Below are 71,100 nucleotides of genomic sequence, written 5' to 3'. Positions count from 1 at the left end.
GGTTGCTTTGCCTACTGGCATTACTCAGCTGCTCTCTGTGTAGGGCTGGTACGGCTGATTCAGCTGACCACTGTGCTGGTGGGTACAAACAAAAAGAACACCCAGCATGACAAACTTCCAGACCAAGGAGTTGATTACAGGTTTGTCATTAGAAGTTAATCCAGCCTTGTGCAGCTCTGGTCATGACATCCAGACCCTGCCCTGCACCTGACCATGTCCTTGCAGCACCTGCATGGTGGCAGGCATTTTCTTTCCCGACTTTTCTAGTGTTTTTCCAGCAGCAGCCATAGTGTCTGTTCTCCTCAGCCTTCATAGAATAGAATCATAGAAACACTAGGTTGGAAAAGACTTTTGAGATCATCAAGTCCAACCATACCTGTCCACTATTAAACCATATCCCTTAGCACCTCATCCACCCGTCTTTTAAATCCCTCCAGGGATGGTGACTTAATCACCTCCTTGGGCAGCCTGTTCCAGTGCCTGAGAACCCTTTTGCTGAAGACATTTTTCCTAATGCCCAAGCCGACCTCCCCTGGTGCAATTTGAGGTCATTTCCTCTTGTCCTATCGCCTGTCACTTGGGAGAAGAGACCAACACCCACCTCACTACAACCTCCTTTCAAGAAGCTGTACACAGTGATAAGGTTTCCCCTCAGCCTCCTTTACTCCAGGCTGAACAACCCCAGTTCCCTCAGCCACTTCTATAAGACTTGTTCTCCAGCCCCTTCCCCAGCTCCATTGCCCTTCCCTGCATGTGCTCCAGCCCCTCAATGTCTTTCTTGTAGTGAGGGGACCAAAACTGAATGCAGGATTCGAGGTGCAGCCTCACCAATGCCAAGTACAGGGGCAGAATCACTCCCTTGACCTGTTTCTGATACAGGCCAGGCTGCCATTGGCCTTCTTGGCCACCTGGGCACGCTGCTGGCTTCTGGGCAGACAGGCTCTGGGTGAGCTCTGATCACCCTGGGAGCTTGGAGGGCTTTGCCCAGGAGGTGCAGGTCAGCGTGGATGCGAGTGAGGCAGTGCAAGGCCTGATAAAGCAGGAATTGTGGTATTTAATTATACAGAGAGGCCATTTCTGCCCCTGGAGAGGAGAGCACTTTCATAGAATCATGGAAAGATTTGGGTTGGAAGGGACCTTAAAGCCCATCCAACCCGGCCTTGAACACCTCCAGGGAGGGGGCAGCCACTGCTGGGCAACCTGTGCCAGCGCCTCCCCACTCTCATTGTGAAGAATTTCTTCCTAACGTCTAGTTTAAATCTTTTCTCCACCAATTTAAAGCCATTCCCATCATCCAGGGACTCCATGCCCTTGTAAAAAGCCCCTCCCCAGCTTTCCTGTAGCCCTTTCAGGTACTGGAAGCTGCTCTAAGGTCTCTTTGGAGCCTCCAGGTGGGTCTCAAGAGAACAGAGGGGGAGAATCCCCACCCTCGCCCTTCTGCCCGCTTGTGCTCCAGACAAGACTTGTGCCCCCAGAGGGTTGAGCAGCCGAAGGAAGCATTAAGCATCACAGAACAATAAAATGCTTTCAGTTGGAAGTGACCTCAAATCCCATCCAGTTCCAGACTCCAACCTGCCCAGGCTGCTCAAAGCCCCATCCAACCCGGCCTTGAACACCTCCAAGGAGGGGGCAGACACAGCTGGGCAACCTGTGCCAGTGTCTCCCCCATCATCGTGAAGAATTTCTTCCTAATGTATAGTCTAAATCTTTCCCCACTCCAATTTAACACCATTCCCCCGAGCCCTTGTAACAGTCCCCTCCCCAACTGCCTTGCAAGCCCCGCTTTGGATCAAGTCTCTGGGCCCGCTCAGAGACCCCTGCCTCAGAGCCCCAAAATGGCCGCCACCCCTGAGGCGCCCGCCTTCTCGTTGCTAAGCGACAGGCAGAGCCCGCCCCGGGCAGCCGTGGCCTGAGAACTACAACTCCCATGAGGTCTCTCGGCGGGAACTACGACTCCCAGCATGCCCCGGCACTACATTTCCCGGCAGGCAGCGCGGATGCTGGCCAATCGGCGCGGCCCGGGTCGGTCGGTGCGGGGAGCGGGCGGCGCAGGGGAAGCGGTGCCGGTGACATTTCCTTTTGGGCCGCCCCCCTCTCCCGCCGCCGGAGCGGGGCCCCGAGAATGGCAGCGTTAGGAGGTCGGTGCGGCAGGGCCGCGGGAGCGGGCAGGAGCGGCCCGGGAGGGGTCGCTGCTGAGGGCGCCGGGCCCGGGTGCTGAGGGACCCGCGGGGCCCGTGTGAGAGATCGGGAGCGGCTGGGCCCGGTGGGGCGAGGGAATGCCTGAGAGGTGGCCGTGGGGCTTGGGTCAGGGCTATGGGTGTGGGCCTGTGTGTGGGGAGAGGGCAGGGGAGGTATGGGGCCTGTGTGTGGGGAGGGGGGGGGGGTATGGGGCCTGTGTGTGAGGAGGTGGGGGGTATGGGGCCTGTGTGTGGGGAGAGGGAGGTGGGGGGTATGGGGCCTGTGTGTGAGGAGGTGGGGGGTATGGGGCCTGTGTGTGGGGAGGGAGGGGGGTATAGGGCCTGTGTGTGGAGAGAGGGCGGGAGGCTATGGGGGCCTGTGTGTGGGGAGAGGGCGGGAGGCTATGGGGGCCTGTGTGTGGGGAGAGGGCGGGAGGCTATGGGGGCCTGTGTGTGGGGAGAGGGCGGGAGGCTATGGGGGCCTGTGTGTGGGGAGAGGGCGGGAGGCTATGGGGGCCTGTGTGTGGGGAGAGGGCGGGAGGCTATGGGGGCCTGTGTGTGGGGAGAGGGCACGGGGGTATGGGGCCTGTGTGTGGGGAGAGGGCAGGGGGGTATGGGGCCTGTGTGTGGGGAGAGGGCAGGGGGTTGTGGGGCCTGAATGAGTGTGGGGAGAGGGCAGGGGGTATAGGGCCTGAGTGAGTGTGGGAGAGGGCTACGGAGCATGGGGCCTGAGTGTTTTGTGTCTGTGGGGCTGGGCTTAGGGCTGGGGTGAGGGCCTATGTATGGGGAGAGAGCAGGGGATGAGGCATGGTGCTGGTCTTTGTTAGGGTGAAAGGAGGGATATCCCTCACCCTGGTCTGTGTGAGGAGAGCTGAGGTGAGTGGGAGGAGTGGGGTTATCTGTGGTGAAAGGCTTCTGTGAAGGTGGATATGTGGGCTGGAGAAGGGAGAGGTGTCTGAGAAATTAATGGTGAGAGTATTTTGAGGTGGTATCTGAGAGGAACAGTTAAAATTTTGAGGTGCAAGTGAGGGGAGTATCAAGGGAGGAGAAAGTTGCTTTGGGTGAGAGAGAGAAAGTGGAAGCGACTGGGAAGGTTTTATGGGGTGAAAGCTGTAATGTAGATTGAGTCAAGGATTAAATAGAACAACTGGAATACAGGACTGAGTATCTTTGGCACTGCAAGCTGCCTTGATTGCATGTGCTCATTGCCCAAGTGACTGGCAGGGTCAGAGAAGAACTATTTTACATCTTTTTGAGTGTTAGGAAGCAAGTTAAACTCTTCTGCAGTGGTAGCTACATCAAAATTTTATTGTACATCAAAGCTTTTCCGGGTACGAAGCCTTGGAACTGATCTAGCAAAGTATTAGTTACTTTGAATTTGCTAGTGATCAACATGGTTTCTAATCAGGTAGAGATACAAATTCTCCCCTTCCTTCACGATTACTTAGTTTTGAATGTTCTAGCTTAGTACTGTGATAAACGCCCCTGTTGCAGATTTTACCTTCAAGTATTTACTACTGTATTTGAGGAAAAAAAAAAAATGATGAAGACTTTTCCTGACAGTGCTTTGAAGAGACACTGACAATTTTTGGTCCCCAGCCTGCCATGGGAAATGTGTGCCCAGCAGCAGATCCTGACTGGTTTAGTTTTGACTGCTCTTTGCCTGTCTAGATTATGAGTATGAGATATTGTAACTGCTATATATCGCCATGAGTTAGAATTTAAGTCTCTTATTCATCAGCAGCATTGTTGTTTGCTGTCCTCTTTGCCCCTTTGTGTTGCCCAAAATTTGTTGGAAGCATTCTCTGTTGCAGTCAGCAGCTCTACCTGATCTACAGCTCTTACCACCTAATGTTTTTCTTTTGAGCACTCCTTTGTTGTTGCGAAAAAAAATTTGCTGCTATTACGAAACAGATTTTTGTGCTTGAGATATTGCTCAATTTTCTTTGGGATTTACTTCATCAGGCATATCGCACGTTACTCAGAAGCACATGCACCGCGTTTTGTGTTTTCACAATGATGTGCAGGCTCCTTCATACCTGAGTAATTTTAAATGGCAATATTATTTTATTTGTAAAGAAAAACATGTAACCGTATAGACACGCTTGTGTGAATTTAAGTTTGTTGCCCAACATATTTACTGTAGAGCTGTTACCTCATGAGTCTACGCATTAACCATCCCTTGTGTAAGTTAGGGACCAGTTCCTGTTTCAGTGTCAAGTTAAGTACATACATATAGAATCCTGGAATGCTGATAGGAGAGTAGGCGGAATTATGATATGATTTTATTCTTCTGCTTTCTTTGTTTTTTCATTTTATAAATCAGTAAGCATTGTGATTCTTGACTTAATTTCCCCCCATATTTATTTATACAATAAATATGAACTATTTAAATGAATTTTTTTCTTAATGAATATGATTTTGTAGGTTAATGGTAACCTACATGTGTGTTGGGAAAAGGAAAAAAAATGATTGAGGTATCGTTATGTCTTTACTCACCCTGGAAAATGTTAGACTTGCTGTTGATGAATGATGACAGTGAGGAAGTAAGGAATATTAATTTGTGCCTGTTCTTGTTTGTGCGTGGATTTCTTTGGAATATGTGTTTTGGGTTTGTTTTTTTTTTTTTCTATTAAACAGTTTCAATTTTGCTTTGTAGAACCAAGTAAGTTTTCACAAACACTGAACGGAATTCCTTCTTCAAACACAGTCAGCAGTGGAATAGACCCTTTCCATGCTTGTAGTATTCTTCAACAGCTTAAAACCATGTATGATGAAGGACAATTGACAGATATCGTAGTGGAAGTGGATCATGGGAAGACATTCTCCTGTCATAGGAATGTTCTTGCTGCAATCAGTCCTTATTTCAGGTATAATAGTCCATTGTTCTAGCAATCAAAAGCAGAATCATAAAAATGAGAATTGAAAATCACACTTGTACTAATATTCTGTGTAACTGTCCATAAGATAGTGCACCTAGTAAGTAGTGATTATTGTTCTCTCAACCTCAATGAATTATCAGTGTCTGTTTATCAAAGAGGAGTTTCGTTAGAGGAAATGTCACATACTTAAACCAACAAAGCAATAAAATATGCCTGTAGGATTGAGAGTATCTTGGATATGCTAACAGTGTATTGAGACTACTTCTCTCATTTTAAAGTTATATATTGTAGCATGCTAGAATATGCATATGAAATAACATGTTGGAAATTGAGAGCAAAGACTCATAGATATGTCAAGAGCCTTGCTTGTAAACTGAGTGAATTTTAATATGGGGTTTGTGAGCTTAGTGCCAGGCTGAGATTTCTTGTTAAGTTGTTTCAGTTAGTCTAGAACTGATCTTATATTTAGGTACCCAGACAGGACAGCATAACATCAGTGATAAATGTATTTGTGCTGATATAAGGGCAAACGCATTTGGATTATTTGTTTAGTATAACTTCATTTCTTATACCTGTAGTTAGAAGGTAATTACAAATAAACTGCTAAATGTTTTTCTTTTGTAGATCTATGTTCACTAGCGGCCTTACAGAGAGCACCCAGAAGGAAGTTCGTATAGTTGGTGTTGAAGCAGAGTCAATGCATTTGGTGTTGAACTATGCATATACCTCCAGAGTAATGCTGACAGAGGCCAACGTTCAAGCTTTGTTCACTGCAGCTAGTATCTTCCAGATCCCTTCCATACAAGACCAGTGTGCTAAATATATGATCAGTCATTTGGACCCGCAGAACTCCATTGGGGTGTTTATCTTTGCTGATCACTATGGTCATCAGGAACTGAAAGACAGATCACAAGACTACATTCGTAAAAAGTTTCTGAGTGTCACCAAAGAGCAAGAATTTCTTCAGTTGAGAAAAGACCAACTGATAAGTATACTCGACAGTGACGATTTAAATGTAGACAAAGAAGAACATGTTTATGACAGCATTATAAGGTGGTTTGAGCATGAACAAAGTAAGAGAGAAGTGCACCTTCCAGAAATATTTGCCAAATGCATCCGTATGCCACTGTTGGAAGAGACATTTTTAGAGAAAATCCCTCCCATGTTTGCACAGGCTATGGCCAAAAGCTGTGTACAAAAGGGACAACATAGTGCCAATGGCTACACACAACGGCTTGGAATGACCGCTTCTGAAATGATCATATGCTTTGATGCTGCCCACAAACACTCAGGAAAGAAGCAAACAGTGCCTTGTTTAGATTCGGTCACAGGGAGAGTGTTTAAACTATGCAAGCCACCAAATGACTTGAGGGAGGTTGGAATTCTTGTATCTCCTGATAATGATATTTATATTGCGGGTGGTTACAGACCAAGCAGCAGCGAGGTCTCCATTGACCACAGAGCAGAGAGTGATTTTTGGATGTATGATCACTCTGGCAATAGGTGGATTCCGAAAGCTCCTTTGTTGCGAGCCAGAATAGGCTGCAAATTGGTTCATTGCTGTGGTAAACTGTATGCAATAGGTGGTCGTGTTTATGAAGGAGATGGGCGAAACTCACTCAAGTCTGTGGAGTGTTATGACAGCCGAGAGAACTGTTGGACAGCTGTCTGTCCAATGCCAGTAGCAATGGAGTTTCATAGTGCTGTGGAATATAAGGATAACATCTATGTTTTAGAGGGTAAGGTGGTTTGACTATATGGTGTTTTACTGGAATTGGGGATTGTTCAGTCTGACTGCACTCTCTTAAGCACCTTGGAAAACCCAGGTTACCTGAACATTTGAAGAGTGTCCTGGGACCATGGGATGGAAGAAAGCTAGGGAGAGCAGTGGGCACAGAAGAGCAAGGTTGCTGCTTGAGTTCTTGGGTCCTGGGAATGTGTCACTAAGTTGTAGTATTGAGTTATTGCACAAATGGCATTTTTGGTAGTGTTCTAAGTCAACAGGATAGTATTTAAATTTTGCTGTGAAAATTCTTTATTAAATATTCTTTATCTGGGTGAACTGCACTAATGTTGAAGAAAATATATTGTCCTATGAAAAGCACTTAACATTTTATTTAGCTAAGCCTGGTGCCTGTATTCTTGGTGACTTGTAAGAGCCAATTAACCACTGTAGGCTTTCATTTCCTGCCTACCCTGCTTTTTGAAGTTGTCCTGGTAATAAGAAAGATGATTTATCTCTTTCTAGATCATTCTGTTTCTTTGGTCAGTAGTTATAGTACTGCCTTTATGTCATTTCTTCTGGTAAATGATCAGACTCATTGGTGTGTTAGTTAGTACTTCTTGAATGAGTAAAAAGAATCATTATGGGAATGGATCAAATAATTTATTCTTCTCTTTATTTTATTTCTGAAGATCTTGTATAAAACATATACATGAGCCATAGAACAGTCAACAGTTAAAAGCGCTGAGAGTGCTCTATGAGAATGTATTAAGAGTCCCAAGAAAAGAAAGAGGGAGTGTCTTGCTTATGTTTTGCTAAGTGTCACCTATGTAAACACAGAAGTTGGGGTGTTAGATCTATACCAGCTCTCTCCTTGGGTCTCTCTCCATACAAAGCTGGACCACAGGAAAGAAAATGGATCGAGACTGTTGTAAGGTCATTGTTTACTTACCAGAAGAACTCAACCTGATTCCTTGACTCTGCATTCCTGTCACTTGGTACAGTTGTTGGGTTTCCATGCAATTTGCAGAGAGTTTTCTTCTTCCATTCTTTTTCTGTAGCAGGTTTGACTCTTGTTGGTTGTGGCTTTAAATAATTCTGTTACACCAGCAAGTTCTTTCAATCTCTGACTTCTCTGGGGTCAGCCATCTGCTTTAGGAGGTTAAAAAGAAATGCTGAAGAATATTTAACTTGGTAGAGTATTTGTTCATGATTTAAATGTTTCTTAGAACTGCTAAAAAGTGGATATTATAGTCTATAGAAAAGAGTGCACCTTGTTTACAAGTTTTAGCTGTACTAATTTTGTGCTTTAGTGATTTAAATGGCTACTTGATGCTCACATGAATAAGCAAGCTACTTCACTGTGCTAATTAGCAAATAGTAAAGATTCATGTTAGAGGAAATAGGCAACTTTTCCATTTGAGTGTGGTAGATAAAACCTTGATTGAGTTGCTGAAGTAGTATAAAGTTAACTTTCAATAATTTTTCTAGAGGAAGCTTGTAAGTTTAGAGTAGTCAGTAAGGATTGATAGGATGTTAAGATGTCAATGGAACATGGGCATCAGTCGTAGGAGATTACACTGCAGAACAAATGACAATAGTCAAAAAAATGTTATCTGTAAGGCTTGATATCTTCAGCTATGATTCACTCATTTTACTGTATTATTTCTCTCTTCCTGCTTCTTCTTGAGGTGCTTGGTTACACAGCAGCTTGGTTAGAATTCTTCATTTAGCCATGTGAAATTATATGTGATCTGATTTATACTAATATTTGGCAATTGTTAGACATCTCTTCCAGGCTTTTCAAAACACAAGGTGGTCTTTATCCATGTTCTTTAAACCAAAAAAGATGAACGTGAGCTCACGTGCTTGAGCTTTCAGTTAGCTAATCTTCTTATGTGCAGTCTGTAGATGCTACTCTGAGTGATTGCCAGAAGAGGTGTTTTGTAATCTAATCACAAAACTAATAATGAATCAGTAGCTTCATGCAAGTATTCACCTGGTATCCTTTTAAACAAATCAATCTGAAAGTGTAACCCAGCTACCTGATACAAGTAGCTTCCAAGTCTGTGTGTAGTACAAGACATAACTATTTGCTTAGATTTAACAGCTTTCAGGCGCTGAACTGTGACTCCCAGACTGCTGAGGACATGTTTTGAAGATGGTAAATAGCTAAACAAATACTGCAGACATTTCAAGACTGGAATCTTGAAAGGTTTTGTCCCAAACTATTAAGCATGGCTTAGTAGTAGTGAAGGATAGATGGGAAATATGTAAAGCATTGTACTTCTGATAGGCTTCGCATTCCCTCTTCTTCAGCTGGAATACATTCCCTCTTCTTCAGCTGGAATAGAAACTCGAAGTAGATTTTACTCATGTTGATATTTTTCTAATGCACTCGGAAGAAAGCAGGTGATGGTGTTGGGTTTTTTTAATGGGATCAAGTTTTTTAAACATTGGTAGACCATTTCTGTTTGTGGAAGAACATACCTGAAAGCTTAGTGGCTGCAGAATTTGCTGTTCTGGAAATGAAGCATAAGTTATGTTTTATTTTTCCTCTCTTTTCAGGGGAATTTTTTCTCTGCTATGATCCTCAGAAGGATTACTGGGGATTTTTGACCCCTATGACTGTGCCTAGAATCCAAGGCTTGGCAACTGTATACAATGACTCCATCTACTACATAGCTGGAACCTGTGGAAACCATCAACGTATGTTAACCGTAGAGGCCTATGACATTGAACAAAATAAGTGGACTCGAAAAAAAGACTTTCCATGTGATCAGTCCATTAATCCATATATAAAACTCGTACTCCTCAAAAACAAACTCCATCTGTTTGTCAGAGCTACTCAAGTCACTGTTGAAGAGTATGTTTTCAGAACCAGCAGGAAGAATTCACTCTACCAGTATGATGAGGTTGCTGACCAGTGGCAAAAAGTGTATGAGACTCCAGATAGGCTCTGGGATTTAGGCCGGCATTTTGAATGTGTTGTTGCTAAATTGTATCCGCAGTGTCTTCAGAAAGTTATTTAAATTTTATTTTCCAGTAACAGGCCTTAGTGATTTCAATGGTGATCTGATGCTAGAGAAAACATGTCTTAAAAGAAAACAAAGAAAATCTGTCAGTATTTATTGTAAGCTGAAGCGGGCAGTTTTTTGTATATGGGGATGGGTGCTCTTTAAAGGTTGCAGTCTGGGGAGAGAATTACTGGTTCAGTTTCATATTTACTGATAATTTCTTGGGAAATGAGAAGGAGGTTACAAAGTGCAATTATCAGCATTTTTTTTCTGGTAAACACTTAATCACGTCATACTTAGAGGGATGTTTTTGTGGTAAGAGCAAATTAAGTGGAAGAGCCAGGATAACTATGCACTACAGTGAAAGAAAATCTAGCATTAATAGCTAAGGGTGTCCAAGATGTTTTGAAGTGACTTCTTTTTTTCTCTTTTTTTTTAAATACGGGTAAAATTTGAGGCAATATCACTAAGTTTTTTTTTTTTATTGTTATTTTGGATTGAAAGTGCATAGAGAAATGGTAGATCCCGATTAATAATTATCTTTTTTTTGTACTGTTTTTGAAGTCTGCTAAGATTTTTGTGATGTTTGTGCACTACAATTTGAAAGGAAAATCTCCAAGCAGAATTGGAACATGGAGTACCTTTGCTGTGGACAGAGGCCTGTTCAGATCACTGCACCACTTCCTGTCTGTGGGGTTTTGTTAAAATTGAGCTTAATGATGGGAGGCAGGATATCCCAACACCTCTTTTCTGCCACACAGATGTAGTGCTGTAAAAATATATTTTTTTTTTAACACTGCTTAAAACCTTTTTTTCATCCCATAAAGGGCTTTAACCCAAAAGTTGATGGTGCTAGTACATTTATAATACTTGTTTGTCTGAAATGGGCTAACTTTATGCTACTGGTTAAGACAGCCTATTATTTTTCATGGAGTGTGTGTGTCTGTCTTCAGGCCCTGTCCTGTCATCAAATTGTCTTTTGTAATGTAACATTTTTACTGCAGTGGTGTTCTTGCACAGAATGGTGACAGGATATGGCCTTAATACTGATTTTTTTCTTTGTGTGGAGTGTTCATTCTGTCTCCACTAAAGTGCAGTGCTATGTGCAGAGTTGGCATGTGCTCCAGTAATTTGGAAAAGTGTGGCTTAACTTTACGAGTTGTTTTTCTTTTTTTTTCCTGCAGCAAAGCCCTCAAATTCCTTTTATTTCGTTCTGATCTATAATGTGAAAATTTGCACTACTGAGCTGTCTTCATTTTCCAGTGTATTAAAGCAAAATTGTCAGTAAGTGTCCATGGCTTAAATAATCTTAGATGTGAATAGAGAATAAGGATCCAATATATGGCAACACTTTCCTCTACATATTGAACGTTTAACTTATTTTTAAGAAGTAAATAAGTTTAGCCTCTACTTCAGTAGTGAAAACTGGATTTAAAAGGGAAAAGATGAATCCTAAAACTCGTATCAGCTGTAATTTGCCAGGTTTAACTTGTTACAGCTCTAATTTTTGCAGAGCTGTGTTATCTCTTCCCTATTTTCTCAAATTAATCGAAGTGAACCAGTTAACTTGAAATGGCATTGGCCATCACTGGCTGTAAGTGCTTACCATTATCTGGCTTAACAGCTGATATTTCAGTAAGCCAAATATTTAGCTCATTGTTTATCCCTCTGGCATGGCTGAGTATTTGGATAATGTTTGTTTATTATGTGGTCTTACTGTTTCCAAATGGAATCTTTCTAATACACAAAAATACTTGTCTGGTTCTATTAATTCTTGCACAAAATGTTTAAAAGGCAAAAACAAACAAAAAAAACTGTGAAATGAAAAGGAAAAAAAAATATGCCACTTTGCATTACATACCTCATCTTCCAGAGACTCACCAAACCCGTTGTTTCAAATGTGAGCGCCTGATTTTTTTTTTTTTTTTCCTTGAAGTTGAAGCAATGATTCTTGCTAAGACTGCATTTTCCAGCAGTGTTGAGGTGTGTTGTTTCTTTGATTGTGTTTGGTTTTCTTCTGGGTACTGTTTTATATATCTCCATAGCCAAGAATAGGAGTTTTTTTAAAAGTAAACTGATTTGATTTTTAAAATGATCCTTAGTCCTTGGCTAGCTCTTTGCGCTGTTGTAGGCCTCTAGCTGCAAGCTTTCTGAAGCACCCTCCCTAACAGTGTTGCAGTTGTGTGTAAAACCTTTTTTTTTTTTTCTTTTTTGGCAAAGTGTTATGTAACTTTCTTGTTTTGGGTTTGTTTTTTTTTAAGCTTGGTTGAATATTTACAAGACTTCTTGCTGCTTTTTGACAATCTTCTATATTTATTTAGTAGAACAAATTTCAATATATTACTTGAAACTATGAAATAGAATTGAGTTAGCAACTGACTGGTCATGTGATGTATAGAAGTACAATTTGCTGTGGTTCATTCTGCAGTAGGTTTGTTAATTTTGTTTATCTGCACTAAAGTACGAAGATCTCCATTCTGTTTAACCATTCAAACTGAGGGTGTGATCCAAGTCTGTAATGTGTTTAAAAGCTAAATCCTGGAACTTGCCGTGGGAGTAGAATATACTGAATCTTGTGCATGAGGAGTTTGTTGAGACAGTAATGTAGCTGTGACATTTTGCCAATTCTTAATTGCTTCTGCGTTTTGCTGAAAGTCAGATTCCTGGTAGAGTTTCGCGTTAGAGTCAGGCTCAAATAAACTTGCACAGCACAAAAAAAAAATATATTGCACCAAAGGTACTGATAATATTTAAGCAGTAATCTGTACATTTTCCCCACCTGGTGTTTTTTTCTGGATTAATTTTATTCCCCTCTATGAAATGAATTTCTAGCATAGTAAGGACTTACATGAGTGTAAATCTCTTTTCAAAAATTATTAGTTACTTTAGAAGGAAACCTTTTATAATTTCCACTTGATTCCAATCAGTTAAACTTAGAATAACTAAAAGCGATTTTGGTGCAGCAGACATGCAGTGTGTGTATGTTCTACATGAAATCGAAGAGCTCCCTGTTCGTAAGGCTGTTTAGAAATGGCATCCAACATTCAGTGCTCAGGTATGTTAGTAAGAAGTACTGTAGTCCTATGAGGGCAAATGTGTGGATTTTTAAACATTTTGCCATAATTGCACAATTTTGCATTTTTACTTAATGTCATGTTATGTTTCTTAAAATAAACCTATTGTTGAAATACAGAGGAGTTAAGCTGGTTTTGTGATAAATCTCTTGTGTGCATTTTAGTAAATTTCTGAAAATTAATCTAATGATACAACTTTTTGATGCTTGTCTGTTTTTTTTCTGTCTCTGCACTTGTGTCTCAGCTCTATGTAATGTCATGTTCAGGTTTGTTTAAGACACAACTAGTTTCTTGAGGTGCTTTGTTCTGCTTTCTCATTCTTGTGGCTATTCACATCTGACTTCTCATTTGCTTACACACAGGCGATGCCATCTTTCCCCTTCCTCCCTGCCTGTGGCTGGAGCTGCCATCTTAATGGGAATGTCAAGAAGGGCTTTCTAGTCTGTAGTACTGTATACTGGAAAAGCCTGAAATGCCTTGTACGGAATTTCCCAGCACCCTTACTTAGGAGGGAAGTTAGTTCCCAGGTGGTAAAAGAGAGAGCGAGCAGGTGGCTGTTAGTTGCAAAGGAGTCTGCTGCAGAGCTGAGAACAGACCTCCTCTTCCCCAAGCTCTAAGCAAAACTCCAGCATTATATATGTGGCTTCTGATGTAGGTATGTGTGTTTATTCAAGAGCCTTCGTTTGCTTCCAGAGGCTGTCTAATGACTTGAGGTGATGCTGAATCATCGCAGCCTAGGAAAACAACATGAAGTTCTCTTGTTCGGGAAGGCACTCCTAGTGCGGTTCTCACAGGCTTTGTTTCTACTCTCTTATCCCCTCACCCCGCTGTCGGCAAAGTCTGGGTGTGATCTGTAGACGGCTCCCCTGGCAGTTTGGTCACAGCAGAGACATTCAGTGTGGTACCTGCCTTTCTGAAGACTACTGCACGATGATCCTAAACTTGGGTGAGTTTTTGCTGACAGACCCAGGCTGCTGGTCACCAGTTCAGGATGTCCCTTCCGTCAGAATAGCAGCCTGCAGCTCTTCAGTTACAGCACCCACGGGTCTCAGCTTCCTTGTATAATCACTGGTTTATTTTGTGTGATCATAGTTCCTTGTATAGTTGAACTCCTTTTCTCCAACCTATAATAAACAGGTACTGGACAATCCTGATACCTTTTCTACTTGCAGCCTTCCATTGCTGGGAAGAGTTAAGCTACCAGAGCAAAGGCATTGTGTGCCTTTCTGTGTTCCTGTCAGATCTACAATTGCTTTGTTAAAAAACAGGGATGTCTGCCCTTGAAGACACAGCAGAAAAAGTGATGAAGCCAGCACAGAAGAGGTAGGCTTGCTGTTTAACTTACTTTAGTGGGGTGCATAAGTCAACCACACATACTAAACTATGCACATTTTCTACTTGTTCCCATATCTGAGGGCTCGGCTGTGGCCATTAAATACTAATGGCTGCTATTGAACAGACAGGTCTGGCTAGATTTGACTGTACTTTAATGCTGTCTTGAGTTTGCTACTAAAATGCTGACTGAGAGTCCAGATTGTCCATCCTTGGCGTGGAGTTTGTACCTGTAGTTACCAAATCCTTGAATGGTAAAAGCATCCTAACCCGAGTCTCCCTCTCTGCTGTCTCCTTTGTTTGGAGCACCTTTGCTCTGTCCAAAACTTAAAGAAAGGGGAGATCTTCTAGTGCCATGTTGTGATTTTGCAACATGCTAGACTAATGAACTCTTGGGACTTAAAGAAACAGAGAAAGAGCTGAAGCTGACAAGAACAAAAAAAAGAGACCTCCCTCTGTGATCCTCAAGGGGAAAAGTTATATCAAAGCTAAATAAAAAGAGACTGCGAGAAAAAGATAACCAAATTACACTAGCTTCCTGGAGACAAATCAAATTAACTTGCAGTGCATAGTTGGACAAAATCAAAGCTTCAGAAGCTAACTGGAAATTATCTCCTTACAAGGAGTTTTTCTAACCAAAGGGGAAAATAAACTGAGCAGTTATAGCAGAAACCTTAGTGCCTCACTCTTCAGATAGATCTAAATGTTTCTTGTGCTCGTGACTCCTTCACAAAGATGTCAGTGCGCCTATGAGTTAAGTAGTACCTGTTATGTGGTTTGCAAAAGGTGTTCATGGAGATGTCCACAAACTTTCAGCAAAGCCATTAAAGCTGTATCTGAAGGGACTCTGAGTTTGGAATAACCAGGGAGAGGGACTAGAGCCAAAACTGGCACAGGAATAGTTTGATTGTGTTCTTTGATTCTTTTTTCTCTCTTACTTTCATGGAGGAAAATAAATAAATAAATAAATTGGCCCTGGATGGCCCCGATTTCCTAGTGTAGCTCTTGTGAAATCTTTGTAATGGTTGGCATGCATTAAAATGTGAAATAATGCTCAGCAACTTTGCATGGTCAAGTTAACCTATTCAGTTATGAGGAGGGCTAACTGCTAACTGAGGGAGCAGTTTGGCAGTGGTTTTGCAAATGATTATGATCTTTAAGCGTCAAAGAGGATTTTCCTTCTTTGGACATTGAGGTAAATTCTGATGTATTTTGTGAAGTGAGAAATAGATGGGCACTTCAAAAACTGGTTCTGCCCTGGTGTGGGTGGAATTATTTTGTGGACGTGTTGTTTTTCCTTTTGGACATCCTTTGGGAAGCTAGGGCATGTTATTTTGGAAGCACTGACTGCAGGAATGGAACACCTACAACCACCCAACCACACCCCAAAACAAAGCAGTATTACTTAAATGAAATGATCCCCCAATTCCATGTTCCGTGGCAGTCTGATTTCATGAATCCATGCTCTGGTTCTTCATATCCCCAAAGCTATGAAGAAGTACACTTGCATATGCTACGTGCAAGGGAATATCTCACAGTTGAACACTTACGTGCAGTCAACAGGTGAAGAAATAACCACCCAGCCACTGCTTTCTCCTTATCTCTTTGCAGCATGTACTCCTCTCTCTGCCTCTTGAAGAGGGAAGAGTTAGACCAACAAAGCTTGAACTTCTCCTCTTTAGTAACATCTAGTTAAGGTCCTATGTGCCTCACTGCTGATTTATGTGCCTGTGTTTTACACAGATAAAAATGCAAATATCCACTGTAAGAGGCAGGTACTTATTAACTTTAACTAAGTTTACATGATCAAGCTACAGTTTAACAAGTTAGTTCAGGAGCAGCAAAAGTAACTGATTTCTAATATAACTCTCTATAGTGGATTTTGTGAAGCTTAGCAAAGGTTTTGTTTGCCAGCTTTCCCTTACAGGAGATGACAGTGGAATCTCCTTCCTTTTCAGCCAGTTAATTGCACACAAAACCTCTATGGACTCTTTACATCTTTCAAAGCTTTGGCCCTCCACAGAGTGTAATTTAAACCAGACACCAACTCAGAAGTTGATGTGTGTGGTAGCAGATAGCAAGGGAGATTGAGTACACGTATGAAACCTTAAATACTGTGCTTCCAATGGAACAATGCTAAAAATGCCCACTTGGAGTCTGTTTGGCTGGTTTGACTCTTTTTGAAGGGCTAGGTTGCTTCCTGCATTCATAGGCTTTGAGCAAAGGAAGCATAAATCTGCCTGAAGAGGATCAAAAGGGAATAGATAAAGCATGATGTCCTCCTCCTTGTAGTACCTGAGTGATGGTGAGGCCTTGCCAGCGTGGAAGGACCATTGCTGTATGCAATTCTGTGAAGGTGAGTCACAGGTTTCTCCTGATTTCTACGTCTATGGACCAGGACACAGCCTGTCCCCACAGCTACAGCAGGAGGCTGTGTGCCCTGACAACCTCAGTCACAGTCTTCAAAATGTGGAGTCTGACCTGTTAAAAGACAGTATGTGCTTATTTAGATCTTCGAAGTGTGGAGTCTGACCTGTTAAAAGACAGTATGTGCTTATTTAGATCTTTAAATGTCACTGAGTACTAGCAATGATAACATATCTGTAAATCATCAACCAAAGCAGTTCCAAATAAATCCATTTAAAGGAATGCTCTCCATTCTTCTGTTCCCCTGTCTCCTTAGATCTGCATGCGACCTCTGTTCTGCAACTCTTGCTGTCACAGAAAGCTGGCGACATCCAGTCCAATTATAAAAGTATGAACTGTATACTTGGGCCAACTTTTGATTCTTTTTTTTAATGATACATAGTTTTTGGTTATCTGTAAGCTCAAGTTGAAATTTCAATAGATTAATTAATTAGAAGTCAAGATAGTATGTGATGTATATTCTTCCAGTTTGATTCTATTCCTATTCCTTCAGTAAAAGATTCCTTCAAACATTCTGAGAAGTTCAGAGGTGAGAATATTTAAACACCAAATTAACCTTCTCCCACAGCCAATAAATGTTCTTCTACTGTATTCACTCTGCAAATTTGCATTTTGTGTCTTAAACAAGAGAAATAGAGGGTTACCAAATTATCTGGCACAGTTTGCCCTGAGTGAAGCCATGTTGGCTGTCACCAATGACCTCGTTATTTTTGATGTGCCTTAGCATAGTTTCCAGGAGGATCTGCTCCATGATCTTGCCGCACAAAGATGAGACTGATTGGCCTGTAGTTCCTTGGGTCTCCCCTCTTTAAATAATAGGTGTTATGTTTCCCTTTTTTCAGTCAGTGGGACCTTCTCCAGACTGCCACAGCTTCTCAAATGTGATAGATAGTGGCTTAACAACTTCATCTCCCAGTTCCCTTGGGACCTGTGGATGCATCTTGTCAGCTCCCATGGACTTGTGCACCTTCAGGTTCCTTAGATGTTCTTGAACCTGGCCTCCTGCTACAGCAAGGAGTTCTTAATTCTCCCAGTCCCTCCTCAAATTTGTATTTTGATTTGGTAAAGCACTGGTCTGAAATGGCGCAGAGCCAATGGAACTGTCAAGTATCTACAAGCAAAGGAGAAGGCACGTTTTTGGAAGAAAAGGACCAGCAGTGCAGAAGCCACTTAATTCCTTTAGACTTTTAGAATTTCACCTTTTGCAATGTCATTAAGTTTTTATAATAACGTTATTCCTAAAGATGTAGTGTTGAAAGAAGTTACTTCTGTGAACTCGAGGTCTGGTGTGATTGCAGCCTCTGCATTACAAAGGTTCTGATGCCCTTCTATGGGACAGAGCACAGAGGACCACGTGTATCTTGAACAATCTGTAATGAATTCTCATAGCACCTTTAGCTGCATTTAAAGATTTATTCCTTTTTAGAAGATGGAAAACCATCAGATATGCTTATTATATTTCTGATTGTAAAACATTTTCAGAAAGAATAACAGGTTCAAGCCGTGACCAGAGAGGAAGGAAGAGCTGAACCATAGGATTGATCAGACCAAGTTATGTCCAATTGGTATTCTCTCCCTGACAGTGAACTAACGGTGGATACTTGGGGAGACAAGAATGGAGATAGCTGCCAATGCTTCCCAGTTTCCAGCAACTTGCTGCCTGCACTGCCAGAGGTGGCATCTTTGTATTTAATGGCCCTCCATGGATTTCTCACAAGAATTTGTGCTGTCTTTTGACCACTGGAAACGTTTTTACTGTGCTGTTACTCTTGGCTGGTAGATGATCCTTTTAAATGGGAGATGTGGTTTACGTGCTCTGTGTTTGTGAGAAGCACATTTGAGCTGGTTGCAACAGTACTGGTAGCAGCCTTTCTTGTTAATGTAAACTGGGAGCTAGTGCTTGGCTTTGAACATTCCTTGTGTCCTTGCAAAGAAGATATTTCTGCTGGGGCAATACAAAATAGTATGGATGACTGCATGTGGCTACAAGGTAGGAAATATGGGCTACAGCAGATGCTGACTTGCGAAGTTAGCTTAGATGTGTTGTTTTTCTCTCTGTCTCTGGTTACCTTTCTGCTGAGTTTTCTACTCAGATTGGATAAGAACATTATGCTGGCCCGCCTAAAGACAGCTTTTTTCCTGCTTTTTTTTCTTGTGCTTCAGTGTGTTGCGGTGTCTGGATTATAAACACTGCAGGGGAATGTTTTTAAATCCCCCCAAATGGGGATTTGCAACATAAGTCTTGTGGAAATATTCCTACTGAAATAGGGTTATATAAACCTGTGCAAAATGGGGGCTCGTGTTGTGGACATTGCTCGCTCACCAGTCCAAGTCAACTGCTTGGTTGCTGGCAAGAAATTCAGGAACTTTATGTAATCCCTCCCCTTACTCCGGGGTGGAATTTACCATTGAAAGTGTTGCTGTGGCCTGTGAATCCCTTCATTTGTTCTTGAGTGGTCAAAATAAGTCTGATGCAGGATTTTAGGTGACCTAGAGGTCATGCAAGAGAACTTCAGCCAGAAGGTTAAAATTGCTTTAGCAGAGTGGGTGAAGGTAGGGGCTCTCTGTATGCAAATTCCCCTGGAAGACAGTGAGAGCAGAGCCTGCAGAAACACATCGTGAAGGAACAATAAGTTAATATGTACAGGGATATAGAGGAAGCAAGGAAAAGGGGTATCTGACAAATGATTTCTTAACATCCACAGAGATCTGATAGACGCCAGCGCTGCAATGGGAGAGTTTGTCCTGAATTTGTCCCTGGTGGGTGAAGGGCCATCCCTGTTCGTGAAAGGTTAGTTAATGTGGGACACAGTTGCCTTTGGATGTAACTTGAAGGGTTGGGTGGCAGAGGGTGTTGCAATTAACAGAAAGGTTTTGCATATGAGGATACAGCCTCTGATCTCAACCTTTGGTCTCAGCTGCATCTGGGGTGGGGGAAGCGTTCAGTAGATGGCTTTAAAAGCTGAGCAGGTCACTACTAGGGGAACCAGCAACCAGAGCGACTCAGGGAGGGGAGTCTGAGCAGTACCCAGCTCTGCCGAAGAGCGAGCAGTCCCACTGAGTGACGGTTGGTGAGTTTGTATGTCTAGTGTGGGGTGCATTGCTTGGGTTGAGGGAAACTTGGCACCACGGAGTCTCTGGATCAACAGGTGAAGCTGCATTAGACTTGGTTTTGATTTTCTCGTGGCGCTCTCATTTAGCAGCGAAAAGACCTCAACCAAATAAAACGAATGTAGAAAATAATTAAGAACAGTCCTTGGCTGATTTGGCTTACAGAGTGGAGGACTGTGATTGTTGGTTCCAAAAGGCAACAGTTCAATAAATTAAGGAAAGAGGATGGTAATATCAACTGGATTGAGTCATGAGGACCTTGATTGTGCAAAAGACCTGAAAAATCTTTAGTATCATGTTGACGATAGTAGCCTCAGACAGTTTTCTAAAGAGGGGGGAAGAACAGTGCTTAAGATCCAGATGTGACCAAATAATAGCTAACTATAAAGCAGGAAGCCAATAGGGAATGGTGGACAGAGAAATGGGAAGTCCAGACGTATCACTTCACAAAAAGGAAATAGAGTTAAAATGAAAGAGCCTGCAGGTCAATTTGAGTCAGATCATGGCTATACAAAAGCTACTCTCATGGTTTTCCTCTGCTACAGGAAAAGGTGAATACAGAGGTGGGGGGTTCAATGCTCTTTCTGTAAAGCAAAGATAAAACCTGTCAAGGATAGAGTGAGTTGGGATGATCTCAAAGAGCTGACAAATTAAATTCCACACATAATGCAACTGGAGAACAACAAATGAAATGTAATGTCTTCATTCAAATATGACATGGAAAATTATAGGTCTGTAATTTTACTTCAGTGGTGTGGTAGGGCCCGAACAATATTGAAGGGGGAAAAAGTAAGTGTGGTCCCAGAGATAAAAGGGCATTGACATAAGAAAATGAGAGCTTCCCAGAGGACAGTTTGGAGAACAGTTGCTGAAAAGGAAAATCAAAACATAGAATAATTCCTTGACGTGGATATTAGAGGAGTTGCTATGGTGCCTCATGGAAAGAAGAATGTAGAAGATGAGGGGCTAATGCAGAGAATCTTCAAGATGATAAAGACCTGGCTAAGAGGGTGGCATTGAAGGGGTTAATGCCCTGTGAGACAAAGGTCCTGGTCCCTCCTCAGTGCTGATGTCCCCACATACCATGTGGCTGCCACAGGAGAAATTAGGGGAGAATGTGGATGTGTCACATTACTGTCAGTTAGACATTTAATAGCTCAGGCTATGAAATCTGTTAAAATAATCCCTAAATTTCAGTTCCTCCAAGTCAGGCTCTGGAAGCTTTGCTTTACAGTCAGAGAAGTAAGAGGCAATTGATGTGATTATTATTTTTTCGGTCCACACTACATTTTCATTTAACTGCAGTTCCTCTTTTTGATTTTCTCTATTGTGCAAGAATTTGTCTTAATATAGAAAAGCTGGACAATGAAGCTGATGCCATAATCTGATTTTATGTTAAAGTCTTCTCAATAAATCTCCCATTAAATGGAAAATGAAATGAAATTAACAAATATGTTCATAATGTAGGATTTTAAAGATGCTGTACAATTAGTCACAGTTTTACAAGCAGAATGAATTGGTGGCAATAAAAAATAACCTTTCTTGTTAATCCCTGAAAATATATTTAAAGTTTGGGCTCAACCTTTCTAAAGGACTGCCAAAAAAGATTTGAATTTGGGCCTGGGAGTTTTCGCATACCCTAAACAATGTAGATTGTGAATACAAAATATAACGTTAAATGAGGAAATGTGTCCTCACTGTGTTCTCTTCATCAATTTTATTTTGCTTAATTTCAGAACCACTGGAAGATACCGATATTTTTGTGAGCTTGATATTCTCCATAATATTTTAATGGTCTAAATTGTGTAGAATATCCACTAATGAAAGAAACCGTGCAATCAAACGCATATTTCATAAGTAATCTCTTAAAGATCTTGTCAATGGACAGTCATTCCAACATGACCGCTATTACTCTTTAACTTGGGTTCCTGTTTAAAATTCCACCCTACAGTAACGAAGTAGAGTTAGTATAATTCTAAAAGACAATTATTTTTTTTCTATGGAAAAACTTAGATGATGGGGATAATAGATTCTACGTCAGAATAACTTGTTCTATATATTCTGGATGTCTGTAATGGAAAAATAATGTTCCCTGAATTTCTATTGAATCATTTTATTTCTTAATTTGAGAACAGGAGAAACTTATTAAGTACAATCTTTCTTGAAATTGCTAAAATTATAACATAGCGTCCCTCATAGTGTAACAGGACTCTTTCATTATTATTTATTTTGTTGTAAAAGACTCCTTAGTTGGTCTTTTCTTGATATAGCAATGAAATCTCTGGAAACCCAACAATTTGCCATCCTGGATGCTAGACAGGTGGAAACAGAAGTTCTTCAAGATGGGATGTATTAAATGTTAGCATTTTAGACTAATTTTTCCTCCAGTTTTCCTCATCAACTTTGGTCAGAGGTCTAGGGATGTCAGGTTTTTTTCTCAATGTTAACAGTTGAATAGTCTTTATGTTTTTCAGGTGTCCCTTGGAGCATCTAAGTGAAGGGTGCAGCAGCTCTTGGCGCATTTAAATAGTGCCTCTGAGTGAGAGTACAGAATTGTGTGGGTTTCTCTGCCTGTTTCTGTGTGCTCCAGACCAGCTACCGCTTGGTAGCTGGAGCACAACACAGCTCTCGTGTGTCTGCACAGGTCCTGCCCCAGACTTTCAAGCACGTTGCCACCTCAAAACATGAGCAGTAGTTGCGCCTGCTTGGACTTGCCTGTGTGGCCAGGCACCTGTGGTAATCCTGGACAAGAAATGGAATAAACTGAGTTTGATTTGCAGGGCCATTAGGCAAAATGACTCTTTCTACCACCTATTTCTCTCATCTTCCAGTGAGGATCCTGGGCTATAAATGGTAATGAACCCTCAGGTGGGTGTCAGAGGAGCAAAGCTTACAGCCACATATGCAATGCAATTGCTACGTGCTGTTAGACTGGATCTAACCACAAGTCCTTCTGATCCACAGTGGTTTGTAGTGGATGCTGAGGAAGGAGGATGAGAATGAGACTGACATGTGGTGGCCTTTCTCCTGCATAACCTTTGAGGGCCTCCAGAACCAGTGGTGATGCCTTTGCAATGCTGAGCTTGGGCTTAACTAAATTCCCTTAAATAAAATGTAAAAGGAGGTGAACAGCCCTAATCTCTAGTAAAAAACAAAAAGTCAGTGAGGAAAATTTATGATAAAAAACCCAATTGTTTTGGAGGCCATTGAAAGCTTTCACTGGAGGTCTGATGCGTATTTTGCAAAGGGCTTCCTAAACTCATTCTTATATTTCCCGATGTATCTAGAAGTCTCACCCAAAAGAATACCAAAATGTGGTATTCTCCTTGGTTTGTCTGTTTTGCCTTTCAGCACCTTTAGTTGCCCCCAAAATAATGGGCAGTGTGGACACAGGTAAGCAAGGGAAGGTAAGCTCTCTGTTCCCACAATCCTTCTTAAGGAGAGGGAAAAAAATACAGCTTTTTTGCCTAGATGAAGTAAAGGCTAAAAGGGATATGATAACTCTCAGTAAAACCATTAAAGGATAACACCAGGGAAGAGGAGAAAGCCTTTGAGCTATATAACATCATCGGCAGGAAAACATAAAATAGGAGTAGATAAAGCTAAGTTAGACGGCACGTTATTAACAATGAGAAGTGGGAGGCTCTGGGACAATATCTTCATGAGAGGAGCGGGGAATAAATGCTTACGGCAGTCTCAGAGTTTATGAACCAAATCTCATTACACTTATACCATGTTCTTTAACTGGCTTTTAGCTCCTCGTCTTAATGCGTGTTCAATTCACAGTCTGGGGGTACCCCAGCACGCTGCTGAGCTTGGACAGGAGATAGTCTCTACCTACTGTGTATGAAACAATTGTCCAGATGTAAGGGAAGATGGAGTGAAAGGGCCCCATGTTAGTGTTTTCTCTTAACAGCTCTAAAAGTAGGTGAAAGGAAGCAGGAATTCAGGAATATATCTATAGGCATGTCACGAGCTTAAAATAATTGTTTCTTTTTTTCTACTGTTCCAGTAGCATCCTCCTCCTCATTACAGTTCAAACCACATCTCTGAAGAGGCAGCAAACTCTCAAATAGATGTACTTTTCCTACAGTTTTTTTTTTTTTCCTCCCTTTTTTCTGACTACTACTCCTGATCTTTAGCAAAATGTGTCCAGCTGATATCTGGGTTTGCTTCTTCCCGTTAGCTCTGAGGATGCATTTTCCTATCAGCTTCCCTCATTTCTGAGTTTGTGATATATAAAGGCAATAAGTCAACCTTTTACCCACAAAGATGCAGGTGAACCTACCTGCCACGCTTTGCTGCAGGACCTTTCTTGACCTTGAGAGAAGATGTGTAGATTAACTCCCGAGAGGCACATAGGTCTTACTTCTTTTCTCATTTTATTTTAATGGTCAGGAAAAAAGGAAAGAATGCAAATGAATGAATGCCCTCTTTGATACGTGTGGCTCCTGAGCATAATCTGCAAACCTGGCAGGCACCAGGCACAAGTGGAATTGCTGCCTCTAAGTAGGAAGAAACTTAGCCTCTTTTTGCAAGCAGTTGCTCGCAGTTTGCTCGTTGGCTCGAGGGAATCAAGCAGCCAAGAGAACCTTGTCCCTCTGCAGAACAGAGGAACTGGATGCACTGTGGGGCTGATCACCTGCTGCTCACATAATGGCAATTATTCTTTTAAGCAGAGAGAACCTGAAATCATAAGGTTTCCCACCCACATCTGGAAAATACGCAAGGAAGCGTTTACCCTAAAAGCAGTACAGCTGTGGCGGCTGCTTCTCTCTGGAGGGACAGGCTGAGCAACTGTGACAGAGGCAACCTACAGAAGCTGTCTCCCAGGGTGAAGCCCTGAGCTCCTGCCTGGATGAGGAGGAGAAAATGGAGGCATTAACTTCAGTTCTAGATGAGGTCCACGCCTGAACACAGAAACTACTGGAATATTCTGAGGGTGTGTATTTAAAATACAGGTGGAAGGGCTGGACAGGGGTGTTGGAGAGGGAAGGGTGACTTTAGTTGTGTTAGAATTGAAAAATAAAGCCTTTAATAGCCAGTGAAAAATCAAGGCTTTAGGAGCAGGTGATCCTCTTTACCTCTAAACTGTTTTACTGCACTTTAAAATGATGCACACAATATGCATATTCTCTAAAACACGCATATCCTTTCCTCTGCAGGAGAGCGGCAAGTGGTTTTTGCTCTGAAATTGGGACTGACCATGCCACCCCCAGTCTCTTCAGACCTGGGCTATGTACCCCCCGATGGCGGATGGGGGTGGGCGGTGGTATTTGGAGCCTCCATCTCGGTTGGGTTTGCATACACCTTTCCCAAAGCTTTCACAATCTACTTTAAAGAACTGCAGGCTGTTTACAGCATCTCGTACAGCCAGATTGCCTGGATATCATCCATCATGTGTGCTACCACCTACGGAGGAGGTAAGTGAAGCAAGATCATATCTTTCTTTGGAAAAGAAGAGGTCAGACCTCTCCAACAAAAGAGGAGAGGAGAATATATTCCTTGGTGAAATTTCTTGGAAAGCTCTAACTGCAAGTTTGGCTCTCTGTTTGCTGCTGATGATTACTGGCAAAACAGAGAAAACCAGTACTGCTGGGAATTTTATCAACAACATATATGTCACAAATTTTTGTTATTTAATCAGAAATCTTGCTACATGTGGGTGGAGGCTTGGCCATGGTGGAATTATTTGAGTCTTGAACAGTTATTTCAGCATATTTAATATTGCATCTTTTGTTCTATTCATATTCTTGGCTTTATTTTTGAAACAAAAAAATGTCTCTTGTTCTCATGATTGTGGAGAAGATTCTGGTTACTCAATACCTGAAGTTTTGCTGATGGACCGGAATGGCACACATGGGTGTAAAACTTGAGCTAGTGTGTAAATACGTTTTAAAGTATTCCCTAATTCTGTTGCTGCAAGTCCTTTATTACAGGATGATGTTTTAGATGCAGAATCTTTCTGAAAAGACAAACGTGTCTATTGGTTACTTCAAGTTAAAACATTCATTGAGTATTCACACCTCAGCTGCAAATGTTGCCATTGTGCAAAGGCTGTGGGAAAGCTATTGCTTGTCCTCATAATGAAATCACCAAGTGGATAATCTCAGAGGGATGTTTGCCTCAGGTACTGATGCTAGTTATCAGTTTGCTGCTTTGATCTGAGAAGCTGGTGTGTATCTTGCTGTTAATGGTTAGTAGAGGACCATCTTGCTTTTAGATTGCTGATGCCTGTTGAGCTGCGGCTGCCGGAGGGTATCGCTGGGCTCTTAGCAGACTCTTGGTCCTTCTTAGCTTGTTTTGCAAGAGTGAAATGTAAAAGGATTAACACTTAAGAACACAAGCATGGCCATACCCACTCACACCTATCCAAATTAGTATTCTTCCTCAGATAAGGTCAGTGACACACACTTTGAGAAAGGCTATTACAAACAAGTTGTAGATTGATGGATGCTCTCAGTACCCCTCACCTTCAGGACAGTGGCTTGGAGGCTTCCTGGGGAGCACACTCCAAATGTCAGGGTGCACCCAGTGTACAGAAGTCAAGCACGCTCCCCTCATGTACTTTGGGAACTGTTTTTCCATGGCAATAAAATAGCTGGTTTAATCCCCATTATGGGATGGATTAAGGTGAAAAGAGAAAATTTCTACGAGGCTCACCTGGCACTCGGGCAATGATACACATCTCTCTGTCAGTGCCCTGAGCCATGCATGTGACATCATGGACAACCTGTATCTTTACTCTTTTGACAGCTCATGCCTAGTCTCATCGAGCATGCGATTCCCCAGGTGACTGCATGCCCTGAAAAGCTGGCATGAGAGCAAGTGACTCTCTACTTATTGATTCAAATCCAGCCCTTGTCAAGGGAGACTGAAGGCTCCTGCTGCCACCAAGCCAGCAGCTGGTCTCAGCCCATTCCCAGTGGCAAGTATTGATATCGCTAACCCACTGGGGCAGACTGGCATACTTGGGCTTGGGGATGTACGTGACCAGAGAGGTGTTAAGGATGAGGTGCTTCCCTGCTTGCAGAAAGAGCCTTTCCAGATCTGACTGGAGCTGATTGGCTTGGCAGTGAGGGGGTTTCTTTGTGCTCTCTGGGTTTTGGTCTCTGCTGCAGAAAACAGGAACATTCACTTCTAGGATTATTAAATCAGCAGCTCTACTGGGTACATACTTCCCCATGAAATAATGAATGTGTGTCCTGTAGCCACTGTTTGGCTCTGGTGGTTTCACGTCAGGAGCTGAGAAGGGCTAAAGGCGTCTGAGTGAGAGACTGAAAAGTGATTCAGGCTGTGTGGGGCTGCTTGAGGGCTCCTCTTCTCAGGGTGACTGCTAAGGATCCTCTGAAAATTGGATGTCTCAAACTGAGCACTGAACATCAGATACATCTCAGATTGGTCGAGATTTCCCCCCCCCCCTTTTCTTTCCCCCCCTGTTCCTTGAGGGCGCTTGACACCTGCATGAAGACAGAGGAGAGTAGAGCAAAGGAACCGCTTCAGTGATCTTCACGGGGGACAAAGCCATTACAGTATAAAACTTGTGGTTTTCATCATTGATCTTCCCATCTTTAAATACCGACTTTTATGAAATCTCATTGCTGCAGAGCTGTCACTGTAAGCTACAGCCTCGTGTGCAAGTGCATGACTTTTTCAGATGTTGCATGTAACAACTGCAGGGTGTCTGCGTAAGCAGGAAAATACGAGATGCTGTGAAAAGAAAATGACCTTTCTTTCTCAGCATTGCATTTGCCTTCACACAGAGTTAGGGCTAGGAACTGGGTGCTGGCGGGAGGGTCCTGCCTGTTCCACATTACCTGGCTTTTCCCCAAACACCTGTGTTCGTTGTTGCAAGAGCACCCTTCCTCTCTGGCAGCCCGTCCTGTGGCAGGTGGTAGTTGTTGCTCTTCATCTCACTCAGTTTTTAAATCACTGTATCATCTGAGATAAATAAAAAAAAAAGAATACAACTGTGAAAGAAACAGATCTTGAAAAAAATGTCTTAGGAAGAATCCCTATACAATAATTATAAACTCTTCTAGAATTAAGGAAGATCGATTATCTCCTCTGTTCTTGTGAATGATTAATAATTCTAAACATTTCCCTGTCATGTTTCCCATCTTTCAATTTTTGTTTCCAGTAAATGGTGTTGACATCTCCATAGATCTGCAAGCAGCAGCAAGCTAATAGTAATAGAAGAGGGAATGGTAATAACAACAGATTTGGGAGTTTCATCTCAGGGAATAAATATCTTTGAGTGCATAAGTAATTGAATACTCAGTTTGATCTTCCTTTCAGCTACAGCAACATAAATCTAGAATATTTCTGTAGCATCCACTGAAGCTGCAAGCTGTATTGGAGAGAGGAGGAAGGCACCAGCAAAGCCTGCCCAAAGTGGTCAAGGGCATGCAAAAATCCCTGCGGAGACAATTGTGCCTTAAAACACTAACTTTAGTTTGACAATATTCAGAAAAGCTACAGCTGACAGCTTACGAAGTGGTCTTTTAGGACAGCATGTTTTCCTTTGCACTAGAGATATTAAGAATAACAAAAAACTTCAAGAGACATTCACTGAGACACAATATTCAGCGTTAAATTTTGGCTGCACCAAAGTCAGCAGACAACCTTGTTGTTGCCTTTAGTGGAGCCATGATTTCATCCTTTAGCTGCAGATTTTGATCTGCTGAGCTATTGAGCTAGAAGCCTGGGAAATTTCAGCCCCAAGCACGGTATTTAGGAAGGGGGGGCTGAGAACTGAACGAAATTTCTAAAATTAATCCTGTGTCTGTAAACACTCAGTTTCACAAAGGTCCCCAGGAATGTTAAAAGACCAAGCGCCTTGTAAACATGACCTAGATACCAGGAGCATCTTTTAAGCCTTTCTTATAAGGAGTTATTTCTGTGGAGCTTCGGGGGCTCCTGGGAAGGTCAGTTTGTAAACCTGGGATTACAGCAAGCTTGAGCAAATACTACACTCAGACCGAAAGTCTCCTCTCTTTGATCTTGTGGGGTAACATGGATGTACAGTGTCAAAAGTTCAACAAGCCCCTAAAGAACAATCTGTGTGAGACCTTGAAAGTTAATACTAAAGCATCGTGCTTGATCTGCTGGACAATGGTCAGCCAGAAGGGCAATGCAACACAGAAAATGCAGGCACAGGAGCCTGGCTGAGTTTACCTACAGTCATACTGTGTATTGCATCACCCTGTGTTAAGGGCAGAGAGGGCTGATGTACCTCAAATGATGTTATACTTAGCTAGCCCCACACTGCAAGATTCATGAACCAATCTTCCCGTGTTTGATTCAGTTTGTCGTTTTCGTATCCCAGGATTTAACTGAATTTGGAAGGTAATGAAGAAGCTTGCTGGGTTTCCTCCGTCCTATGAAGAGGAGATGGTCATATGCAGAGTGGCTGCAGGTGTTATCCCGCAGTCCTGCTTCCCACCCACTCTCTTGCAGTGCCTGGCAGCCTCTCTGGTGACAAGAGCTGCCTGGTATCAGCCAAGATTGGCTTATGCTTGCTGCATCCTTGTCCTTGAAGCAAATCAAAGGTGCTCTACATACGGGCAGTAAACAGCAGAACCTGCTCCTGGAATGCTGCAGTCCTGGAGGAAAGTTTCTTGGGGGAGATCACAGTAAGAGCAGAAGCCCTCACACTTGTCACAACAGGCTAGGAAAGAACCCCAAACAACAAAGCTCCAGCTGCCTTTTTACTGTAGTTTGCTAAGGCTTTCATTGTCTGTCCCTCTGATACCTTGGAAACTTGAGTGAGGTAGGGTTAATTTTTGGAGAAAATACCTGCCTTATGTAACGGCTCCGAGTACTATGATCTGCAAACAAGAGTTCAAGAGAGTACTTCCAAACTGATGTGACGTTCCCCTCTTCCCAAGCCGAGGAGCTACTGATCCTCAATTCAGATTCAGCCCACACCATGCAGTTCCACCTTTCTGGTGTTCTGCAGTGGGACTCGCTCTATATGGCGCTCCGTAACATCTCTCCTCTCTTGAACATCAGGGAGGTTTAATGAGATCTAAAGCTCTCCACCTTGCTGAAGTTTTTTTTCGGGCAGCCCTGAGGCAGGTTATATTCCTTCAGTCCTGTTGACAGCTATTTGAGAGTTTCTTTGTGGTAGAAGAGCCTTGGAGATGGGCTGGAGACAACAGTGGTCTTCTGGATCCGAATGTGCTGCAGTGGCTCAGGGCTGTGCCTTGGAGAAGGTGCTTGTGGTGGGGCTGGATGTGTTTGGACCCTGCGGTCACAATTCATTGGATTAGTTTTGCAGGTTTTTGCTAACTTGGATCCTTTTCACTGAAATGAGTAAGGAAACTCTCACAGGAGCATATCCATTAGAAGTCATAGAATGCCCATGGGCTCAGAGGAAATGAGCCCAAGTCTCCATGCTTGGGCTGCAATCTCCTCCATGGCATGGGGTGCACAACCAGCACCCAGAAACTCTCCCTGTGTTTGCAAGCTATGAGCTTGTGGAGATCAGTTAAATTCATTCAGGTGCAAGTAAATGCAGTAAGCAAACAGGTCTAAGATATCTAGCAGGCATTAGGTGGAATATGTGTTGGGGTAACTTAGTGCAAGGACAAAGGGTAACAACCCACAAGGATAAACCTCTTATTGCTGCCTTTCTAGTACATTACCATCACTTCACATCTTTGTAAACGAAGGAATGCTCAGGATCACATGAAAATAATTAAGTAAAACTGGGATCTTGCAGTGATTCTAAGTTGGCTGAAGTTTCAGAAGACCCTCTGGGTGGAGGAAGCTGCTGGCTCTATTGCTGGTGCAATGAGGTATCCCTGATGAGATCAACTACCCCATGACAGCACTGGGGATCCGCAGGGTGGTACCTGCGTGATACAGTTTGCATTTACCAGGACTGCCCATCCTTAACAGGGCAGAAATGTAAGTGCTATGAAAGTGCTTTGTTGTTTTGTGTGCTTTTGCTTCAAAATTAGAACAGGTAGGAAAGGCAGACCAGAATAAGCTGGGATGTAGTACTAATTTTACTTTAACAACACTAAAATGCCTTTCTTCATTACGTGTTTACCTTGACCAAAAACATATAGACTCGTTACCCTGGGGTAAAACCTCACAGCAAGGAAACCAAGGCCTGAATCTGGGCATGGAGAACCTCAAGGTGGGAAGGCAGAGACTTCCCTCTGCACACTGTGTTCTCTGGTAAGGAGTCTCTTTTACTTTTGGTACAAATGAAGCAGTGACCTGCTCTGCTGTGGCTAATGTGTAATTATACCTTCAACACAGCTTTCTATCTCAGCTGTTTGTTTGCCTGCGATTGTGTGCACAATTTGAGATGCCACCAGGCTCTACATTCAGCAATCGTTGCTAAAAATCCAGTAGTAGTGCTGATTTTCAATCATTCAGGGTTTAGTGTAGCCAGAATTCTGCCATAAAAGTTAACAGCTAAATTCTCTATGCATCTTCAAGTACTTCAACCACATTGGTTTTCCCTTTCTATACAGCTGTTTCCCAAATACAACAGAGCAAGATCCTGCTGGGATTAAAATGTAAATGAGATGAAGATGCAATAGCAAAGGAATAATTTGTTTTAATTCCTCTGAGAAAACATTCCAGTTATTAGACTTAGATTAATTGTAGCCATCTCTTTACCAACATAAATGTTTTGGTTTGGGCTGCTGATTAAATTCCTGCAACAGGGGAAAAAAACAGAAGAGATGGTGTCATTGCTTGGTTGATTTTATCATCTCCAGGAAACCAGCACACCCAACAGTGATGCTTCATGCTCCTGGCTGGTTTGACAGCACAGACACGGGGCTGAAGCTGTCTAAGAGGTTTGTTGGCTCTGTTGGGAGTTATTTTGTCTCGTACAAATCCCTCTGCCTGCCTGGCTTAGCAAAAACCAAACTCCGTATTTCATAACTTTCTGTTTTGACCTCTCCTTGACCCCTTGTAAAACATTACTCGGTGGAAAGCAGAGCCACGAGGCTCTGCCAATGTCCTGGGTGGTTCCTAGCAGCATCAGCAGTGACATCCCTCGGCTTTGCGTGGCGTCACCCCGCTGCCAGATGCGAGGATGCGTGGAGCTGGTGGCTCTGCCCACAGCAGAGCATCTCGCACAGCAGCAAGGAGTTTGCGTGGAAATTAAAAGTTTCCCCCAAAACAGCCGTAAGGATGTCAAGGGATGCAGCTTGAGACCCACACGCCCCATATGGAATGCGGGTGGGTGCTGTGTTGGTGGGGTGCTGCCCCCATCCCTCCCAGTACTTGGTGTCCTGGAGGCCATCAAGCAGAGTTAGGTTCCCTTTAATTAAAACCTCAAGCATGAAAATATTAGTGGTAAATCCCTGAATGCTGGAGGTCTTGTGGCTAAACACTGAGGAATGTGTTGTATCAGCCCAGTCATGCTCAGCGTGGGGGGATAAGGGTAATTCTGCGCTCGCCGGGTAGGGAACTATTGATCTGTCCCCAAGTTTGCACTTTGTGATTGCTTCTGGTTGGGGCCCGGAGCCAAGAATTTCACTGAATTCAAACCTTTTCCCAAGTAATAATCTATATTGGAATGGCTTGATCCCTTGGAAAAAGTTAAGAATATTACTAGGAATACAAATGTGTGTGCCTATTTCCAGAGGACTGGGAGTTCTCTCTCCTAAGACGAATCACACTGAGGAAAGTAACAGTGTCACATCCTGGGCCATGGGGGCAGCCCTTCGATTTTGCAGGGAATTGCTGCTTATAATCTCATTCATTCATTCAGAAGCTCCATTTTAACTGAGGTTATAGATTGGATTTCACTGCTGATGCTTTTTATAGGCAAGCGGAAAATGACAACGGAATAGTTTTGAGAAATGTGGTTATGCCGTGCATGTGAGAATCACAGATGAAGTGTAATTACCTCTCTAGGTGCTTGCTTACTCAGAGCTGGTTTCATACAGCAGACCTAGGTATAGGTTTCTTTTTTTAATGCGGAAGCAATTTCTAAAGCCTTTAATTGATTGTCAAAGATTCAATGAAGGAAAAAGCACTGTTTGTGTTATAGAGTTGAAGCTCCTACCTTTTGCTAAATAAAATGCTTCAAACAAAATTCTTTCCAAATATCAAAGTGCTCCACTGAGAATAAACAGAAATGTTTTCCATTCTCTGGGGACCTCAGGTTTTTTTTTTTCCTTTTTTCAGGAAAAGAAAAAATACTCAACTTGTCAACACTAGTCACTACTTTTGGTGACCTTATATTTTAAATATTGTTTATCAAACCTTGGGCTTCAATAAGTGAAGGCTGTTTGTTCACTTGATTTACAAATCATGACTACAGGAAATTTCATGGAAATCATTGCAAAGACTGGAAAATGGGCCCTTCTCAGGGGAGAGGAAGAATTTCAGATTCTACCTTGCTCCTGGCCCCTTTTCCTGCTTTGCCTCTCTTTCAACAGCTCTGGAGTGGAGCCTGGGAATACAATAACAGGCACTTATTTACAAGGAGGGCTGTGATAGGGAAATGAGTAATTTGAAAAGGTATTTTGCAATTTTAATCAATTTTGTTGCCACTTGCCAGAAAATTAAAAAACCCTGCCCTCCAGGAAGTGTCGTCTGTCTGCGGATGAGTGAGTGGAGCGTGGATGGGGAGTTGCTGTGCTCTTGATATAGAGCGGGAGCACTCACACAGGCAGCTACTGTGAGATCAGACCAACCCTCCCCAGATGGCTAAGAAGCCTTTTGACCTGGTGAGCCCAGGATTTCTGCTGGCAGTTCTTCCCTCCGTCCTCGGGCTGTCATGCTTTGCTTGCGAGCGTTTCTTCAGAGCAGCATCACGAGGGCAAAGACTAATTGATTTCAGACATATTTTAGAAATAATTTGTTCTCCCCGGTATCTCCTGCTGCAACTACTTTCCTGCTTTGGTTTTGAGTCTACCACCAGTTTGTGTGAACATTTACCCAGAAGGTGTCCTGCCAGGGTTTGCTGCTGAGGGAATTCTTCAACTTTACACCAAATACAGCATTTCTGCAGAAGGAAACGGTCCCGTCTTCCAGCCAAGGTCATAGCTGGAGTTGTAGCTGCTTCTGTGCTCCCAAGCATTTCCATCTGCTCTCTGCACTGATGCTAAGGATGCGCCCAAGTTCACTCTCAGGTGTGTTTATTTAGATTTGGCCCAATTTGTTATTTTTAGCAGAACACAAGAAACAGCTGCTGAAACAAACCTCATTGCTGTTTATTATGAAAACTCCACTAATGTAAACCCACATCCCTCCATAGGAAAACAGAGGAAAATAGTCCTGTCCCCTTGACCACCCCTTTGTTCAGCTGCAGACAGAGCTCTCGTACAGGAGAGCCTTTAATTCTCTCCTGTGGTAGCTGACTCCCTGCCACTGCGCCCTGTGCCGTTGTTCACGCGGGACTGTGAATCATAGAAGCGATAAGGTAAAAGAGGTATCCTTAAGCCCAAAATGCTGCTCTGAGCTGTGACAAAGCAAAGCTCTCCAGGTCATCGTGCTGTGACCCTGCACCCGAGAGCAAAGGTCTTCTGGTTGTTTTAAGTTTACTTGGTTTTACAGGAAGGAAGAAATAGTAGTAATAAAAAAAAATCTTACAGATACCTTGTGAGGAGAGCTTTAAAGCTCTTGATTAACTGTACCAGGAAAATTACTGAACAACGGACTGTTTCCCCCTTCCATTATTGCTTAATGGTATATGTAGAAAAATGGGATTTATAGTAACGCGGGGTCTGTTTTGGATCCTTGGAGGGAGGGTCCAAATAGAGAAGCAGGGAGTTCCTTCTTGTTTTGTAACAGTTTGACGTGTTTGTACCTGAACCAAAAGTGGTACTGCTGTTAAAATTGTGTTGTTGATTTAAAATTAGAGAAGAAACATCATCCTGGACCATCAAGCTTTGTCTTCCCATTCCCTGGGGAGGGAAGAGCTGTGTACAGGCCCAGAAAGGCACGAGATGGGGCAGTGGCAAAGCCTTATGGAGACCTTCCCAAGCACAACAATTTCCTCTTTCCCAGACTCTCCGGGAAGGGCTCCCAGTAACCCCCCGCAGAGGGTGCAGGCAGGCTGGGAACTCCTGCGTCAGGTGGCGTGGGAGCGGGAGAGCCCACTGCCCCTGCGACATCACCCCGTGGGTGGCATTTGGCTCATGAAACAGAGGAGGAAAAATGTGAACAGCAGCAGCTTTAAAATGCAGATTCAGAAAACAGCCGATTTCCACACGCTTTGTTAACGTGATTTTGGTTTTGAGTGTTAGGTCATTTTTTTGTTTGTTTGTTTGGTTTTTTTTTAATAAACTGAATACAGATTTATAGGGAAAAGTTGTTATGATGCCTAAAATAGTGAGATGCAAAGGGGTATGGAAGGTCTGCTTAGAGAAACGGGGAAGAAAGGACTATATTTGTGATGGAGATAGTGCTGCTGATTTGTATGAAAGGCTTCTTTTGCCAAAATGATTTGTAAAATCTCCCCAAACCATACCCTAGTTTTCACAGCTGCACACAAAGGGAAGAAGGAGGCTGGAGTGGAGTGAACGGTGACACTCGCTTGCCATTTCCATATGAATTTCTCCCAAAGTGGGTGAATGAATTCCTCCAAGACCCACGAGGCTGTCACCTAAGCCAGGAGGAGGCAAGGTTGAGCAAGGTGCTCACCTGGCAGTGGAACTGCAACTTTCTAGCACGAGTAAACCCTGCTAACATTTCCCCAAATGGACTTCAATGTGAAAACTAGAATATACAGCAAATTGGTGAACAGTGGGTAGATGACTGCACAAGTCTGCGATGATATAATGGTACAGGAACAGAAGAGCAGCGTGCGACTTTGTACGGCACAGAAAAGAGGCTGGAATACTGATAGAAATGCAGGAAAAATAATGATTTCCATATAGAGTATTGTGTTCAGTTCTGGAATCTCCAACATAAGAAGGACATGGAAGTGTTGGAACGGGTCCAGAGGAGGGCTACAAAGATGATCAGGGGGCTGGAGCACCTCCCATGGGAGGACAGGCTGAGGGAGTTGGGCTTTTTCAACCTGGTGAAGAGAAAGCTGTGGGGAGACCTTCTAACAGCCTTCCAGTACCTGAAGGGGCTACAGGAAAGCTGGGGAGGGACTTTTTACAAGTGTATGTGGTGATAGGATGAGAGGAAATGGCTTTAAATTGAAGGGGGAAGATTTTGATTAGACATTAGGGAGAAATTCTTCACAATGAGAGTGGTGAGGCATTGGCACAAGTTGCCTGGTAGTGGATGTCACCTTCCTGGAGGTGTTCAAGGCCAGGTTGGATGGGGCCTTGGGCAGCGTGGTCTGGTGGGGTTGGAACTGGATGGGCTTTAAGGTGCCTTCCAACCCAAACAATACTACAACTCCACATAAATAACTGGTTTAATTAATGCCTGCGGGGTGGCTGGGTGCTGGCGCTGCCTCCTGCACTGCTTCAGCTTGGGGTTCCGAAGATAAAAAAGGGGGAAAGGAGAAAAGCAGAAAGGCATACAAAACCTGATTAGACTCCACATTCATCTGCTGGGGCGGGTTCCCTCCCTTTCTGTTCCCTCCCTCCCTATCCTAGTCCCGTCCCCTCTTGCCACGTCCCATCTTATTGCATCCCGTCCCATCCCAGCGGCTCCGCAGGTGGGTGCTGAGGTGGGGGGGGGGATGCGGGGCTGCTTCCCGGGCACACAGAAGTAATTTCTAACCAGCCACTGCAGAGCATTTCTTACCTTGTCCCTCCTGTCCGCCCCTAGCCCTGTGCGGATGCCAGGATGCTGATTTTCTTTGCATTAATTGGCTATGCAGCTCAGCAGGGGTGGGGCGCGACATTACAAATGAATAACTAGGTCGAAACTCCATTGGGGTGATGCTGTCGCTGCAGGCTGGGGCTCTGGGAGAGCAGTATCTGACTCTGAGCCTTTGCACTTTGTTTTTCAGGGCTTCCCCAGGAGTGCTGGGCGGCTGGCCGCTCGCACAGCCCCACCATGCCGTCCCCCAGTAACGCGGGGCGAGCCCCCAGCCCACCGGACGGTGGTTGGGGCTGGGTGGTGGTCTTTGGCGCTTTCATTTCTATTGGCTTCGCGTACGCTTTCCCCAAGGGCATAGCCATCTTCTTCAAAGAAATCCAGGATTTCTTTGGCACATCCTATAGCGAGATCGCGTGGGTCTCCTCCATCATGTTGGCCACGACGTACGGTGCAGGTGAGTAGACCTGCACCAGCCCCTGCGGCGCGGTGTGTTGTGAAAGCAGAAAGAAGCCAGCAATCCCTGCTCTGGGACACTGTACAGGGAAAGCAACAGTGTCCGTGTGCATGGGCACTATTGACAGGTTTACTTTCCGATTGCGTTTCTAACGTCATTTAGGGAAACAAGTCATACGTGGAGCCTAAAGGGGCCAAGGGGCAGTTTTTCAGAGGTAAATTGGTGTTGGTTGGTGTTTTCAAACAGGCTTTGTGCCTTCTGAATTTCTTACTGAGTTCAGTGGGCACAGGTGTCTTTTGCTCTCTACGGGTACTTTTTTGGTCTATAAGGGACTCCAGGTGGCTTTGAAAATGCAGTCTGTGACCAGTTAAGTGCTGACGTGCCCTTTATTTCCAGTTAGGGTTGCAGCCCCTTTGTTGCTTTGAAAATAGGGCTTATTTCACTGATATAAATGTGGGGTTACGCAGAAGCCTTTAAGAAGGGGTACAATACCCTCTGCACACCAGAGACGGAGCTACACGACACATCCTGTTGCAGTGTGACCTTTCCCTTCCTCACTCCCTGCTGCCGGCTGCATTGGGGGCTTTCTCTGACACTGCAAACAAAGCGTGGCCCTGGCCCCATCACACAGCACCTCTGTTCCCCTAAAGGCAGGCAGCACCAGCCCCGCTCCTTGTAGCTGAGTGGCATGGGGGTGGCTGAGCTGTTTTGAAAAGATCTTTGTGTCCTCTTGCCTTGCTTTGACCCAAGATGGTAACTTTGCACCCGAGAGGCTGTGGAGTAGTGCTGTGAGTCAGGGGTGCTGTGCTGCTGAGGGTCGAGGTGGTGGTTCCCTACCCAGACACCAGATTACCTACGAAGGCTTTCTGTGGGCATCGGTGCAAGAGCCCTGAGGACAGGCTGCTGTGAAAAAGCTGGGTTTGGGTTTCAGCCAAAGGTGAGCGTGGAGCAGAGCAATAACTGAAGTAGCTGCTTGTTTATCATGGCAGCTTGTAATTATAGTAATGAAATCGCCAGTCGATCGTTCTTATCAGCTGCAAAGCAGTGCGTATAACTTGGCTCTTTTTTTAAGATTTTGATGCTACTTTCATGACTCAATGAAAAACATGGGATGCCTTTGATTAAATGTGCAATGGGAGGTAGATGGGAATCGCTCTGTACAGGAAACTCCATCAATGTTTATCCTGGCTATTTAAGCAATTCTGAAAATGTTCTTTGTTTTTAAAAAGGCATTTTTTTTTCCTTAATAACATACTGTAGTGCTTTTTGGAGAACAAGGTTGGTAATGAAAGTAAAGATGCTTTGTAAAGGTTTGTAAAGTAGAAGTGATGCTTGAATCAGAGCCTATTGTAGTCCATCCTATTGTAACCCACTCCAAAGGCTTGGTCCCATGGAAAGCAGCTCTACAAAGGCTGAGTTCCTGTTTGAAAACCCACAAATACAGCACTTCAAGGGCAAAGCCCAAGCAGCAATTTAGAAAGAAAAGTCCTCCGCTTAAGCCAGTGCCATTGTCCCAGGCCACCCTCCTTGGCCTCCCTGATGGGATGCTGAGACTGAACCCTGGGGAGAACTGCAGCTTTGGGATATGTTTTTCCTGGGACTTGTTATTAAAGGCAGAGAAAAGCACTTTTCCCTCAGCAATATAAATAAGCAATCTGCACTGAAAAGGAAACGGCAGGGCTTTGTACAGGCTGAACAGGAGCAAGTGGGTTGCAGTTAGGGGGGGAAACATTGTTGTGGGGAGGCAGGCGAAGGAACCGCTTGTTGTTTAGATGCTACTTAAACGCTGTTTTAAAGGGCTGGGGTAAATTATGTGGAATGCTCACATAATAAAAGAAAAAGCAGGTGGCCCATGTCTTTGGTGTGTTCAGTTGCCTACAGACAAGCATCTAGGAAGCTTCATGTTTTAGAAGTCAAGTAGAGATGATGAACATTTCATACCAGAAGTGTGTGAGCAAGTAGAGGCTGCTGTAAATTCTGTGGTCTGGTACTAAAATTAGGATATCTGTTGATGGGAAGCCTGCAATTGGCATTTTAATATAGGTGAGTGTGCTAAAGATGTCCTGTGGAAAGCAGGGACTGCTGGTCTCCCTGGTGGCTGGGTGCCTAACATGTTTCTCTCTGTCTTCCTGATAGCTCTGGGCATCCTGTAGTGCAAGCCTTCTTCCTGGGGTAATGCTGTTTCTTCTGTTGCACTCGACATTCTGTAGGTGTTAGCTGGGGCTTAAGGCACTGTGATGATAGCCTCATAATTTCAACCAGTTTGCAGAAACTATGGTTTGGTTTGGACACCGTTATCCATGGTGAAGCTGTAGGAAGCCCTGCTCTGCTGCGGGGTGGGGTGAGACCTTAAGGAATGGCTCCAGAAATCATGTCCCTTCCACACACTGCCATGTGCTGAAGCGATATCCCATCGCCTATCCAGTAATGCTGCAATAAATGCACCAAAGTAGTTATTTGTAGGTTGGGGGCTCCCTGGCTGCCTCTGTGGGTTGTTGCCAGCTCTGCTTTATCTTCCAACAAAAAGATGCCCCTTTGGTGTGGCAGAGATGCTTCTTTGACCACAACTGAGTGAGGAATGCACTCTGCAGATTAACCCTGTACCTGCCAATGCCCAAAGTTTCTTGCAGGGGTGTAACTGGGGTTCTTGACCCTCTCAGTGTGCAGGTCATGACCGACAGGCTGTGCTGGAGCAGGTGAAAAGCTGCTCTGATCACCTGCCTTCTCCCACCTGCAGACTTCCCAACCTACTTTCCTCTCTTTCTCTCCAAGTGTTCAAGCCAATGCTGCGTGCTCTGCATCTGGGATGTTATAGTGGACTTCTATCCCAATTAACCGAGTGTCTCCTGCCTTTTTACAAGGAGCTTTGACTTTACCCTCCCTTGTACTATCACACAGTAATTCGGGGGATGATACAACTGCGCACTGTTAGACTTAATTGCAGGTGATTGTACCTTTGTACCTCCCCACGTGCCTTGCAGTTGCTCGGAGTTATGTCCGTTTAATAGTCCTCTGCTCCTCTTCTCTGCTCTTGAGATTTATGCTTGACACTGCTCTTGATTTATGCTTGTTTGATCATCCCTCTCTCTGCAACGATCTGAAGCACCGAGTTACCCAGCAGCTGCAGGCAGGGCTGAGGTGGGAGTTTGCAGGATAGGGAACAATTGAAACACACGTGCCCAGGAGCGTATTTAACACATCTAATGTGATTGACTGGGCATTTAATGCCAGAGTGGGTTTGACTTATGAATGACTTCAGTGATTTGGAAATTCTCATGAAAGGCATGGGGCGCCGATTCCTGGGAGCTGCCAAAGTCTTCCTCTGCCCTTTAGAGCTGTTAGGATGCCTGTGCAGCAAAGCTTGATTTACTTTACTGAAAAAATAGGAGCTGGTTTAACAAACGCTGAATTTTTTGCTCATCTTTCCTGAAAGGAAATAAATTCTAAAAGTGCCAAAGTAAGCTTTTAACATAGTCCTGAGTAGCAAGAAGAGTTGCTAAACCAGAGAATTATTACTGTGGCTTCTCCATTCCTTCCCTTCCCAAGCTGGTGGTGGGGCAGAATGTGTGGTGCAGGGGTAGGTGGGCTACAGCCATGCAGGAACCACGCTGGGTGCCCTGAACATCTCTTAACGTTGGGCCCTGTGTCCTGAGGTGGTGGTGGGGCAAATGGTGTGTTTATTGGTGTCAGGTGTGGGCATCACAGTCACAAAAGGAAAGTCCCAATCTTTCATCGCCTCCCTCCTCCCCCCTGCTCCAGCAGCAGTGAATGGCCATGATTTGGAAGGTGTTTATGTAGATCAAATTCTTCCGTCAGGATGCACGGGCTCTGCTGTTTGCTCAGTTGGGTTCAGGGAAAGACTGTAGCATTGCTGTCCACTCCCTGGTGTTTGGCCACATCTTTGGGCCATGCCAGGGCAACCAGAGCCAGGATTCAGGGTGGTGAGGCTGGCATCGGAGCATGGGGATGTTCTGCATGAGGACTGACCCATCAGGCCGGCTCAGCTCCCTCCATCCCCAGGAGCCTGGTGTGCCTGCGCTGCCTTTGCCTTGGTGGGGTGCGGAGGCTCTGCTGCTCTCACTGACAACAGCTTTTCTTTTCAAACATCCTCGGGAAACAATCCCTCATTTCCTTGGCATGTTGGTGTGGGGACTTGTTTTTTAGGCTGTGCTGGTTACTGTGTAACAGAGCTTATGTTTGCATTTCGTAAATAATGCAAAGGAAGCCTATTTGCTGAAAATAGTCGCATGAACTAACCCAGATCTCCACTAGAATAGCTCTGTTGACTTTGACAGCATGGATGCAGATTTACGGTGACCACCTGAGGCTTTGGTTTGTAACACCAGAGCACTGCCAGGTTTTCAGACTAAGACAGAAAAATCACCAGCCGAGACTGTTTCTGCCCTTCACTTTTTGCTGAATTCCCCCAGGATGATGTTTTACACCAGCCAAGGCTTTGGCAATATATATAGAGAAGTGTTAATATGTCTTGTCTCCTAGTTTCTTAATCTGAACTAGGTTGCAGAAAACAATTCTGTCACTTTAACACAAGTAGTAAAACAGATTAGTGTGCAGTAAAGTGGATAGCCTGAACTTTATGATAGGGTACTTGTAGTTCTCACCACTGTTCATGTTCAGCAATTCCCCATTTTCATTTGCAGAGGGCAAAACAGGAGGGTGGTGAGTGAGGAGCACAAGTGAACATTGCTTTTCTCTGACTAAATCCTGCAGAGCGAAACCCCGTCAATCTGCTAAAGAAGGATTTCTGTTTTGTAATGTTTCTTTTTTTTTTCTGATCGCGGGCAAAAAGCTCATTCCTTACCCCAAATAAGAAAAGTATTACAGAACAAAGTCTTTGCTGGTTGTAAAGAAAATGAAGCAGGATCTGTCCATAAGGGACCAGAGGAGATGCCACCATCCTTCCCTAAAGGTTCTTTCATCTGCACCTCCGCTCCCAGTTGTCAGGTTCTGCAGGTGATGAGGGCACATTGTCAAATTGTGGAGCATCATAGGGCACCCGTTATGCTGCTGCATGTCCTCGGCCTGGCTTCTTTTTGCAGACTGCCTCTTTGGACTATGCTATGCCAACACAAGACCAAGGTCTTGCCTCATGTGCCAGGATGAGTTTTGTTCGAGGAGAAAATCTTAAATAATATAATTGCAAAACTGAAAGCCTTTGGCCTTCACGCCTCTTGACTTGGGCCATGTGCCCATGTCGTGTTTGCAATATCAAACCCCATTTTTAAGGGTGACACGTTTCAAGCTGCATCACAGATGAGTCTCCAGAGACAACCATTGCCCTGGGAAGGCAGAAGGTGATTGAGCTCCCAGGAAAGAAAAGACAAGCAGTATTAATTTGCTGCATCCCTATGCAGTATTGGGGGGAGCAGACAAACATTCAAAAAATAAGGAATACTGTTGCCACTAATCTAATAGCAGCAATGTTCTTATAGATGTTACGGTCTCCTCTAGAACTATAAGAGAGGTGAGAATCCTGGGAAACAGTAATGTCATTCATTATGGCCAAGTGAACAATGAGCCAGCTTTCTGGCATATAGGCCGGAATAGAGAGAACAATTTAATACCTGGGTCAGAATCTGCATTTTCAGGTTTGTTTTTCCATGGTGACTGCATAACCATAATGCCCCTTTCATCATAGTGATGAAAACACAAGAAAACACCTGAGTGAAACTCAGGGACCAGATCCTGATGCAGAGTAATTTCAGCTGATATGCTGGAATAGCTGGGGGGTAGAGCAGGAGACATCTGACCTTTTTTTTTCCCCTGGTTTTGAGGAATCTCACTCTTACTTTTGCCATTGCTGTGCAGCTAAGTCTTGTGCATGTCTGTATTCAGTTTGTAGGTGTGAATGTGTGCTGCTTCTGTCGCCCCTTAGTACCCATACACTGTTGTTATTCCGTATGCAGCGCAGTGGGATCTTGGTCTCAGCCTTGCTGTACGCTGCTGTGATGCTCCCTCCAAAATCTCCAGGGTGCTGTTCTTGCACATCCAAATTTCCATTAAAATCAGGGAATTACCTTCTGTCTATTTTGCAAAGACAGGAGGAGAGACCCACCTTTTGCAAACATAAGAAAAATGAGAGCGTTTCTGAACTAAAAGCCTTATCCTGAAGCCAGCCAGTGTTTATTAGTCTTGTTATTTATTATTTATTGTTTTGTAATTGGATGAAATGTCTGAAGATTTAATTCTGGAGATGCTCCACAACTGAGTCTTTTCTCCAAAGAAACTTTCTCCCGGAGCTCATAACTGCTAAACAGAGCATCTGCTAAAGCAGTAAGGAAGAGATTGGGAAGTTGAAAGTCAACCATTGACCTTGAACATTTAATCCAAAATTTTATAGCTGTATTTTATTACACTGCTAGCATGATAAATTGCAGTGACAGGTTTAGAAAGCACCTCACTACATGCAGTGGCGTGAAGCTATATTAATAATGAGTTTGATTCTGCAGTTTTTAACTTAATCAAAACTGCCAATGGTCTCTTCTGGTCTGGTCCAAACTTCATCAAAACCTTCTCTGCCTCCAGAAGACCTCTCCCAGGGCTCTCCACCCCTGCCAATTGCTTGCAAATAGTTGTGAAGTACCACAACATTAAAAGGGGAAACTGAGGCATGGGAAGGGATGTCTAGTTCTTTTTTTCCAAGGGCAAAAACAAGTGCATAACGAAGCCCAGGCCCCGAGAGGTGCAAGCTCACTGCAAGCCAATTTCGGCTCAGGCATTGCCCAAAGGACCACAAGCACCCCAGTAGGACGTGCCTTGATGGGTGGAGGCTTTAGCAGCTAAAAGGTCAGTGACTGGGGTGCCTGATAAAATCGTGTTGTGCATTGCCCAGCATTTTGCAGCATATTTCCTATGTGTGGAGCCATAATCTCAGCAAGGCATGTGTGCTTTTGCAGATACTGTGCTCACATGCTGTTGCTGCTGTTTTCATCCCCTGCTGCAACGTGTACCAGGGCTTTTTCTTGTTCTTTAAGACACGCAGAGCCCCAAGCCTGTGAGTTCCCAGACAAGTGGTTTCCCTCCTGAAAAGCAGAAATTATCCTTGTACTTTATGCTTGGGTAGTTGCACTATGGGCTGCCTGTCTTTTTCTATAATTTGGTTTTAGCAGGGAAGCAAAAAGATCAGTACCTGGGCACGGTTTGCTTTCAGAGATGCTCAGCCCGTGTGGATGCAGCGTGGATCTGTGGTGCTTAGCTGCCTGCTCACTGGCCTTTCCAAGGAATCCAGCACCTGTGACCTCTGGGTCCTAGTTGTGTCTGACTACCCCATATGATGCCTCAGTTACCCAAGAGTCTGAAAGGACACGAGCACCTCCTTCCTCAGCCCTTAGTGCTGAGCGAGGGTTAAGAGAGAGGAGAGGGAGAGGAGGAGAGGACAGGTGATACCTGCAGTACTGCATCATGTGTCCTCTCCCTCTGCTTATGCACTTACAATGTTGGTTCAACAAAAATTCTCAAGTAGGGGTTTTGCTGAGATTTCTCTAGGCATGTGCTTTTCCATCTGGATATTTTGTGTAGGCTGAAAGAAAAAGAATCTCTCTGTTTATCCACAGTGGATACCCAGCACCCTGCCCAAGCCCAGGCAGGTACTCATACATATCACTCAGGTCCCCAGTGCTGGGCCTCATCCTTTTGCTTGTCACCACCTCCTGGAGTCCCACCGACAGTCAATCAGCCTCCCTGTGTCATTGAAACAAGATATCTTCCCACACTGGGGTAATCCCTGGGGTAGCAGCACCATTAGGATTGTGGGTTTCGTTAAGAAGGACAGGTGAGGAATAGCTTGATTTCTGTAATGGATGGTGCAGCAGATTCATATACTTCTCCTGACTCTCAGAGAACACTCGGGCCCTGCAAGGTCATCACATATGTGCTTATATTTTTTATTTTTTTAAATAGCCCTGTTCTACTTAAGAACGATAATAGCACTATAGGTTCAGGTGAAATATTTCTGTGTTCGTGGACTTGGTCACAAAGCTTTATCATTTCGCCCTTCATTGGAGCTAGCAAGGTCACCAGGCAGCAGTAATAGAGATGTGATAGACTTAATAAAAACCAAGATTAATAAGAGCTAGGAAGAAGAGAGTGAAGAGTTTTGTTTAGGCAGATATTAATTCTTCATATGCAGATGTTAAACCCGCCACTCCCTCAAGTGAAGTTCAAATGTGAAATCTTCTTCCCCCAATTAGTAGAGGATGCATTCTCTGTGCTGCCATGGGACAGAGTGCGGGAGCGTTGATGCCAACTGTCCTGCAGTGTTGCAGCTTTTCTGCCCCTGGATGGCTCTCCAGCGTCACTGGTCTCTTGGTCAAATGATGCAGGGCTTCCAGGAGGTGGACAAAGCCCTTTGGAGAGCATGCCCATGTAGTAGCTGGCTTGTGTGTAAAGCATAGTGCTAAGACCACTAATGAAAGGCTTCTGATCTCAGGGAATAGGTGTTTCAGCTGTGCGGGAAGGTGTGTTCTGCAGCTGGGCTTCAAATGATGGAAGAGATAAAAGTCTGTGGTTCTGCCAAAGCAAAAGGTTAGCTAGAAAAATAATGGAAAGAAGTTAAAAAAAACCCCATGAAGTTGTGACCTTCGGAAGGTCAGTGCCTGTGATCTGCTCTGTGGGTGAGATCCAAACCTGCAGCCCAGGGAAATCACTCAGTGCCGGCAGACGCATGTTCGGCACCTGCGATGCTGCCCCCTTGCAGGAGCAGTTATTTAATTGCCTAAATATGAAGTGACACGAAGGACCTTGGCTCCAGCCCTAATTTTGGAGCTGTTGGCCCGTGGCTCCTCCACGTGCCGCAGGAGCAGCGCACGTCAGCTGTGTAATCTGGAAATTGAAATGCCCAAGCACTGATCAGATAAGATGGCTAGATAAGGCAGAGGACGCTTTCTCTTTCTGAGGCTTGGGCCTTGTCTGCTTTGTTTTTCTTCCTTTTTTAACATCAGGATGCTGCTGTGGCCAATGCATGTATTTCTGATGTGAGGCCAGGGTCCCTGGCTTCCCCAGTGGAAGCTGGTGGGTGCAGGAGAGGGAGGGCTGCCACAGCTTGGTTCCTGCAGCAGACCGTTATCCCTGGATGTCGTGCTAATCCTGCATGGGAGATCGAGCACCACACAGCCTGGACTGAGCAGTTTGATGACCAAATAATATCTGTCTGGGCAGTCTCTCCCATGCTTGGCTGATGCAAGTCTCAGGGGTTGTGCTGAAATGGCAGCTCTTACGCCCTTAACGTAAGGACCATTTTCCTCTTCTACAAGGAGGAAAGAAAGGCAGCTTTTGGTGACGGGTTAGCTGTTGGAGCTGCTATTGCCTATGTTGGACTTTAGCCCCCTTATTTAAAAATTATTATTTGCAGTGCAAATACTAACCAGAAGGCATATCAAGATGGTTTAGGGGTGGACAGGTCTTTGGAAGCTGCCCTTTGGAGACTTTCAGAGGGGTATTTGTTACCCAGGGCCTTTGCTCACTGCTGCTTGTCCTCCAGCAGTGATGTGCTTAGCTGTCTTGTCTCTGGCGGCACTGCCTGAGGAAGATCCAGTTGTGCGTGAGCTCCTCAGCCATTGCAGGAGCACACCAAACCATCTGAAACAAGTAGCTGAGACTAGTAATAATAGGTATTATTCCCAGGTACCACCAATTCTTCTCTGGTGATCTGGAGCAGGGATGTGCGGGGCTCATTTAACACAGGTCAGCTGGTTCTCCAAGCACTGGTGACAAATACTTATAAGCATGAGACCTCCTGGTCCTGGACCTTGGACTTCTCTTTTAGCAAGACTTAAAAGGCTACAGGGTTTCCCATCCCTTTCACTCTGCCTGTGCAACTATGCCCAGTGTTTTCTCAGCCCTACCTCTCTTCTGGGCTGTGCATTGTTACTGGGTGCTGATTGCTGATGCTGATCCTCTCCCCACCTCAGGAGGCTGCTGGATGCTGGCAGTGTGTTAATAATGCAGGGGCACTTGCTTTCATTCGCAGGGTAATGAGGAGATTGCTCTGTTACAATGGGCTGGTACCCTGGTGGATAAATTACGAGGCTAAAGGCAGTGTTGTTATTCCACCAAGGGAACGAGATTATTATTGAGGAAATTGCAGGCCTGCTTCTTTCCTTGTTTTACTACTAGTGTAATAATAGACTTTGTTTTATTAGTATAAATGATTCTCCCCTCTTTCCTCCCGGATGAGTATGCTCTGCTCCTTCTTACATCCCCAGTGACTCCACATAGTCAATGCCAGTGATATCGTGCTGATTTCCCTAGTATTACTTGTGTTTTCACAGCAATTTGGAAAATATTAGCTATTAGGGCAGCTCTCTTGGTGCTGACCAATGTCCCTGTGCAGTTACAGCTCTGTAGAGCCACTTGGCACCTTGGAAAGGGCAGAAAAGCAGAGCTGCACGTGGGAGCCCCAGCAATGTGGGCACGGCTGGTTCCAGACCGACCAGCTCTGAGGACCTTACAAGGGACTATTTTAAAGTGTTGCTCTATTATCATCTGTATGGCCATCAAATGGTCTTGCCGGCAGCTCTGTGATGTTTGCAATGGCTCTGTGCCACCTTACACTGTCAAAAGCTCAGTCTTGTGAAACCTGGAGAAAACTCACGTTGCATTGAGGCCTCTGGGGTTATGAGGTCTGTATTTCAGGGTCTCAGCTTTTATCTGAGACCCCTGCACAGAAATATTTTAGCAGAAATTCATCCAAGCCAGCTTCCACTCAAAAGGCGGAAAGCTGTTTCTGTTAGCATCAGGTTGAGTTAAAATAAATGACAAACCAAACTCTACAAATAAGGGATATATATATATAAAGGGACATATAGATATGGTCAGAATTATTGGAGAGAAGACTGTTTAGGTCCTTGTTAAAAATACACTGGTGTTTTGCACTGACATTGGAAGTTTTGCAGCTCATAAAAAATTCATAGGCCTTGTTGAAGAAACAGAAAGGCAATTCAGGTGTCTGGTTTTTGAACACTGTCATACTTGCAAGAGTTTAAGTCAGTCTGGATTGATATTTCTTGGTAAATGCCACCTCGGTGTTGCGATTATCTCTGGATCATAGTTCAGTGGCTCAAAAAGAATAGAGGACAAGATGGCCTGGCTTTGTGGAGGAGAAGAAAGGAGAGTCCAGGGTATTTTGCATTTTTTTATGGTTTTCCAATCTCCTCTTCAGGGCCTCTTTCACTTCTGCAAACACAAAACTCAAGGTGAAAAGTAATTGGACAAGCTAACAAATGAGTTAGGGCTTGCTTTATTTCCCACCGGCGAGTTACCGTGTTTTGCTTGCCACCAAGATCAGCTTCTCTGACATGGCCTTTCATGTACCAGCTAGCAATGAATGGAAGTCTGCCACAGGTATGAGAAAAGAGGGGCTTTATACAAGACAGGCACTAAACCAGCATGATTTATATGGGCTGTGGATTGCGCCTTACATTACATCAGTCTTCCAGTAGTGCCATGATCCTAGCATCATCTCTTGGGAAGATTTGTTGCAAACTGTTGCTCTCCAGATTGCAAACTTTTATTGCAATCAGAACATCCCCTTTGTGTACACGCTGCTCTGCAAGGGCTTGGGGTGTAAAGCAAGGCATTTCTGCGTGGGTTTGCTCTTACCGAGCGAGTGATGGTAACTCCACTGCAGAGCACGTCCCCCAGCAGTACCCTGTGAGCCAGAGGAGGTGTAGAACCACAGGCAGAGCTCAGCAGAGCCAGCAGCAGAATGACACTCAGTATCCCCCTGTGCCCTCTGCTGTGCCATGTCATGCCCTTGCGATGGGTGGTAAACGATGGCCATGGCTGGAAGTTTACTGGGAGGGAGGAAGCAACTTGCTGGGCTGTGGAAGGACCTGTCTTGTTTCCTAAGGCTGGGTGGGTGGAAATACCATCCCTTCCTGCAGCAAAGTACCAGCTGCTACCACATCCATGTCAGCAGCCTCATCCTTGCAGTGTATTGGGATGCAAAGGGGTGGTTAAATTTTACTTCTGATTTCCTCATTAGAAGTTGCACTGCCATGGTGGTGGGGTTGTGGGGACAGCTCTGGCTGGGTGACACCAGTTGTGTCTGCTCCAGTCCCTGAGCAGCTGTGCACTGGGGACATGCTCGGCAGCTGAGACTGCTTTTGCTCACCACAACTTTTCAGGGACCTAGAAAGTATTTGTGTGGCTGCTTCTGCAAGGCTGGTAAATGGCAGCTTTCTGAGAGCTTTCCTTGCTGTTTCTCTCACCCTGTCCTCATCTCACTCTGTAAATTAGAGGCAAAAATCACCCTGATTCCTGTTAGCTTCTGCCATCGGCTCAAGGAAGGAGGATGATTTACTCTGGATGCCAGGACAGGGAGCCTGTGATTCCTACATGTTTGACCAGGCAGGTATTAGCAAATAAAGGTGCTTTGGGATCTAAGCTGCACACGTTGTTGCCATAATTGGTTTCTGTGTGGTAATATACAGCATCTTTATTCTTTTCAGGCAGGCTGAATAAGTGGTAAATGACAGGTCCCACTTTTCAATTCCACCATGTTTCCAGGGGCTGTCACACTTTTAATTTTTGCAATCGCTGCAAGCAAAGCAGTAATCCTGTTTTCTATTTCCCATAACTGCGGTTCTGGCTTTGTTGTTCTCTCTTCTTAATTCCTCTGCCCTGACTTGAACTACTTGATGTTTTCCAAAGCTCCCCAAGACACTGCTGTTAAAGTCATGTAATGATTGATGGCTAATTAGCCCCCTGTGAGAAATACACCACGGGGGGCATGCGGCGGAGCAGGGCAGGAGAGGTGCATTTAGATTTGTTGGGTGTGATGCTGATCACTGAAGACGTCTGGGCAGGGTGAAGGTGTATGTGTCTGTGCTTCGTACACCTGCCCAGACCGGCAGAGTTTGCGTGCTGAAGTGTGCAAAGCTATGTGACATATTGCGTGCACTGGTTTCTGCCAAGAGGTTTTGAAAGGCTGCTCCATTAAAGCCTATGGACGTTTCTGTAGGTCCAAATGACTTGAGTGGAAGTAATTTTTGGGGATGTGATTTTGTGTTTGCTTCAGTGCATTTGAAAGGTCTGCTTAGGACTATTACAAAACCTTTGGCCTATGGGCAGCAGCTCAGGGAAGTTTGGTTGAAGCCCCAACTTTGATGCCTTGAGTTTGATTCTCTGGTGTCTGGCGTAGGTCTAGCTGATGCTTTCCCTGCGGGTTAGTGCTCATTGCAGCCTTCACGGTGAATTCTCCAATGTCTGGAGAAGTCCAGATGCTCTGCTCCTGTTTTCTCCTCTAACTGGCTGCACTTAGTGCCTTAGAGGTCCCTGACGCCCAGTTCTCTGTGGGTGAGGCTGGTCAAGGAGATCAAATGCGGTCACTCACAAGCATGTGCTGTGATCTTCTATGCCGTGCTTCCTTCACAAAGCAGGATCACAGCGCCTGGACTTAAGGCTTCAGGCTGCGAAGGAGAAAGGCTTATGTCACCTCTGAAGTTCATCACCATTCCCTGTGAGCTCAGCCCAGCCCAGAGAGACAGCATCTTTGAGACCACAGCTCTCCTACCCAGACTGGCAAACGAGTGGGACCTATTATGCCCCTGTGAATTTGATAAGGTCAGTTATAGCAGCCGAAGGCTGTTTGCTGAAGTTCACACAGACCCACATAAAGCATTGCAGTTGTGATCTTGTGGCTTAATAAGTGATTACTGGGAAGCTGGGATGTGGTTGAAGACACTTTGATGTTCATGAAGGGTGCCCCAGGGGTACAGGAAGGGTACTCTCATTTGTAAAGGATATTTGTCAGGATATGAACTTTTGCTTTCATCTCCTCCATCCTCTACCCAAGGTTTTCCCAGAAGCTGAGAGGCGGAGAAGAATATGGCCCACTCTCAGCCCTTTCTAGTTCAACGTCTGCTGTCATGGTCCAAACCCATGCTTGCTGATGGGTGAAACCAAAGTGACAGCTTATGGACTGGAATGAGAGGGACGCAGATCCACATTCCCACTTCTGAAGTGGATGCTGTAAGAGTGGACATAAGTGAGCATTTTGTTTTACTTCTCATAGAACGGACTTCTGTCCCCAGGAACTGCCCTGCATCAGAGTAGGAGGGTCATCTTAGCAGAAATCTTACGGGTTTAAACGCCCATGATGTGAAAGTCCCTTTCCAGCAGGAGGGGTAATCGGAACCACATTTTCTTAGTTGAGTAATTAGATTGATTTTGGAGAAACGCGAACATGTGGAAAATTGAAAAACGGAATTGTTGCATGCCCTTAGGCTGCAGAGGAATGTGTTGGTGCCTTTCCGAGGAACACTGCCTTAATCTTTTGAATTACAAGACGCACTGAGGCCAGCTTGAGCATGGTGCAAGTCCAAGCCCCGATCAGGGAAAACTAACTGAGAAAGACATCCCTTTCCTGCTGTGCTGATGTGACATATGTATCTCTTTCCCGAGAACTTCTCATGGAATTCTGTAGCGCTCTTTGCAGCAAAAGGATACGTGCATGTGTGATCCAGTTACAGGATTAGGAGAAAAAACTCTTCATGTAATTATACTCTCACATAAATTTTACTTGAATGGTGCATTTGATGGGACCAGCTCGCAGATCACACAGTGACAGGGATGCTGTTAAAACTGTGCCTGTGTGTATTTTATTTATGAGTGTTTTGTGCTTAGACTCTACTGTAAAGTGTAACAGATGTAAGAATGGGCTCCATTCCCTAGATTAAACCAGTCATACACATATTTTTTATTCTTGCATATCATAACAGCTGAGAACTTGCTGTCTGCCATGCTGAGGGTATATTGGGGGCTTTTGAATCCGGCTGCTGTGCTCCAGTGTGCCGTAGTTTGCAGAGTCTGGTAAAAGCTCTGGAGCTCTTTCTGGTTGAAATTATTTAAGCAAAGGTAAATTATCTACAAAATGGTTCTGCGGTAAAGTAGATCTCACAGCCAAATTCTTTAGAGATGCTTGTAAGGTAAAATACCCTTTTCCAGTAACCTGTATGTGGACAGAGTGGGCTGTTCGTAACAGAAGGAATGAAGGCAAACAGGCACATTGGGCTCTTGAACACCATTACAGTACGCTGAGTAGCACCAAAAATAGTCTGGCAAGATAAGGTAATAAATGCTGCCTGCATTCCCCTGCCTCATTTCCAGCAGAATTTTTGCAGCATTTTTACTCCAGGTTTTTGAGTAATACAGAATCTTTTTCTTGCATCTCATAGCTTCTGGACTGCTTACCTGCTCAGTTTGCTTTCTCTTCTGACTTCTCAGCCTAATCTAACTTCAGGATTCTGCTTTGAGCAGGAGGTTTGTCCTGAGACCTTCAAAGTCCCTCTGATATATATTATTTTGTGATTCTGATTTTTATTGGTCCTTCAGTTGGCTGAGAGTAGAGTACACAATACCTCCCTTCATTCCTCCTCCACTTAGAGCTGCTGGCATGTTCCACTTCCTCAGAGTTAAATGCTTCTTTTCAACGTGCACAGTCTTTATTAAGCCGTTTCCCTCTTTCATAATTTTGCGCTTTCCTGAACCACGTCTTTACATAAATGCAAGACCAAACTGGTTCTTTTGAGCTCCAGCTAATCCATCATCCCAAACTGTTCTTATCTACACAGACTGCTATTAAGATTTAATTAAGAGCTCTTCTGCTGAAGCCTCAGTCCTGGTCGGTGGTATCAGAATTGCATTAAATAGAGGCATTAAAAATGCAACAGTATGCATGATATCAGCCTCATAATATGAACCACTGCTCTGCATGCACAGTTTACCATCATAATAAATCAAGAAGTTCCTATACTGGGTTCCTGTGTTCACCAGATCTGTTGTTGCTGTTTGCCTTCCCTGATGGCACTGATGATGGGCAGGAGCTGTCACTGACCACACGGCCACTGTGTGACACGCTGCCATCGCCACACAGCGCACATCATCTTTCCCTCTTTTTCCACTTTCTTCCCTAGAAGCTGCCAGCAGCACCTCAGGGGCATTGATATTGCAGAGTTTTACCCGCTTTGTGTCGAGCATGCCCTTCTGTCAGAAATACCTACCTCAAGGACCATTTTCATTCTTTCCCCAGGTCCCATTAGCAGTATTTTAGTGAACCGCTATGGAAGCCGACCTGTGGTTATATTCGGAGGCCTGTTGTGTGGCGTTGGGATGGTCTCAGCCGCCTTCTGCACCAGCATTCTGCAACTCTACATCTGTGTGGGCTTCATTACAGGTAAGAAGAAAGGATCTCCTTTCCACCTACACTTTGATGGTTTCTCTTGTGATGGCTTGGGGTGTCCACCTCAGCCAAACGCAATGGAAAGCTGATGAGATAACAAGCTGGTGGCACAAGGGCCCTGGCTTGTTAACTGCTCCAGATGAATGCTACCAAAAAGCATATTCCCTCTAAGCACTGTGTTCCTGGCTGAACACCAGGGACCTTAGCTGGATCTTAGCAGAGGGTGTGCTCTTTGCAGATAAGTGCCCTCAGCCAGGGGGAGAAGAGAGAAAGTCCATCAGTGCCCTCAGCCCACACTGAAATGAACACAGGCTGACTGTGCTCTCCCCTGGGCAAGGCAAGCCCTTCAAGATACAAGCGTGAGGAAGAAAGCACCTGTGTTCCTGTATTTCTGTGTTATCTTCCCTCTATGAGATATACGAAATGAGATTTCAGGGGTTTGCTTTAGTTTATTTGCCCTTTGCCTGCTTGTAAGGTTAGGAGGTCCTTTATCTGAAAATAATAATTACTGGAGTTGACTGAAAATATGCAGTGTTCTCCCAACTGAGAAAAAAAACCCCACCAACCCTATAATTCCTTATTGATGCATATTCCAATATGCATTTGTATATTGGAAACTCAAACAGGAGAAGGCAGAGGTTCAGTCCAGCACCTTTAAACCCTGCAGGTGCTGACTTATTTCTTTTAAAGGTAGATGGATTAGGGTTCTCCACCTGTGTGAGTATAGATGCTTAATTGTATGCATTTTTGTTTGATTATTTTGGCTAAAGGACAGACAACGTTTTTTCCAGTGCATCTAGGACATCTGCTTGAAAACACGACACAATGAATTTGAAATTGGCTTTTGAGGTTGCAAGATGTATGTTTTAATGAATGTTTCTTATCTCTCTGCAACTGCGTTAAGTGTTGTTACTTTCTGAACATGAAAAGTGCGAGCTCAATGTTTAAAATCAATAAACCAGCTACCAGCAAAGTAAATTGGGACAGGAAGTTTGTCACCCTGTTCTCCTACACCAATATCGTTTTATTAAATGTGTACACTAGTGAATAAATCCTCATGTAGGATTCCCTCTCTTAAGCCTTATTCTTTCTAAGGAGAGTCATTGTAGTTAGGTGAAATTGTGTTGATACTGAATGAATAAATCCTGCAGATTCCTTGAAAGAGATCGCAGAAACAAAGAGCTGAGAAATAAAAATAACCAGTGTCTCCCATAGATAAATTCAATATTTATCGATGTATGAGCTTGCATCATTCTCTGCTAAACAAATGTCCTCTAGCAAGTTGACTAGGACTGGGCTAGCACATGGAAACCATAAACCCACTGCTAAAAATATATGCATTTTGGTGAGCAGAAGGGCTCAGGAAAAGAACAGTGCTGTAGGAAAGAACAACTCCTATTTTCAAAGGTACTTGCCTAAAACTGTGCCAGGAGGGAATTTTGTGCCTAATCCCATTGGGCCTAGGATTTGTGAAGACCCTGCTCTCTTTTTATTTGTCCCTAAATATCTTTGCAAACCAGGTCCGTTGCCCACCCCAGAGAGCTGATAGTACGAGCTGTCCTCAATGCACACCTGTAACCCTCTTGCCAGCAACAACATGCAGGGTCAAACTGCCTCCATATCTCCTCGTCTTCAAAGCTGTGGTGTTTCCTCAGAGCAAAGCATGGGTTTTGTTGTGTATGTCTTTTCCTTTTGCTTGCTGAATGGGCGCAGCTGTATGGATGTGGTCTTAGCTGGTAACTAACCCATCATTTCCAGGCACGGGGTGTGTGCTGGGGAAGGAATATTAATTTGACAGAAAAAGGGAGATGCTTGTAATCCTGCTAACATGCTTGATGCCTCTAATTACACTTGAAATGCTTTCACTGGTCAGGCCTAACACGGAAGCATTCAAGGGCAATTATGAAGCTGTCTGCTTATCATGCGGCTGAGACAGCGTTACTGTAGGAGGAGAGAGACTTCTGTAAAGGCGATTTGCAATGACTGTAAAGCAACCTGTAAACATCACACTCTTTATAGCCTCCTTCCTACTAGCTTGAAAAGGAAACAGGCTGACATAAAAGACCGTGCTCGTGTAATTCACGGGAATGGAGAGAAAAACAAGATAGTTGATGCTAGGAGGTCTCTGCTACAGTCCTGTGCCTTTGGCTTATTAATAGAAACCCCTTCAGAGGAGCAGAGCAAGAAGTATCTGTTTACAGTGGAGGGATTAGACACAGCAATCTCAATTGCTTTCTTGATTATGACTTTTTCCATTTGCATGCAGAGCAGGGACCCGGCTCTGCTGTTGGAGGCAGCTCTGAAGCAGCTCTGTCCTTGATGGCAATGAGCTGCGTGCTGCACGAGGCACTTTGCATACGCTATAAAACCCATGTTCTCTTTCTCACTTGTTTCCCTATAGCGCTTAGAAAAAGAAATGGGGTTTGCAAGCTGTCGGCCTGGATAGATGCCAGACTGGGTGCATTAAATAGGTGTTTAGGCATGCAACCTCTTCTTCAAGGCTGAGGTAGAAGCAGCAAATTTCAAAGCTAAATACAAGGCAATAACAACTGGTCAGAGCTTAGTTCAATCTGTACCAATTAGACCACCACAAAATAAAATGAGATCTAGGGTGCGTCATGTTTACTAACAAGACTAGAGTCTTTACCTCAACTGATAATGTTAAGCATTGTAATACCTGGCAGCAACTTTCCTTGCTATCAAAAGTAAGAATAAAATCAATAGCTACACAGCTCACTCCTATAGCACCACATTTCCTTCTCATATGAGGGAGATGTATTTATTCTAGGGAAGGATGATGCTTCTGGCACAGGCTTGCTTCTGTTCACGCAATACTACAGGCAAGCCTCTCTGTTGTACCTCTAGGGAGAAAATGTGGCTCTTTGAGTAACAATTTCAGCCATGGAAAAGCTGCTGTTTTTTCTGAAAACTGGAATAAAATGGATTTAAATATTTCCAACTAGAGCCAGCCAAAAGCTTAAGGTAAATTGAAATTCCAGTCAGTCAATTAGAAACTCTCCAAATTTAATTAATGGGAAGAGCAGGAGGTAATATTAAATTAGATTTGTCTGACTGACAAATTAATGTTCACATAATAAAAAATTCGAGCTGATTATGGTTTAAATGGGTTGCTGGCATCCAGTCTGATTTTCTTTTTCCGCAAGACACGTGGTAGGTCCCCACCAAAAATGATTTTGTGGAAATAATGGTTGATTTCTGCCCTTACCTATCATCCTGGGAAATGATGGAGTTAAAGCAAACTCTAATCCACTGTGTTGTGTCCTATATTTGAGTGCCACCAAGGGCTTTCTCTAACCAAGGCTGTGTTTTGTCTCCGTAGTTCTCAGGTCTACCCTCTCATGGGGGTGAATTTGGTCCCTTACCCATTATGAACTGGCTGTACTTCCCAAAGACAAACCTTACCAAATATATGGACGATCTAGAAAAGTTCATGCTGAGAATGTGTTTTGTATAAAGACTGATTTTAGTCTGCTGCCATTTCAATTTATTTTTAATGTAAACTTCCGAGTAATGTAAAAAAATTAATCTTATAGTTGGCAATAATCATAATTTTGTAAGACTGTTCAAACAGAGGCTATCCAACATCCGTTGAATTCTGCTGCATCAGTTGGATTCTACTCTATCAGCGACTAATGATAGTGTTCCTTAATTAATTTTGAGGACCTTGACCTTTCTAAATTCTCTTCTGTAAAGCAATATGCCTAATTATGTACTGCACAGTTAAACAAACTAATTATATAGACTAATGAACAAGAAAAAATCTGCATGACCCTATTTTCAGTTTTCGTGTTCTCTGCTATAATCACTTCAAGGTTTTACATTTCTGCTTTGTTCTAATGTGGCTCATTCTTTCCTGGATGATAGGATGAAAAATATGTGGTATGATTTTTAAATGTCATTTTGGAGTAGTTCTGAAAATTTAACTTTTTAAGGAAATACCGCACATCACAGAAGTGTTTGAAAAAAAGAGTTTATTACATGCTCGTGCTTTTGAACAGAAAATTGAGACCACTGTGGCATTTGGTATCTCTGCCTTCAAATTTCACCTGTGCAAGAGGAGATGGCTAACTGAAGTAGCAATGCAGCTTTATGATACCATTTATATATCTAAATGCAATAAAAATAAATTTTAATTAAAAGAAGTACTCTAGGGTCCTGTTTAATTAGCATCTTCAGTAGCTGTTTTGCTGTGTACTTGCAGAACTCTTAATCTTTTGTATTAGCCCTGAATTGCCCACACCACCAAATTAGTAGTGTGATGAGAAGGGTGATGTTATTTTCTGTGCAGCTCTGTCAGCCCAGCAGCAGTGCTGGGTGACCACTACCCATGGAAGGGGGTGCCAGTCCCAGTGACACACGAGAAGAATGCATTTTGGCGATTAACACTGTCCAAACCAGAACAACCTTCCTCACACTAAGAGGTGTCACTTTTTTTTTAATAGATCCATTCTCTCCTCCAAAGTTGTTGTGTCTGGACAAAACCAGCCAGCATTTGTTGAGACTATAATTTCAATTTCCTTTGAAAGAATCTTTTGCCACCCAAGAGATTTGCAGCGCGAAAGGAAGAGGCATTTTATGCCCAAAATGCCTTTCTGGAGCCTTCTCCTGCAAATACGGCAGCCAGAACCTTACGGATTTCTTGAGCAACATTTCCATCCGTACTATAATGTTGAAAAGCCACCAGTGAACCAATTAACCATGAATTTGCCTAAAACAATGATCAGAGGACAAACAGGGCTCAAATCTTCCTTTCAACTATTTCTCTCTGTTCCAGGATTCGGCCTTTCTCTCAACCTCCAGCCATCGGTGATAATGATAGGGAAATACTTTTTGAAGAGAAGACCCATCGCGAACGGTCTTGCTATGGCTGGGAGTCCTGTGATGCTTTGCACCCTGGCTCCTCTCAACCAGTTCCTATTTGACAATTTTGGCTGGAGGGGCAGCTTTTTAATTCTTGGTGCAATTCTATTACACTGCTGTGTGGCAGGAGCTCTCTTCAGACCCATTGGGGCAGCCACAGCACCAGTTAAAACCCAAGCAATTGAGGAAGGAAAGGAGACCTTGAAAGAAGAGGTCACTAAGGATGCCATGGAAATGAGTAATCCCAGGAACATCCCCATGGAGACCAAAATGGAAGAAGAAGGAGAGAAGGACTGTTGTGAAAAAATCAATCAGTACCTTGATTTTTCCCTCTTTAAGCACAGAGGGTTCTTGATTTACCTCATCGGAAATGTGCTCATGTTCCTGGGTTTTTTTGCCCCCATTGTTTTTCTGGCACCCTATGCAAAGCACATCGGTATTGATGAATATTCAGCTGCTCTCCTCCTTTCGATCCTTGCTATTGTGGATATGATTGCCCGACCTGCTACCGGCATCATTGCAAACAGCAAGTGGGTGAGGCCGCGGATTCAATACTTTTTCAGCTTCTCCATTGCCTTCAATGGCGCCTGCCACCTTCTGTGCCCACTGGCTTCTGGCTACACGGGGCTTGTCGTTTACTCCATCTTCTTCGGCTTGGCCTTCGGCATGGTTTGTGCCATGCTTTTTGAAACACTCATGGACCTCGTGGGAGCCGCACGGTTCACAAGTGCTGTTGGCCTAGTCACCATTGCGGAGTGTTGCACAATATTGCTGGGACCTCCCATTGGAGGTGAGTATATTTTCTTCCTCTGCTTCCATTGCATTGCCACTTTAGCCTCTTGCAAGCACAGTTCGTAGGAAGTGTAGAAGTGATTCTAAATACACTTTCTCTGCTTCCCACCCACTGTTTTTCCACTAGAAATTGGACAGGGATGGCAGGTGCCAGGTGTGTCCTCCAGTATTCCTTCTTTACTCCTTTCTGTGTAGTCCTCTAGCTGAAGTCAAGAGTCTGGAGAGTGATCTCTTAGTCCCTGATCCTTTCAGACTCTTAAACTGAACTAACAGAGTGGGAATTGTGCAATGCCCAAACCCTCTTCTCCTGGAGAGCCTGTTGCAAAAGGCTGGAGTTCACCATGATTTAAACACAGTAAAACACAACAATTCTATGAAATCCACTTGTTGACTCCACCCTAGGACTTTCCATTCTCCTCTAAGGCTCTGACCACTTCCACTTATGGATTTCAGTCATCTCAGAGCATCTTATAGATTTAAGGTTGTTCAAAAAATTAAAACCAGTTTATTTTGGATGGCATGGTTTGAAATATCAAAAGACAAGGACCTTCAAGTGTCCATGCTGACAATATTGAACCTCTAGCAGGGCTTACAGTCATCTGAAGGTAAGTGGGAGCAGGTGTCTTCTGTGATTTTCAACAACCTCCACTTATTTCCCTCTATCACATGTGCTCACTTCTTTTACTATGAGGAGTGCACCGTATCTGGAAGACACAAAATTTGAATCTGGCATTTGGCTCAAGTACAGTCCTTACCAAATCTGAGTTAGCTCTGAATTAAACGACATTATAGGTGACATCCTCTCAGTGTATAGATACCACCCTATCTACGTGCCCTGTCCCGCAATTTGCAATTCACCTGTATACAAGCTAGAACAACTTGTTTGGAAACTGGTCAGCTTTAAGTATGCTAAAATGTTAAATTAGGTTGAATATGCAGTCTGTATTGATGCATAAAAGTTAAACTCCGCTAATTCTTTTGATATAACAGTATTGTAACAAATTTAAAGAATGCACAGAAATAAAGCAGTTTAAACTCATTTCCTTGATTCAAAACTAAGATCTGGCTGCTACTCTGTAAGACGTACCTTGCAGAGCCATTTAATTCTTCATATTACCATGTAGCTCATACAGTGTGACAGAAGCAGCTGTATCCTCTTGCTGTCCCAGAGATTCATGATTTAATTAATGACAAACAAAAGAAAATATAATTTAAAAATGACCATTTTGTGAATTATGTAATTTTCTGTGTGGAAGATTAAGTTAATGACCAGAGACTGCTAATGAGACTAAAACAGTTCTATGTAATAATCAGTAATATTAGTTTTTTAGGGTTTCCCCCACCATTTTAATAAGAAGCAAATTTATTGGTGCTTTGACATTTTAATAACCTGCTGCAGGGTTCTGCTTTAATGAACTAAGTAAATTGTTCCCAGTGTGTTTTATGACTTTATCTTGTTCTCAAAGGAAAAGAGGCGAGACTATCCTAGTGTTGAATTTTCCAATACTCCACTCATTAGAACTCTCATTGAAACCTATTTAGGAGACCTCTAGGTCATCCTGATAAGCAGAAAAGGAAAAATTGTTGCGATTAGCATTTACTTGATGTTTCGCCAGTAACATGAAAAATATAGTGCATTGAAAATGGTGTATCAGGATATCTAGGAATGATTCAGGAAGAATTGTTGACCAAAACCAGTTAAAAATTATTATTTTTATGATCAAGAAATCTGTTTGGTGGCCATAGAATCTCTTGTTAGTGTAATGCACTGGGATAGTTAATCATCAGCTTTTCTACATTAGGGATCAGTCAGAAAGTAATTAAAAGTCCCTCTTTTTAAGGAGGGGAACATATTCCAAAAAGACAGAGTGCTAATGGATGTTAAGCCAGTTTCAAGGAGGACTGTCTATACTGTGAAGGCCAGGTGAGGAGTGGGTCTTACTTTAATTAGGATTTGGAATGTTAAGAATGGTCTTTGTTGCACCAGTAAATGGGAATTAATGCTTAGGATCATAATGCCAATAAGATTTGCATTACATTTTGACATAATGGAGAACACTGACATTTCAATTAGCCATCTCCCCGCAATTACTCTGTAACTCTGTAGCAGAGGCATTAACCTTTGAGAGGAACCCATCACATTTGTCTTGGCATTGAAATTATCCGACATTGACAGCGTCATTTTTGCTTTCCCTGGAACTAATGTTTTCCGGTTCCACACAGTGCCCTTTCATCTTTGGATCACGAGTATAACTGCAGGAAGGGCAGCTGTGACCAAAAGCTGGATCCCTTCTAATGCTGGTGAATGACCCGTGGTGGAATAAATCGGAAGATCTTTGTTAAGAGTCTGAGATGAAAGCCAGTGGATAGGTGCCATCTCATGAAGGCTTTCCCAAAAACTGCTGCTGTTGTTGGCAGCCTAAGGACTACCAAGTCAAATGGACATCCCTCCGGCTGTTCATTGGCGTCAATGGAAAGGCTCTTTTGCAAACTCTGTGATCAGAGGACTTAGTTTATTCATGGAAAAAATAAGTGTGCCTGAAAAGTCCAGATACCAGTCCAGATATTACTTATATCACAATTAAGTACCCACAGGCTATATAGTGGAACCTGTGTGAAGTATTTGCAGAGTATTTGTGGAAGAAATCAGAAGTACAGAGAATGTCTTATTTTATCCTAAAGCAACGATGTCACAAGGGTGTCACTTCCAATTTAAGAGCTGAAAACAATACTCTTACCTTTATCTCTAAGTTTGTTTGTTTTTAAATATATGTTTTACAGGAACTCTTATTGATACCTTTGGGGACTATAAATATATGTTCATTAAATGTGGAGCTGTGATGGTCCTGGCAGGAACCTTCCTCTTCATCATGAATTATTACAATTACCGTATGCTTGCCAAGGAGGAGAAGGAAAGAAAGGCAAAAGAAGAGGACCCTAAATCTGTAAGGACAGACAATGAAGACAGAAATAACTGGAACAAAGAAGCCACACAGGGTGGGCCTGAGCTGGAGCCTTTGAGAGAGGAACAAGAAGGACTAAAGAAGGAAGTGAATGGCACAAATGAAGTTTAAACCTGTTCTCATGAGCCGAATGGGAAATTACTTCTGGGTTACATGCTGACACCAGCTGTGAAATCACATTAGGTTTTTAAATTTTGCCCTACGCTGTGCCATGTGCATCATCTTTGGTTTTGGAGAAGACCAGAAGAGAAAAAAGTCTAGTTTCTTATAAAATGCTGGGATACACAGTGCAGTATCCATTTGCACAGCCCTGCAACATTTTTTTTCAGATATTTCCAATTTCCCAGAGGAGCTGAGTAAGGTTGTAACTAACACCACTTTTATTCCCTGTACGAGGCCAATGGCCATCAGTCAACACAGAGCCCTTCCAGCAGCCTGAACAGGCTTTGCATTGAGTACTTTAGTGGGTGGGTCTTCTCACCATGCAGTAAAAACCCTTTGACCCTGACTGCAGTGTCAGAGTTATCCCAGGGACCAGGTGCTGCCTTCCACTGGCAGCTGCACTGTGACTTGCACCTCTGTGTAATGGAAATGTAAAACAGACCTTACAGTGATCTTAAATAGAACATGAGAGAATTGCCTGAACAGAATGAGGACACCACACGCCTGTGTGCGTGATGTGGCAACAAGGCAGCCTGTCCTTGTGGCTGAAGCACTCTAGGAAGGAACTAACTTGAGTTGGCTTCTCATGGCTTGACCAGCGACTTTCTCAGGGACTTCAGCATTTAGCAAAATGCCTTAAGAAAGGTGGCATTATGCAGGGAGCCAGCACAAGGCTGGCGAGCTACAGGAGTCCTTTTTTCAGATCCTTTGTCTGTCTAAGAAACTTATTCTTACAGGGCTTCAACTTTCAGTAACGTTCAAACAGTACAAAGTCTTTAGAGTCTTCCTTAGGAGGTTACACAGTCCTTACTGTCCAGTATGTGAGTACCTTACTGCTTTTAGCACGCTTTTTCTTTGCAACACCCTGGTGAGGCAGTAAGTGTTGTTACTGTTAACTGTATAAATGAAGCACAGAGGAGCTATGGGCATCATTCCATCAGTGAATAAAGTTTAGGCATGCCAGAGCTGAAATGGAATTCACTGCCCTGAGTTACGTGCCTGAAAACCTCGCTGAACATGGATACCCTCCTCCTAGAGAACAGGAAATACTGTGGATAGCTGTGCATTAAACCACCTCCCTCTCTGCAGTGCAGCATGCTTACTTTGTGCTTCATACTACTCAGGATTAATAATTTTAAACACTATCTTAGAGCTGTGATCTTGTGCCATATATTTTAACCAGTGAAGTTGCATCCATCCTGGAGGGCATCCAAACACAGCTGCCACCCTTTTGTCAGGGCAAAGTTCAACACCTCCTTTTGGTCTCATGCCATTCTGTTGTATGAAATAAAATTTTCCCAGGTCAGTGATGGAGAGCTGGAGCTGAGGCCATGTAAGAGGCTCTCATCAAGAGGCGGTAATTTTGAGCTGTGAAGACCTGGGCTGTGACAGCAAGCACTAACGTGTTTTACAATAAGCAGCTGTTGCCCAAGAGCCATGGATGCTGAGCACGGCATCATGTAGTTGAATCATCAGCCTTCTGTGGATTTAGCTCCAAGTGACTAGATAAAAACAAGGACTTTTCTGGCAGATCACCCAAAATCTGAAGCTAACACCAGTCCAAAGGCCCTATAGGTCTTCTTCTTCTTTGTTTCAATGGTACCCTTATGTGATCAGGTAGTAGTTTTTCATGACTTCATCACTGAAGAGATGTATTTAATTATTACTTGTGTACACGCTGTGAAGAATGGCTTGTAAAAATGCTTTCATAAATACTCTATACTCTTAAATTGAGATCACTCATTTTTTTTACAATAGCTTTTCTGTGAAATCTTTTATCTTTATGTAGTATCTTTTATTTTCTCTGAAAAGCAAAATCTATGCAATATACTTAAGCTTTTGCTGCTGTGTTTTTAATACTGTTTGTTTCTGTCAAATATATCTATGGTATTTCAGTAAAAAAGACATCTTTAGAGGGTCCTGAACATTTTCTGATATGCCTTCTGGAAGCTTTCATATACTTAATAAAACTCTTTTAAAAAATGAAATGAGTTTACATTTACCCATTGTGATCTGTAGGGCAATGCTGCCTTTCTATAAAGTAAGGAATTCATCATACTAGGGTTTCTAGTCCTGGTTCCATGAACATAGTAATAGATCTCTTCGTCATAGCCTCTTATTCTAGGACCACCACTAGAAGCTCCTTGCCACACAGTTTCTTTGACTTTTTCAGTGATCTGGGCCAGCCTGACTCACACTTCCCATTGTGTAGTCCGAAAGCAGCTGAGAACAACCTTGCAAGAATCTTATGAGATGATTTTTATTCCTTCCCACCAGGTCATATCAATTGATTCTAGGGACAATGGCCCAGGTCCCCAGCTTTTCTTAGTCTAGCTAAAGCTCCTTGTCCAGAAGAAATGTGGAGCAAGCTTTTTAGATCATAAAACTTTGTTAATACAGATAACATTTTCAACAAAAAAGGCTTTCTGTTCAGCTGTCTGTGAAAATTCTCTGGAAAAGAGACACCTTTCTTAACCTGTCCCTGAGGGCAAAAAATTGCTACATTGGCTAAGTGGTTCTTTACAGCTTCAGAAGTCTTCTAACATTAAGCAGCTATTTCATTTAACCAACTCAAGCTCCTTTCACAGAAACATATACGGTCTTTAAGGTTATGGCACTATTTCTATCACATAGGAAGCCAGATTGTAATACAATTTTGGTGATTATGGCTGGTTTTCAGTGGCTGGTGGCCTGTCTCTTCCCTGTTCCCATACTTCCTGTGCCCACTGAGGTTCAAAACTGTGATCACAACATCTCACTAATCAATGCAACAAAGCAATGCCAAGTAACTGTATACTTTTAAGCACGTCAGTAGCCCTAGAAATACTTTGCTGAACCAAATCCAATGAATTCAACACCTTGCAGGCTCAAGCTGTAAACTAGGCTTGGACAACTCTCAAACTTTCCTAAGGACATTTTCAATTATTAAAAATAACTGGTGCAATACAAAATATCCATTAGAAAAAGCTCTTCTCGAGGAGTAATAGCTGCCTGTGCACCTAATTTAGTGATTTTTGTGGCAAATTGAACACAGTATTCATATTTGCACACACGCCTACAGCTGGAAAGCACCTGTTTAAGAAAGCCAAGAGGTGAGTGTTTCACCATAAACATATGCGTTAGGCGCATGGGATATCGGGCACGCAAAGATGATTGCTAAAACTTGCATTGGACTGCAATTATCACACCTTTAATATTTCATTAGCTCGTGTCCTTATTAGAAGCAATTGCTCATTGTTTCCAGGGTTGCTTGAACTTCTAAAAGAGCTTGATTTGGTCGCTAAACCATCATTCCCAACAATCACAGAAGAAGCCAACAGACCACACCACAACACAGCACTCCCCGAAGCCACATTCTGCTGGTGAGGCACGAGATGTGTTTGATGGGGAGATGTGACAAGTACCATGGATTGGATTTAGATTTGTCTCATATACTCAGTTCTTACTTACAGTTCCTCTCGCTTTTTCTTTCCCTGTATTTAGCTTTCCAAAATTAAAGGCATGGAGAAGGAATTCAAATATTTCAACGCTTACTCTGAAGTGGCAAAATTTGTACACTTTCCTACCTCCCTGTTTAACAGCACAATAAAGCAGTGACTGTGGCAGGTGGAGTAGTGCCATGCTACTAGAAGAGGACATTTCCTGCCATCACACATTGTGCCACATACTGCTCTGCCACACACGATGTCATCTTGGTCTGGGAAACAAGCCACAGGTACTACCTGAGAACAGGGGTGGTGAGCAAGGCCAGGGGACGCAGCTCTGCAAGGTCAGCTGTAGATTTGAGCTCATCACAAAGAAGACATTTAGTGCTTTTTGCACTAAAACCTTCAGTGGGATGATTGCCAAGAGGATGGCAGTACTGAGCACTCAAGGAACAGAGTGTTAAATGAGGCTGTCTAGTTAGGTGAGCACAGGAAGCTGCAGTTTTCACACTTGTAACCATTACCGGTGTGCATTTTTGCTGCCGTGGGCAGTCCTCTGGCCACAAAGGGGAAGGATGGTCACTGGTGGTATGTGCAGCAATAGACCCAAATATAATTATCGTCCTTTTAATAAAAAGAATGAACCACGTCCGAAGCACAAAACACATGAAAAGACCAGAGAAGTCTGGAACCATAATGAGTAGAAGTACCTTACTAGCAACACTAAAAAAACAAGGAAACAAAAAAGCTGAGTGCCAACCTCTGCTGAAAATATGCACTCATTTCAGACCACACGAGATTATTCAGAAGGACAGTTCCTGTGGCAGCTGATGCCAAATTTATTTGGTCGAGTTCAGAAAATGCCTACCAGACAATACAGGTGCATCCAGATTACATTGAGGAATGAATTTAAAAGATTACTTTTATGCCCTCTGTGGCAACAGTGACATTGACTATAAAATAGTACTATTTAGACTTATCAGAACCGTGTGAGGTTGTTTTGATGAGTGATATTCGTAACTGTCAGCAAAGCTTCTCATAATGGCAGTGCAGCTCAGAAACAAAGACTCGATTTGCCGTCTGCTTTGGCACTCGCTGAAGTATTGCTATGCTTTTGTTTGCATTTGCAGAGAGGCTCATTTACATTCTGACACCAAAAAAATGAACATATACAGGTAAATGGCATCTTCTATGTCACCACTGTTAAGAACCAGCTATCACAGGAAACCACATCATTTAATTCCTTTTAAAAACCACACAGCCCATTGTCTCGCAGAGCCAAGGACCTGTCAAGGTGTGACCCTGCTATGACATTTCTGCCTGCAACTTCAGTGTGTTTGCAGAAGGATGATACTTAAAAATAGCTTTCTTTTTAAGAATTTATTTGTGTATATGTTACTACTTCCTGGAACATACTCCTCCTCTCTTCAGCTTCAGTATTACTGATGAATTTGGGCTGAAAACACTTCCTCTAATGACTTCACTTTTATCCTCTTTAGCTACCTCTTTAGACACACGAACTTCACACTGACCTTGGCTGTCATAGCATGTTGTTTCTATACCTTTTAAAAACACATTTTCCCCTACCGCAACATTTTTTTTAAACACTACAAAGAATTTAAGAGTTGTAGATCATATTTTAGTCAGAAATTCAAGACGCAATTTTGCTGGCCAGCCTAAGAAATGTGTTAAGAGTCCAAGCCAGACAGGGAAAGCTTCAGAGGAGCAACACCTCTTACAGTAGGGATCAGGCAATTCATGGAAGTGCTAGCACCTAAACTGAGGTTTGTACCTTCCAAATGTAACAGCTCCTCACAGTGTTCCAAAATTGCATTTACATTTTGATTTCTCACAATTCAGAGGTAACTTATTGATGGATATTTGGCCATAAGTGTTCAAGGCTAATCCCAGTCTGCAGTCTTGTAAAGTAAATGCTGCAAAAGACCTTCTCTTCAGAAACTGCATGCCCAGCACTGCAGAAACTGCTTCTCTGCAAAGGCTTATTAAAAATCACACAAGAAACTTGGTTTTAGCTTGATTAGTGTTTCCCAGCCAACACTGTGGAGGGGCTAGAGGCAGTCCCGGCGGTCCAGCGTGCAGTTTAAAGCCTTTGGGTGAATGTAGCTCTGTGCAGTTCTGGGTTTTGTTTTACTTATTAAGGCATACGTGCCCAGTGGATTTTAGGAGGGATAAGAAGGAAATACAGCCATTGCTAGAAAGGCAGCTAAGAAGTATCTTATGCGGGAAAGGACGGAGGTGTCCCTCAATGCACATACAGGGCAGAGTCCTGTGCTTTGCTCATAGGTACAATAGCTGAAGTCTGGATTGACTTCGAACTGATAGTCCTAATAGTGCAAACACCTCAGTTGGTACTGCCCATCATCACACCATAATCATCAATGGACGGTCCAGCTCCCCAGCCTATGAATTTGTCATTTTTTACGTCACTAAATCCATGGGAAGAGCAACACAGAGAAACGTGGGCTTTCTGAGGGCTCTCCAGAATTGTTTGCTCTGTGAAAAGTTGTGTCACAAAGAAATTCCCTTCTTCTGTGGGAACATTGCTATTTCAGGTAGGCACCAAACAAGTATGTGCTTCTATGCTTTCTTGGTCAAAGTCATTGGCTTCTGAGAAGAGGAAGATATCCATTCACCAAAGATGTCAGCTTCAAGGTCTAATTCTGTCTAAACTCAGACACATCGGATTCCTGAATTCTCTTTGATGTGCAAAGCAGAGGAGTTTGGGTGTGCTGGTAACAACAGGTGAACCAGTACAACTGAAATAAAATAGGGGCAAGCACTTCCCTTGTACTGCAGGGCTTGGCATCCCCTTCCTGGACAGATGAGATTCTTAAGTAGTTTTTAATCAGTATGTAATCAGCCTCGGCCATTAGTTATGCCATCTGATCACAAAACACAACTCCAGAGAGAGATCCTTAGGATATCTAGGAGGATCCATGCATTATTAAGTGAAACAACCTCAGACTCTACCTATCACCCATTAATACTATGTATAATAAGTGCTTGTTGAGCAAACTTGCCAAGTCTAATTATCCTCCCTGCAGACTACAGGATTTTTTTTGGCACTCCTACAAGTCTAATGGAAACCACAACAGGCCTGCTTCTGCAAAGGCAGCATGAGGAAGGAAATCTCTCTGATGTACTTCAGACTTCCAAGTCCTACCTTGTGTGCACATGTGCACATCTATGCCCCAGCCTCACTCCAATAGATTGGAAGGGAAATCCACAAGCTGAAGCCTTGCACTCAGGGGTTGCATTCCTCAGCAATGTCAGGATTGATTTGCTAAAAGGTTGCAAGCCACTCAAATCTGGTCACGAGGGATTCTCAAAGCATCTTTGATGGTGTCAGGTGAGTCCTAGCCAGGTGCCAGTCACAATGTGACACGGGAGCTCCTCTCATCTCAGCACTGACTCTTACCTCAGACCACAGCTGGAGACTGAGGAGGCACCATGACCTGCTTCTCATGGCTGGGCTCTCCTTTCCCCTCTCCCAACCAGGACAACTCACATCATATAGTACCCAGGTCATGACCTGGAACATGATGTATAATGGCTCATATTTCTTATTTCTTTGGACTTAGTTTTTTTGAGATCTCTTAGTTTTACTCCCAATAGTCAACTTAACCCTGAGATTGTCAATATTTATTTTGGAAGAGTTTTTGAGCATATGTTCCTTCATGAGATATTGTATTCTCCAGAATACACTGCTAGAAGGTTGATACGAGGAAGATGAATGAGTCCTCATATCCAAGAATTTAATAAAGATGACAGTGCTGATTAATTAAGACCAGAAGTAAAACCTCCCTGCTGCTCAAAGGGCAAGCTACACTTATGTCAGTCTTCTCCAGCGTGGAATGCAAACACGTCATCTGTGTTATGACATTCAGTGGTCTACGGGAAGGAAACTTCAACTCTGCTGAAGAAAAGCCTCTGTTTGGAGACCTCCATCAATGAATTGGCTTAGAAAATCCCAACCACAAGGAAGGCTGGTGTCCTTCATACTAAGCTCAACATTTCGGAAAACAGCCTGACTGTTTGGGTTTCTTTTTTATACTTTTAATTTTTTATTAGCAAACCATTACCAAACTCTTCTTTTTCTCTTTTTTGACAAAAGACCCTGTCAGTGCACTGGTTGGAAATATATTGAATTAATTCACCCAGTAGGTATTTATCCTCTGACTTCAGTGTTACAGATACTCTTCAAAACACAGTATTGAGTAGTACATTCCAGTACGAGGGACATCATCATATCATGCTTTCAGCTGGAGAGATCGTAATTACACACTATATAATAGAAGTGTGGTGAAGCAGCTTTGTAATTACAGTGTAACTAAGCTGTCGCTAATTTAGTCGTATTCTGAAATGTGTCTGAAGTTAGTAATTAGGGCCAGTACATGATGAAACACTAGCAAGATACTTACCTTCACACAGTGCATTATTTTTCAGTCGTATCTATCATGAACCTAGATATTTTCCAGGGATTAATGACAGGCTGTGAAAAGTTGATAGCCTGAAGTTCAGCAGAGAGCCATTAAACTGGCCTGGTCATTAATCCCTAGAAAATACCCTGCACCAAGGTTGTTATAAGGTGAATATGGAAAATAACATTTCTCACGTGTTGACTTCTGTCTTGGCTGTTATGTCTTTGACAGTGTACAGACACAACACCCCAAATGCAAGTGGTTCCCTCTCCCTTGTATTTGGATGTGCTTAATGATAAAGAAGACTGCTCCTCTTTAAGTTCACCTTCGTACACCACTGAGGAATGCCAGGAAAAGACCCTGAATAGACAGCTTGTATTCCAGCAAGTCTATCTTAGTCACAGTTGTCTGGCAATGCTTGGAGGTTAATTTTAGACCGAACCTCCATTTTCTGAAATGTGTAATTCCAGCTTCTCTGAACTGAGAAACAACACTGCTAGCCAAGTAAAAATATCCATTACCAGGGGAATATGTAAAAATACCATTTCATCAGTCACCCTCCTCACACGATTCCTTCCCAGAACTGAAAGTGGTAATGAAAGTAATTTAACACACATCTATAATTAATTTACTACATTCTTCCTGCTGATGGCAATCACCTTACCTAGGAAAGCTCATGAAATTGATCTTAATGCATAAAAATAGAGATGGAAAAGCGTTAAAGGTAGCTAAATGTGGTTTACTTCTAAGCATGTAAGCAGTTAAGCACTATTTGGAGAACTGTTTTGGGGCTCATTTAGCAGGAGCCATTACCTGTGAGAAATGATGGCAAGCACAGAAGCCGAGCGAGGCTTTCCCCTCGACACATGCCATTTGCAAGCACTGATGAGAGCAGCAGGTCTTCACTCCCAGAGCTGCTCCTGTTTTCATAGGGTGAACAGAAATGTGCATGTAGGTTTCAAAGAGGCTTTGCAGAAGGGGACAAAGCTGCTAGATGTAACACACGAACTGCACCAGAACATCTAGATGTTCTGGGCACTCTATGGACTACATACACAGTTATCTGTCCACACATCGCACGCAGAGAACAGATACCATATGCATGTGACAAAGAGTCCTATGGATGTGTGTGCAGGCTCTCTCTAGGGCTTCATAGTGGCTTAAAGCCATCCTAGAGTTGCTCGGGTCCTTGTCTGTTAGCTATTATAATCTCACCAGCTGTAGATTTTCTGCACATCCCTGAGCCCCACACTCGGCTGGGCTGGTGGCTCCTATCCTGCCAGTGTCTCTAGAGCAGTAGAGCACCTCTTGGGACCATCAGGCCAAT

At 43.5% G+C, this 71,100-nt stretch overlaps 2 protein-coding genes across 12 annotated transcripts; both read left to right on the top strand.

The window, feature by feature from the left end:
- Positions 1–2,014: 2,014 nt before the first annotated feature.
- On the top strand, positions 2,015–13,096 carry KBTBD8 (kelch repeat and BTB domain containing 8). Its single transcript, XM_054076916.1, has 4 exons — positions 2,015–2,138; positions 4,837–5,047; positions 5,684–6,798; positions 9,351–13,096. The coding sequence occupies exons 1-4, from the start codon at positions 2,123–2,125 to the stop codon at positions 9,812–9,814; spliced, it is 1,806 nt and encodes a 601-aa protein (XP_053932891.1). The 5' UTR covers positions 2,015–2,122; the 3' UTR covers positions 9,815–13,096.
- Positions 13,097–19,408: 6,312 nt separating this feature from the next.
- Positions 19,409–63,871, top strand: LOC104061206 (monocarboxylate transporter 2). Of its 11 annotated transcripts, none has more exons than XM_054076955.1 (7): positions 19,409–19,423; positions 24,423–24,685; positions 24,909–25,166; positions 36,644–36,907; positions 52,959–53,102; positions 57,904–58,779; positions 61,563–63,871. In XM_054076955.1, exons 3-7 carry the CDS (start codon positions 24,950–24,952, stop codon positions 61,853–61,855), a joined length of 1,794 nt encoding a protein of 597 aa, XP_053932930.1. In that variant the 5' UTR covers positions 19,409–19,423; positions 24,423–24,685; positions 24,909–24,949; the 3' UTR covers positions 61,856–63,871. The 11 variants fall into 11 exon arrangements, with proteins under 11 accessions (XP_053932930.1, XP_053932927.1, XP_053932926.1 ...); XM_054076952.1 differs by lacking the exon at positions 19,409–19,423 and adding an exon at positions 19,550–19,699 and having other exon boundaries at positions 24,420–24,685; XM_054076951.1 differs by lacking the exon at positions 19,409–19,423 and adding an exon at positions 19,550–19,703.
- Positions 63,872–71,100: the final 7,229 nt, after the last annotated feature.

Source organism: Cuculus canorus, chromosome 11, assembly GCF_017976375.1.
Source record: "Cuculus canorus isolate bCucCan1 chromosome 11, bCucCan1.pri, whole genome shotgun sequence".
NCBI classification, from domain to species: Eukaryota; Metazoa; Chordata; class Aves; order Cuculiformes; family Cuculidae; genus Cuculus; species Cuculus canorus.
Note: the sequence above shows the minus strand (reverse complement) of the source record. Positions and strands in the feature narration are given on the sequence as shown.

Bases quoted from the DNA above. Each gene is read 5' to 3' on its own strand.
- KBTBD8 (XM_054076916.1), top strand. The intron at 5,048-5,683 runs GTATAATAGTCC...TTTCTTTTGTAG, and splicing joins GCAATCAGTCCTTATTTCAG to ATCTATGTTCACTAGCGGCC. The intron at 6,799-9,350 runs GTAAGGTGGTTT...CTCTCTTTTCAG, and splicing joins TAACATCTATGTTTTAGAGG to GGGAATTTTTTCTCTGCTAT.
- LOC104061206 (XM_054076955.1), top strand. From the start codon at position 24,950: ATGCCACCCCCAGTCTCTTCAGACCTGGGCTATGTACCCCCCGATGGC. The intron at 36,908-52,958 runs GTGAGTAGACCT...TTCTTTCCCCAG, and splicing joins GGCCACGACGTACGGTGCAG to GTCCCATTAGCAGTATTTTA. The intron at 58,780-61,562 runs GTGAGTATATTT...TATGTTTTACAG, and splicing joins GCTGGGACCTCCCATTGGAG to GAACTCTTATTGATACCTTT.